The sequence below is a fragment of the Heloderma suspectum genome, chromosome 6 (genome assembly GCF_057233095.1).
Source record: "Heloderma suspectum isolate Gila_16-S chromosome 6, 16-S_ref, whole genome shotgun sequence".
NCBI classification, from domain to species: Eukaryota; Metazoa; Chordata; class Lepidosauria; order Squamata; family Helodermatidae; genus Heloderma; species Heloderma suspectum.
The window spans coordinates 72,133,129-72,194,076 of NC_139463.1; the positions used below are offsets into that span (position 1 = coordinate 72,133,129).

The following is a 60,948-nucleotide window of genomic DNA, read 5'->3' on the forward strand; positions in this document are numbered from 1 at the left end:
TGCTTTATTAACTGCCAAGATTATAAACCTTGCTTGGAATTGTGTTTTAAAACTTAGGTCTAGTTTCAGCTCCTGGAATATTGCCTACATGTGTAAATTGTTTTGCTTCCCTTCAGAGAAGGAACTTTCTCTCTCTCCCCCTGTCTCCCTCGCTCCTTCCCTCCACTTACTTGGAAAAGAAAAGAAAAAGAAAAAGAAAAACCTTAACAAAAAACAAACAACACACAAGCACAACCCCAAACGGTAGCATTCGAAAGCTTGAAGTACAGGAAATGGAGAAAGGTAGATTTCATCCATTTAAAAAAAGGTTACAAAAACGTATTTTATTTAAAATAAAATAGAGCTTTCAACTGCAGAACTCCCCCCCCCCCTCACCATCTTCAGAACTAAAGTTCCTTTCATAACACACTAAGAGACTGGCGGGAAGGGTTCATTTCTAAAGTCTGGTTTTTTCCCCCCTCTGTGTGTTTCTCTTGGGGTTCTGTTTCCTGGTTTTTAGGAAGAAAGTCGTGTGTGTGTGTGTGTGTGTGTGTGTGTTGTTTTTAAATGAACAACAGCAAACGTTAGGAGCTGGCAGGATCCTGAGAGACGGAGTTGAGGTTACTCCTACAAGGAAGACTCCTAACTTTGTAACGTTTGTTACTATGAATCCTTTTTAAACAGCCGGACAAACAACTCGGTTCTACACAATTAGCTGGACTTACACCAACTCCTTAGCTTAAGCACCTCTGCTTCGAAATGAGAGAACTGAGCTGATGGAACATACTCCCAGGTCGGTGTCCTTAGGAGGTCACTGTTAGGCTGAGATCCTGTACACGTTTCCTGGGGAAAGGTCCCATTAATTTCAGCGGGGCTTCAAGGACACCCGTGCCTAGAACGAACCTATCACCCCGGTTCAAAACATTGGCGGTTCACTTGACATCCGTGGGCTTCACAATCCACCACCCAGTCGATCCAAGTAGCCCTTGGCTAGCCCATCGGACTACTCAATGGGGTTTTTAGAGGGTGGCGTTGGAATTGCAGCCTAAACGCACTCACTTGAAAGTCGACTCCACTGTAATCAAAGGGACTTCACTTCCAATCAGATGTATTTGGATCGAAGTGTTTGCTTCCCGTTAAAGTCGTGTGGAAGTAATCCCCTAACCGTATTTCAACCAAGCTTGCCATTACGGTCTGTGGTATTAAAAGACCCGTAAAGCAGCTTAACTCGGTTGTGGATCCCGCCGTAGAAGCCCGGAGGTGCAACATTAGGATCTCCAACCACCTCCCAAAATAACAGCGTTCAAGAACTGGACACCAGTGACTTAACATGGAAGCCAACGGCTCTGTTCTAGACCTTGAAGCCAATGGGAGCACCAGAAAAGAATACTGAGGGCACCACAGTGCATCTGGACGGGTTCCCAGCTTTGTCCTTCATGTTAGCTTTCCGAAAGAAATAAAAACATAGCTGGGAGGGGGATGTTGTCCTACTTATATGTGTATATATGTGTGTGTGAGGGGGGTTATCCTCTTAGCCCTACCTATGGAACCTCCTGTGTTTGAAGCTTGAGATCATGTTTGCACTATATATATATATGGATCCAAGCCTGTCTAGTGAAATAATTTCCCGGTGAAAAATGGGTCACATAGAGTTTCAGACCGAGAGATTATATTTCAGCAAAAAGACACACACACAGACACACACAAATGGGGGAGGGAAGTACTTTTTAAAGGACTTACATCTATACATTAAATAAATGTACTGGATATTTTAAAAGGAGTTGTTTTCAGCATGCAAAACATCAAGCAGAAGGTTAGCCTGTGAAGGCCTGACTTGGCAGTTTGTAGATTTCCATAAGAATTTTTTTTATTCCCCCCCCCCCAGTCAAAAACAATGAAGATATTTTTGAACAGCCCACTGTTTCCTACTTTTAGGTACTCTACTTTAAGCAGAAAAAATAATAATGGAAGAAAACCATTTACTTTGTCAGCTATAGATGTCCCTTTTATTTTGTTGATGCATCACAGGTCTTTAAAACTATTTAGGCAGCAATCCTTTGGTCATGTATCTGGGAATAAGCCCCATTGAACTTAACAGGACTTATTCCTTAGTAGACATGTATAGGATAGCACTGTTAAGAAATTAATAAAACAGTATCTCTTTTTATTTTTGAACTCTACTACCTACCCTAACTGATTTCTCTAACGTACTGCAGTTCACAAACCAGCCTATGTCTACACTACACACTAAACTCAGGCATTTAGATTTCATTGACTTCAGTCAGCTGCCCCATTGATTCTAAGTTCACCAGTTTAACTGGGTTGATGACTGGAAAGTTTGGAGGGCTATTAAGTGATTTATTTGTAATCTCGTGGAAATCCCTGTAGTGGTTACTAAATTGCCCTTTAAAAATATTGAGGTTTGGGAGAAAACGTTCACTTTTGGTAATTAGGGCTTCATTCTCCAAAAAAAGAAAACTGTTCTCCAAGCATTGGTCACTGTCCAGTTTTGTTTTGTTTTTTAACTTTTTAAAAAAAGTTGGGCTGGATCCTTTAAGGAAATAACCCCTAAACCTAGCAAAGTAATTATACCGTCAAAGAGGTACCATCATCGAGAGGGACCTGGTATTGAGCTTCCTGCAAAATGATGTGAGGGGATGACCTACATGGCAATGCATTTTTTTAAAGAGGAGAAGAAATTAAAATTAATATATCCCTGGATAGAACTCCAGTGCATGGGAAGGCAAATGGCTTTAGCAGGTCTTCTTGTGTGGTTTACTTCACTGGGGAATTTCTCAAAGCCCTGGGTTCTACTTCAGGGTAACTCTCCTGAAGTCATTTTGGTATGAATTTATATACTCCAGAAAATTATATACTTGGTTGCTGATGTGCCTCATAATTATTTATGGGAAGTGCCTGAGGATTTTCCAAGAATATATTCATTACAGGTAAAACACAGACAATTTATCTTGCAACACATTGAACAGGTGTTTCCTTTCAATTAATGTTCAGTAAATTTCATAGCTACTTAATTTTTTTAACCCCCTCTCCAACATCCAACACAAATGTCTGTTTATTCATCACTTATCTAAACCCCTGCCAATCAACAAGCTTGTCTTCCTCCTTCCTCAATGTCTTTAAATCATTTCTCTTATATTTTTGACACCTAAGGATCTGTCGGTCCCTTCCAAATCAGATTGATTTTTAAAAACATCAGTGACTTCTGGAATGCCATAAAACTGCATGGTTTATTTCCATGCATGCTTCCTTTTCAGTTTTAATTACACTGGGGGGCTTTTTCATCCTGAAAAAATATCCCAAACTCTTGCTGAAGTTTTATGAGAAAAAATAGAATATGGGGAAATCAGGCACTGTATTCACTGTACACTGATCTCAGTAGGACATAGTTTAGGCGAAATATTTGGTATATTGGCCATATTTTAAAGAAAATATTATTTAAATGGTTTTGGTTTTGGTTTTTTTCAAAGATTACCCTAGAAGCAAATGAAGTCAAGTCAGATTAATAACACTGGACAGTGATGGTGTAAACAGGAAAAGCCTGGAGTTCCAAATGTGTGGCTAAAAGCAAGTAGAATTCGGATATCCTTGAAGCCTATAATAATTCTCCAACAGACCCCAACATTTTAGCCCAAATGCAAGGATGATTCATTTTGCATATTATTGTTGCCAAATGAGGAGCACAGTCTAGCAAAACGTAAACACTTTTGAGGCGCTTATCCCATACACAGCTTCCTGGGAGCAAGCCCCATTGAACTCAGTGGAACTTACTTTTGAGTAGACATAGACAGGATTGCGTTGCAAGTCCCACTGATATCGGTCTGAGAGTTAAGCACTAGCATAACTCTCCAGCTGAAACTAATGGGATAAAACGTCTCTAAGTTTGACGGGACATAAGGCTGCAGTCCTATACAGACTTACTTGGAATTAAATCCCAGTGAACTCATTCTGATTGCAAAACAAACATACATTTAGGAACTGGCAGTAAAATGTATTAGGTTTTCGTTCTTTCTTGTATTCTCTAGTGATACTACTTAGAGGTATCTAGAAGTGGGTGAAATAGAGGAAGGTTTTAGGTACTGGTTTCAGGTGTTACTTGAAATTTGCAAGAGAAAAAAAACTTCTGTCTGTGTAATCAACTTTATGCATATGAATGTATTTGCCATTCACTAATTCAACTGACCTATTTTCTTATTTCCTCCCCACACCTCCCAGACACACAGAGATACCCGACCTACCATTTCTTTCTGCAATATTCCTAACATATTTACTCGGAAGTAGGTTTCACTAATTTCAAAGAAACTTACTTCCAGCGAAGTATTCTCAGGCTTGCAATTATTCTCTATGGATTATTATTATTATTATTTTAAATCTGTGCCCGAAAAAGAAGTCAACTTCCTTATCTATCTATCTATCTATCTATCTATCTATCTATCTAATATCTGTACTCCTGTTCCTTTTTATTTATTGATATATTCCTTCATACTTCTCAGCTCTGCCTTCTTACCTACCTACATAATATATTTGTGTGCAACACACTTATACACGCGCGCACACACACGCACACGCACACACTACCTCTCCCACCCTTAAGAGAAGAATACTACAGGGAAAGGACAATTTTCTTTTGCTTGTGATTGCTGTTGTTGGACTTATTCTCTTCATGATAGCGATAACGTTCTGTAAAGATGAGTAGCTTACCCAGTGAGAAGTCCTGGTTCGAAATGCTTTTGCCCTTTTATAGCAACAGAATATACCTTTTTTCCCTCCACTAATATTGAAGATTTCAGCACAGGGTTTAGAAACAAGAACATGGGGCAACGCTTTCTGGGGGGCCTAAGGGTCCTTCTCTTTTTTAAAAAAAGTGCTGGAAGAGTTGAGGGTCCAGCCCACTTAAAACATCTCTCGAACCCTTCCTGCTCCCTAGAAAGAAGACGGAATCCACCAGGTTGCAAAATACGAATATAGGGTAGGGAATGAGCTACTTGAAAGAGACAGGGCGATCTGCAAAGCAGTTAAGCCGAGGCACATTGGTATAAATCGGTTTAATCCTGTTGACACAGCCTGCAGTCCTAAATATACTTACTCTGAAGTAAATTCCACTGGGGGGGAGTGAACATAAACTTGCAGGTAAATGTGTTTAGGATCTGGATTGTCAGTCTTTACTTCACAGCCGTTGACTTGAATAGGGCTCCTCTGGAGCAAATGCGTTGTAAGATGAACGGTGGGATCATTCATTGAAATCCAAAAAGAGTTTCGGCTGAACTGGATTGGATCTGGAGCATCAAAAACATGAAGGAGGAAGAGGGGATAGAGTAAGACGCGCTCTGAAATGTTCAAGGACCAACCCCCCCCTCCCCCCGCCGCCGCTGCTTCTTTCCTTTAAAAAAAAAAAAAAAAACACCCTCCTTTTCCACAGGCAGTAAATTCAAGGCTATAAAAATCAAAGAAAGCTAATGTAAGTTTTATTCAACTATTTAACCGTCTCAAGTCTAACGCCTTCTGTAAGGAAACAAAGAGGATCAGTACCGGATTGGACATTTTACAAGGGTAGTAAAATTAAAGTGCGTGTATATGGCGGGGAGGGAAGGAGGCGAGAGAGAATGTCGATTTCAGCGATACAACCTAATCCCCCCGCAACGCAACGCCCGCCTCTTCACTGCTTTCAGAACAAACCCGGCTACTGCAGTACTGAACGAACAGAGTCTCTACCTACCTACCTACATACCTACCTACCTATCTATCTGAATCTTGAGATCAAATGACATACACTCATGTAGACTAAAGAAACATATTGCACTTTGAAACCTATAGTCTCACTTGAAGTGCATGTCTGCATATGAATACTACATATACATACATGCATATTATATATACAGAGAGAGAGATTGCGGGCAGAGAGAGATGTAGGCACACGGTGTCATGTAATTATATGCTTATCATATAATTACTATGATATTCAGTCCTTTATGCTTATCATACAGTTACTATGGCTTTTCACTATAGGCGATAGATTTCACTCAGGCATATATGATCTAAATGCAGATACATGCCCGTACATACACACGGACATCTATAATCCACACGCAGCAGTGTTTAATATAAAATACACACAGACTTGACTATATACAAACCCTTGACAGTTAATGTTTAACGAAGGGGAGGAAGACAACAAGATGAGGAAATCCTCCGACACTAAAAGCTGTACCAAGAGTTTGCTTACAGCCTACAACCTACCCATCCCCCGCAGTAATATTGATAATGATAATAATAATAATAATAATTTTTAAAGACCACCTCTCGCGTACATACACCTAAAAGCCTTCCATTCTGACCTTGCAAGGTATCAATCACTCCCTCGCCCTCTTTTAGAAAACTTTCGAGGAAAGCAAGCTCAATTTTTATTGTGTTTTCCCTCTGATAAGTAGCACTGGCGTATCGAAGGAGAGCGAACGAGTCTAGAATGGCAGTTTATAGATCTGATGGTGGATGCGAGGGCGGAGGGGGCTGTGTGCGCTGGGAGGGAGAGAATTCCCCAGAAGAGGATTATTGAAGGCAAAGAGAGGGCAAAACTCAGCATTTCTCTTTCATGTTTCAGAAGCCAAAAAAAGGGCGGAGGGGGAATCTATAGCCCCCCCCACCGCAGGATCCATCCCCCCTACACACACACACCACGTAACCTCCCCTCCCTGCCCCCCCTTGCACTGTACGTTTCGCGCTTTCTGAACTCCCGACGTTTTGCAACATTGCATCAACATAACACAATCCATCCTTGATATGGAATGCAGAGGGCGGTTTGACAGCCAAGCGCAACCCCCTCCGCCACGATTGATTTACGCCTGCCCTGACGCTTTATCAGCCTCACGAAAAAAGTTTGACCAATCATTTTGCTGGAAGCTCCCAACCCGGCAGTCCCGACTGTACTTTTTCTTGGCTAGGAAGTTGATGCTAGAGGAGGAAAGGGGGTTAAGCTAGAGTGTCGCCTGGTGTGTGTGTTTTTTTTTTTTTACGGCTGGCCCCCCCAACACCCAAACCCTAATATCTATAGAGCCAGCGTAACTAGAGATCTACTCCTCTCTCTCTCTCTCTCCTTTTTTTATTGCCTGCTTCCTTGCTTGCTTGCTTGCTTTCCCCTTCATTGAACAGCGGGGCTCGTATGATGTCCAAGAATGTCCATTTCTGGAACTCTTAGCAATTATTATGTCGACTCCATTATAAGTCATGACAGCGAAGACTCTCCCGCCGCCAAATTCTCTTCCGGGCAGTATTCAAACTCCAGGCAAACTAGCCACAGTGAGCACCTCGAATTCCCCTCTTGTAGTTTCCAGCCCAAATCCTCCGTTTTCAGCGCTTCCTGGACGCCTCTGACGCCACACACTGCCGCAACCCTTCCTTCGGTCTACCATCCCTACATCCAGCATCAAAACATCCCTACCTCCGATAGCAGGTATCTACGGAGCTGGCTGGACCCAGTGCCCAGAACAGAAAACATAGCCGGGCAGGGACCAGTTAAAACAGAGCCGCTGCTGGGACACCCCGGGGAAATCCGTAAACAGGGGACACAGGAGTACCATTTAGAAACTTCTGCTGGAAGGGAAGGGATCGCTTCCAATCAAAGGCCCAGCTTCGAGGACAATAAAGTTTGTGAAGGAAGCGAGGACAAAAGCAGGCCAGATCAAAGTAAGTTATAAAAAGTGAGGAAGTAAACAGCATAAAATCCTAAGAGGGGGTGTCATAAAACGGCACAATGGGCGAGGTAAGCTTTAAAAAAAAAAAAAAAACAGGTCTTAAAAGAGAAATCTCCCCCTTTCTCCCCCAAAGCCCACTGGTGCTAATCTAGGATTGGGGTGGGGTGGGGTGGGGTGGGGGTGGGGTGGGTGGTATAGTTTACTCTGTTTATTTCGATATTTAAGAACTTCGGAGAAATGTCGTGTAAAAAAGGGGGGGTGATGAGTTTTGACCTTCCTCGCCCAGTGGCTTGAAAAAGCCCAAGTTACTATGGTGGTCTTTTATGCTTTATATAAAAATAAGCGGTGGGGAGAGGCAACGATAAAAGAGTGGGCTGTGTATGTGTGTCTGTCTGCCGGTCTGTCTGTGTCTGGGGGGGGTGGGGGTGGAAAGGACGGGACGTGGAGAAGATATTTGTTTTTAAAAGGAACGGTAAGAAGTTCACGTGGAGAAGTAAGGAGGGGGCTTTGTGGTTCTGTGCCCTTGTTTACCTTGAAAGAGCCCCGGTTCCCTACGTTGCGTTTTCTTCTGTCACTCTGTCTTCCTGATTGTTGATTGTTGTTTGTTTATGAAATGCACCCGACGTGCGTATGAATATTTCAGAGCCAAAGCCGCCGCCGCCTCCCCCCCACCCCCGCAACAAAACAGTAAAGAAGGGAAACGAGCTTAATTGGGTTTTTTTATTTGCTATGGGGAACAGACTGGCAAACTCTTAAACTTAATCGTGTGCTTCTTTTTGCAACCTGGTGGTGGCTATTATCTCCCCCACCCCACCTTAGAGGAAAAATATAGTGAAAAGGATTGGGGGGGGGGGGGATGGAGGCGCAATAAAATATAATAAGAATCATCTTTGCCTGTTACGTATTATTCTGCAAGGCAAAGACGTGGTAGTTCAATTCCTTTCTCGATTGCATTTGCCCCGTGTGGGATGTTTCAAACAACCGGAGAGCCTAGTTCAGCATTTTGGTGGTGTGAAAAAGATTACTAGATGGTTTTAAAATCGTAGTGTAAGTAATGTCACCAAGGTGATGGTTCCCCAGAAGTTTGAGAAAAAATCTGATCATGTTGATTTTTAATCTCAACACTTCACAATTTATTTTTCTCCCTGCCCCCGCTTTTTAAAATTATGTGTATATTTTGAGTCCCCAGTCCGAAACGAAGTCGGGAAAACACTGTGAAGGACGATTTTGCTGGGCGTTTGTGCAATTCTGTTTGTCTCCGTAGTCTTTCACCAACATCCTCGCACAATGGGAGAGTGCGAAAATAACGCGTTTTGTGTTGGGGTATTGGCAGAAAATCTTGATCAGCGACTGAGGAGAACTATTGAGAAGAACTGGAAGGTTAAAAACAAAACACAACAAAAAGCTTATGTGCCCCTCTACCCTCCTCCCTTCCCCATCTTTCTCCCCAGCCCCGGGATTGAAGATAGATAAAAATCTTGCCCAAGAAAACCGCTCGATTCCAGAGGACCAGGGTGCCAATGGGCGTCCTGTGCATTCTAGCTTAGAAGGTATGTTTGTTCGTGTATGGAGAGAACGGTAAAAAGAAGAAAAAGAGGGTGGGAGGGAGTCCGTCCCAGAAGCAGGAGTTAACGTCTGTGCGTTCCTTCCCGTTCCTAGGCTGGTTTGCCATTAGGAAGGCATTAGCTACACAGGATCCACACCCTGTGAGAATTGCTTATTTGTATCTATCAGTGTGTGTGTGTTTTGTTTTCTTTTAGTAGCAAGCCAGCCGAATATTTCTCATTTTTGTTTCCTGTTTGGGGAGTAGCACAAAATGAAAGATAAACTTGTTTTCCTGTGGCAGACGTCATGTTTCCTTGAAGTGCCAAGAAATCACACGTGGGCACACACACACACACACGAGGGTCACTGGTGGAGATTTCATCCAAATGCCATTAAAAGATAGGTAGAGGTATTAATTATTAACAGCATGCCTCTTCTTTAATATTTAATTCTGCCTATTAGAGCCAGTCACTTCTGTTGAGGAAGCGGCTGCTATGATCTGTAAGAAACCTCTTTAAAACACACACACACACACACACCAGAATGCATTTCATTTTACTCAGAGGGAAATGTCATTGGTGCACCTCCTGCCCTACTTAATAGGAACCTAAGCTTGAGGGGCTGCTGTTAATTTCAGCAGGCGTCCAGGAAGTCAAACAGAAGTTTGGCTTTCTGTTCTAACACTTCCGCGTTTTATTTCTTTTCCTTTGAATAACATTTCACTTTTTTGCGAAATCAATACAGACCGGCCGGACTAGCCCAACTTTTGGCCCGCAGCGCAAATATATTATCGTTTTCCTACGCCAAAGATATGATCACAAAGATCCTCCTTTACTAACGAGTAGACTTATTACAATGAATAGCGTTGCACAGAAGTAGAGTCCAACCACAGAGCATTTTTGCTCTGCCCTCTATAGAGGGAGCCCAGCATTTCACCGTAAAGTTGCTGTTTCTCAAATTGCTGTCTGGGGTAAAATAATATCTATGGTCACAATACAGAGCCCACTCGGTAGCTACTGCGTGGCTTGCGCAGGAGAATGTCCCGGTGAATTGTGCCTCATGATATTTTACCCCCTGGTGTTAGGACGACCGTGATGTGAATGCCTTTTCTGGGCAACAATTAACAGGTGATTTCTTTCCTCCTTGGTAGTGTAGAAAATAGTGTATCACGATTTATTTATTTATTTAAAAAGAAAAAGGTACAAAAGCAGGAGAAGCAGTGCTAAATTATTCATGCTTTTATATGAATTAGTTCGTATAGAGGACACTCGGCTACCTAAGCAATAATACACGCACATCATCCTCTAAATCTGCGTGGGAAAGACCTAATTTTCCCACAGTATTAGTATGAAAATAGATCCTCCCTTCCAATAGCTGTATAATTCGTAACTATCTCCAGGGTAGGAAAGTGCCTACTTATCTTTTGGTCCTCGCATCAGCTTCTACTCCATACATGTTTACATACTTCCACACAAACATTAATGTATGAGTAAGTATGCGTTTTACAACTGTTTCTTTGCGTGGCTTTCCCTTACACTTTGCAAAACTTGGTGGGTGCCCACTTCTTCTTCGACCAGTTCGAAAGCTGGTCAAAAGTCCTTCTGAGGAACCAGGGGGCTTTGGTGGCGGTCTCTGACGGGTGTCCGCTGTTTCTCTTTCAGGTAATCCAGCAGCCAACTGGTTGCACGCTCGCTCCTCCAGGAAGAAACGATGCCCGTATACCAAGTACCAGACCTTGGAACTGGAGAAGGAGTTTCTGTTCAATATGTACCTCACCAGGGACCGTAGGCACGAAGTGGCCAGGCTTCTCAATCTGAGCGAAAGACAAGTCAAAATCTGGTTTCAGAATCGAAGGATGAAGATGAAGAAAATGAACAAGGAACAGGGCAAAGAATGAGGATTCTCTACCCCCCCACACACACACACACACCTTCTTCTCTCCCTCAGTTTTAGCCCCCTCTCGAAACTTATGTTGTGTTTATGGGCAATGATTTCCCCAGCAGTGCTTGAGATGACAACAAAACCTAGCCAAACCAGAAACAGACCGCCTGGTTTGCTCGCAAGGAGAATATATAACGATTGCACCTGTTCGTTTCCATTGGGTCTTTCCCACTTTTTAAAGATATTGGCGAGGTAACGCTAACTTGAGGTATTTCTTGTTTTTGTTTTGTTTTTGATTGGGGTGTGTGTGTTACTTATAACTGGCGACACTATCAACTTTATACATAAGTGGTTCCTTTGGATGGTCTTCACTGAGCCACTTACAGCACATTCCTATCCATGTCCGCTCAGAAGTAAGTCCCACTGAATTCAATGGAGCTTACTCCCAGGCATGGTAAGTGTGCATAGGATTCCAGTTTTGACTGCCCCCCTACCAATAAAAAAACACCCTCTCACGGAAACCGTCCCAAACAAAGGCCACATCCCACCTGAATCTTCATCTGAGCCAGTAGCTTTGAAAGCAACCGGGAGCTGAGCGACAGCAGTAGAGAGTTCCAGGTGGATTGTGCCCCAATACTTCCTCCATATCAAGTCCCTCTTCTTAATGGGAAGTGTAAGTGGAGAACCTGGTGGAAACGTCAGTGAAAACTATTAAACCCACCAACTTTGGGGGGACTTACGTCACTTTCTTGAGGGCCAGAAGACGTTCCCTTCCACATGTAATCCCCCACCCTCCCTTCCTCAACACAGATTCACCTGGCGCAGATGAGCGACTTTTTTTTAAACAAAAGGTTGTTTATATAGCAATGTCACTTTCAAAATGAAGCTTGTGACAGAAACCATCAAAAGACACAGAGGGCACAGTCTCTTGCCCAGCCTCTCATTTTTTTTTCCAAAGGGTTGTAAGCAATGGGTTAGTCAAACTTAAGTTCCATTCATTTAAATGGGTCTTCTCTAAGCAGGACTAACATTGGATACAACCCAATGGGCTTGTGCAGGAGATCTTCCAGGGGTGGGCATGTGTCCTTGACTTTCCTGTCAAGCTCGTTCCAACTTTTAAGGTTGGACAATAGATGGGCCAGGCAGCAGAAATTTTGGAATTGGGGGTACTGGATTGGGGAGAACACCCTAGCTTTCTAAAAGTGATGAGAAAGCTGTGTGTTCCTAATCTCTGGCTATTTATGATTTATTGTATAAACGAATATTCAGAAAACCATTCAAGTGCCAAGTGTGGTATGGGGTCTCTGGATTTTTCTCTCCCCACCCCTCCAATCAGGTTTCTGTGAGAAGTTTTAATACTTGAATATTCTAGGAATGTTTTTTGTTTGCACCCCGTTGCTTCTGAAGAACATATTCATCTTTCATGATCACATGAAAACATACTTTGAGTGGCATAAAAGGAAGACTTTGGGGCTAGTTTTTCTTTTAATGAAACAGATATACATCTTCATTATTTACAAGAAGAATTCCCATTTCATACTAGAAAGAAGGGGGTTCTCATCTCTAAGTCCTCCCCCCCCCCTTTAAAGTCACCCTACATGGAATTCTGTTCCCGTTCTTACTGTTTAAATTAGTTTTCCCCTCTTTGGTGGAGCTTGGGGACGGGGAAGTAGATAAGTAAGTAACTTTAGTACAAGGTGATTATGTGGTGTGTGTGGTTTTTTGTTTTGTTTTCTGTTTTTATAGAGAAAATGTGTTCGTGGTTGTGCTTTTGTGAATGTTCCGCTTGTTTTCTGTGGCTTTTAGGAATATAAAATGGGGTATATATACCTCTTAGTTCCAGAACCGGTAAGGAGTATACTATGTAAACCCATTCCCCACGCTTTTGCATTCTTCCATTTCGAGTTACCACTTTTAGAAATAACACCATTATGTGGTGAAAAGTTTTCATAACATAAGAAAGGGGATGGGAAATTGAGAGAGAGAGAGAGAGAGAGAGAGAGAGAGAGCGCAAGAGGAAATTAATGACTATCTTTCAGGATCTTTCTAGACAAAACAGTCCCAGCAGAGAAATCTAATTTCATAGAGTGTTGTATAGAATTTTTATACCATTTTGCCTGCTGACAAGCAGTTGTTCTTTAGTAATTTGATAGGCATATTTTAATCTTTCAAAATAGCATTGCGTGGTTTGAAGGATTTCCCGAAGATGGGGAGCAAATAAATCTTTTAGGGTTTAGTTCAGTGTAAAAATATTCCACATTTTTAAAAGGAGGGTTTGGTGGGTTTTTAAAAATCACTTTCCTTAAAACCCTTGGAATGCTCGGATACTAAATAGGTTTTCTTCACGGGGTGGGGGTTGCAGAACTAATCCTCTATAAGGCAAACAGTAGGCGAGTTGCTTCTTATAGATTAAAATGTTAACTTTAGCGTGTCCCAGTGGCTTAAATAAGTCAAACTTTACATTGTCTTACAATACCGATTTCATAAACGAAGTATCCCATTTTATTTCTCTACTAGTAAAAATAAAATCGGAGGTGTTTTGTTTTAAATAGTATTATCATCATTAAGGTGTCTATTGTGCCAGCTGAGGTTTGGTAGAATTCTGTGGTGTGTCTGTGTTTCTCTATTCACTGGTTCCTCAAATGAATCTAAAAACTAACTGGAAACACGGAGTATCTTTGAAAAATCACCCTGAAGTCCTTTCAAGGCTAACATTAACATTTTGTAAAGAAACCTGTCTCCATACTTGTATTACCATATTCACTCATTTTAGTCACAGACTCATTCCAAGACCTTATTAGTGAAGATGAGAAATGTTTTTTTAAAACTGCATTTTTTGCTAAAGCATGGATTAATAAAAGAAGCTAGTGGATTTCGTTAGAGATAATTTCGTCTTAGGAGAAAAAACATGATGAAAACCATTTATTGTTTCTTCTGTTCTATAGGGTCAAAATCTATTTTCCACAGTTGTTTAATGCCTCTGAATAAAAATCGATTTTGTGGGGGACCCTTACCTATATCTCATTATGTTATACTGCTTCTCCTAGAACTTCAGAAATATTTGCAATTGTGTTCGTTTGTTTGTTTTCTTTAGTGGCTTTTTAAGGTGTGTTATAAAGATCTGGGTTTTTAAAATTTTGTTTTTGTTTGGTCAGAGGTTCTTTAAAAAAAAGTCACATAGAAAAGCCAATAAGAATTCATTTTCAGTGTATTTTTCTTTCCTTCCATGTGTTAAACCAGTTGTATGTCTAAACCCATTCAGCAAAACAGAAATAAAGCAGTTCTCCGTCTTTCAATTTGTGGTGATATGAGTCATTATTATTACTTTTAATTATTACTACTAAAAAGAAGAAAGGATGGATGAATGGATGAATGGATGAATGAGGGAGTATGTGAGTTACAGAATACTGTGTTTACACATTGCACTATGGAAAGCTTCTACATGCAATCCAGGCATGGTATGGTGAAGGTTCTTTGTCACTATTCAAGAGGGTGTAGATCCAGTAAATCCCCCAACTTGTCTCTTTGAGTAAAGGGGGGGGGGAAGAGAAAACATCATAGAGATCCCGATAGTCATATTTTCCAGAAGAATTCTGTAGAATGCCTGACAAGCTTTCTTGTACTTCTGTGTCTTTAAAGTTATTCCTTCTCCATGCTTCAGATAGAGCCATTAGATACTGGGAAAGGTTATTCTTTTGTTACATTGTCATTACTGATGCTCAAAATGCAACCAACAGGCAAGAAAGGAAGCAACCAAGATTTTCTTCAACATTATCTTTGAAGTGTAAAATTGGGTCAGGTTGAGAGAAAAAAAGAAAAAAACTACAAGGTATTTTCATGATGAGAATTTAAAAACAAATAAATAAAATGTTTATTTATTTATTTGGCAAACCCTGAGAAGAGAGGGAAATGATGGCTGGATCTTACTGGAGTAGAAGTGGGAGAGTAGCTTGTCATAAAAGAGAGAAGAAAACTCTGTGCAGTAAGCTGCAATAAAAGAATATGACCGCCATAAAACTTTATAGGGTATAAATTTCTGAAGGTTAAGGAACTAAGCAACTGTAAAGCAAACAAGAGTAAAAAACTTTCAGAAGCCCCTAAATTACTAGAATGTCCTGAGAAAGGAGGTGGGAGGGAAGAATGGGAGAAGGAGGAGGAAGGGATAGGGCTTACATTTCTGCCTAGTTCTCCCAGAAATAAGGAACACTTAAAAAAAAAAAAGTTTGAAGAAAGAAAGAAAAGAGAGAGAGGAAAGCCTTTGTTAATTTATTCCCCCTTAGCGGATTTGGTGAACATGCACCGTTCTGGATTGCTTCACCCTTTGTCTGGCACTTCTTATCACTTCCAAACCGCCAGCATCCTGGACCATAAACTCACAGCAACCACCACCACCAGCCCAACACACACAAAAACACACTCACAAGCCACCAGATATAGACACCCACCCCAAAGTTCTGGTCAGACGTCTGGGTTTAGAAAGCTTTTCTCCAGCCTTTAAAAATCTATTTACAACCTAAGCTTTCCCCCTTCCAGAGCAGAATACTTCAATTGTTTAGTCTCGAGCTTTGAAACAATGGTGGTTTTTCAAAAGCGAAATCCCAGCCTCTCTCTCTCTCTCTCTCTCTCTCTGTCTCTCATTGCCTCGAAAACGACCGGATGGAAAGTAGTGCCTCTACAGCAAATCGAGAGACTTCTGAGAAGGAGAAGGACACTCCCTTCCCACTCACAATCATATGCGGAATCTGATAATTTCATAAATGATTGATCCTATGCAACAATGCTTTAAAACGCACACAAAGGGAAAGAAAGAGAGGGTGCGCACAGCAAATCTTCCTCCCTAACCCATCTTTGTTTATTGGCCCTATGTGTGTATGTGTGTGCGCGCGCGCGCGCGCGCGCGTTTAAGGGTGTCTTACTTCGAATGATCATTAGATGGTGGTATTACTCCACTTTAGAACTCACGACCGGACCGACGACTAGCCGTTCATTTGGTTTCTTTCCCTCTTGAGTCCACAACACCTTGATTTCATTAGGAACAATAAACTGAATTGTTGCTCAAACCCATTGTGAATAAATCCCCCGACATAAAATATAGGTTCAATTATGGCAATCTCCCCGTTTCTTCTTAGAAGGTATATGCATTCAAGTCCATTTGACGATGAGCATCCAAAAAGGTGTTTTTTAAAAAAGAAAAGAAAAACTTGCTTCACAAATGGAGCGGGAAGTTCTCTTGCGCAAGCCCCATTGCAATGAAGGGAGACTTCGGAAGGGGTTCTGCAAGGGGAAAAAATCCTCCTGTGTTGGTGAATTGGGTATCTAGTGCCAGCATGAAGTCGTGTGTGTGCGTGTGTGTGTGATACACCAAGCAAGCAAACACTCGTTTAATAACACAATAATATGGTCCTGGGGATATAATTTGGTCCTCCGGGTGTTTGGTGGTGTCAAAAGCTTATGATATTTATATTACAGTTTTCAAAATCTAGGATTTGTTTTGCCAGAAAGGATGGGTGGGTCACAGGTTTGGGGAGAGGTCATGTGTTGTCCATTCCACGCGTGTGTCCCATTGTAGTTTGGTGTGGATCATTGCAGAATATTATACAATGTCGACAGTTTAAAGGAATAACCAGTAAGTACTGCCGGTACTGCTTGTAGGATTGTTGAACCACTGCTTTTCTTAATGTCCTCCCCAGCTTTTTGTGAACCTTGCTAATGTCACACATTCCTGGTGTGTGGTGTATGTGTAAATATATAAATACGAATGGAAGCAGGGTAATATTCAAAATGATTTGAAAACAGAGATGAATTTATCCTTTAAAATGATTTATTTGGTCCAAGAAGCATGCAACAGCAAGTTTTGTTGCCAGAAATTCGCTTTATAAAAAAAAATCCTTTTTTCAACACCCCCCCCCCGCAATGATAAGCAATGGGCATTATTTAATATAAAACACATCCCTTGTTGGACAAAAAGAACAACACGATGAGAGAGAACATTAGGAACATTAGGAACGTGATCCCATTTTAATAACGGAGTTCTATCAAAAGCTTACAACCTTTTGGGGAGAAGGACATGTCAGATGCGTGACATTCGATACACAATTTTGTTAAATGACACAAAACCTATTTTACAGCAGCGCAAAACCAAGGGGGGGGGAAACAAGAAACTGAAAGCCCCCCCCCCTTCCAATCTCAGTTGCAAATCACCAATTCCACTCGAAAGGCAAATTTCAGCAACTCTGAATGTTATAGAAGCTGCAATCCTTTAACCAGAAGTAGTTTGTACAAATTAATAGAAACCCCGTTGGAACCCACCCACCCCCCAACAACCAAAAACTCATGGAGCTATAAAGTAATGCAAAGTTACAGTTTACCAAGTGATGTATTTGGGGGAAAGATTTCCTAATAAATCTTTCCTCCACTGGGTATTTGTAAATTATGTTCCCACTTTCTCTCGTGGTTTTCACCCTCTTTATAATAGAAACATTTTCCTTTCATCAGAGGTCCCTGGTACAGTATGCCGATGATTTAGTGCCAGCGACTATTTCTTGATCCATTGGCGGGGCTTTGTAGGACATCATGCACTAACCTGTACTGTACTTGGTAAAAATGTTAACTTCCAAGACAACTTAGCCCTCCTCTCTCCCTTCCTGCTCCTTTTATATATCTTTTATCTCTGTCTCTATCTCTATGTGTGTGTGTGTGTGTGTGTGTATATATATATATATATATATATACACACACATACACACACACACACACACACTAACAATACAATATACACATGTTGGTACACATATGGTCTAGGTTAATAGACATATATGTGTATGAAATATCTACCTTAAAAGTACCTATATTATAATGCACATTTTTTTAAAAAAAAACCTCAAACCTGTTAGCAAATCCCATATAATTGAGAACTGATTGCAAATTTATATAGACCCACATATCTACAGCAGGGGTGGTGATGGTGGAGCGGAAATCATTCTCTGAAATCATCTTAGATCAGTATTCGAAACTTTGGGGTTTCAGCCTGCAATCCTAAACGCAGTTACGAGGGAATAAGCCCCATTGGACACTGTAGGACTGACTTCTGAGTAAAAATGCATTGAGTTGTGCTGTAAATGGTTTAAAATAGTAGAGGAGAGAGAAGACCCCATCTTCTGTTTTGTTCTGTTATTTGGTGGATTTATGGGTAGTAATAATCAAACATTAAAAACAAAAAACCCACAGATATTTATTCTACTTAGGGGGTAGTAAAAGCGAATATAAAAATAAAATCTTATTTTTTTAAGGACAAAACTCTCATTTAAGGCATCTGAAGCAGTTAAAATACGTTTAATTGTGGGAGATTAAGGACTGGGATAAAATTAATTCTTTACAAAATAAAACAGAACAGCTCTTACTTTTAAAAGAAATTAGCCTGGATAATCTTTGAACAGTTTTCTTCCTTCCTTCCTTTCTTTTTCCCTTCCAGTTTAGGTAGGTACCACAGTAGGAATTATTCTTTGAAGTCATATATCTTGAAATTTTGGTTTGCAGGAAAGAGTTGATGTCTTGGAAACGTTTCGTTTCAGAGCTGAGAGCACGTTTGAACTCGCCTTTGAGGTGTAAACAGTATGTGGCTCGTGGGGTGATTGGGGGCGGGGTGGGCGGAGTGGACCCAGGGCAAGAAAAAGTAGGTTCGGAGGTCCCAAAAAGTGTATTTTCAGTTTAATTAGATTTCAGAAAGGTGCTCAATGTGCTTGTGGAGGTGGTGGGGGGGGGGAGTTTACAGGGACCCTCCTATTTGGAGGGGCAGCGATGGTTAGGACTGTGGCTTTCGGAGGTGGGGGGCCAGGAGGGATCAAGAAAAAGCTCCGAAGTCTCATGATTTGAGGAAACATCTTCATAATAGTTGCTGACTGCGTTAAAAGGCTCCTAGAATTTACCCCCTGTGTGCTTATATCGAGGAAAATTGTCGAGTTAGCATGTTAAACGCTGAAAGCCAACTTTAACAAACGTCAGTAAAATAGAAAAGCGGCCCCCCTTCTACCCACAGCCTCCCCCTTTCATCCCCCCCACCTCTTTCCAGCGTTAAAAGCACCTTGTGGCTCGAAGTTTGCTGGGGTGTTGGTGATGGCGCTGAGAATGGGCGCATCTGAATGCTCAGTTAATAATAGCCATAAATGTGGCGTTTTGGAGGTGATAAAGAGACGCCACATCGCATCATCTCCTATGTGGAAGGAGAGGAGGAGGGGGAGGGGGAGGAGGAGGAGATCAGGAGGGGGGGTTAGAGCCGAAAAGTCAATGTTATATATGAAAAACTATAATCATTTTAATTCAGTATTGACACCCCAACATCTTGCGATAATGGAGTTTAGGCGCCAATCGAAGTCTGGGTTTTTATAGCAGTACAGGAAAAAAAAAGTCGTAAAAACCCTTTAACAGCTTTTTATGTAGTGCGATATAACCAGCAAGAACATCTCCGGGTGTGTTTTTATTTATTTATTTATTTAGTTGTTGTGGTGTGTGTGTGTGTTTTTATTTTATTTTATTGCGCTTTATAGTTTGTTAAACAGTTTACTGCCCCCCTCTTTGGGGGGGGCGTTACAAATGGGCCATTTCTTTCTTTTCGCGCTGATAGTTAAACCTTTATCAATAATAAGGAAATTGATCATTAAAATGTTAAATCTGACTACCTCGTTTGTTTTAAAATATGTTGAGGCTACAGGACGCCGTACGATTTGATAACTTGGTATTAAAATACCAATTACATTTATAGGAGGCTTTTAGAAAAAAACGGGTAGCAATTAAATCCGGCCTCTTTTTACAGTTTTCCAAAGCAACCCTGACATTTTCCAAAGGCTAAAACTGCCTCGTTAAAATATTAAAAAAAATAATAAAAAATGGAAATTAACGATGGGAGCAAAGCCTCTCTTTAATTTTTCAACCCTCCCCAAATATCAATCTTTTGGGTGGGCTTTAGGTAGATGATTTGTCGTGAGGCGAGAGATATCTCATTAACGTAGATAGTTTAGCATATTTAATCTCTATATTTACCCCACCCCTCCCTCTCTCCCTCGCTCTCGCTCACTTGCGCGCTCTCTCTCCCCCACTCTCTCTCCCTCTCCCTCTCTCTCTCTCTCTCTCCTCCTCTGTCTCACACTCACTCTCCTTTCTGCTCGCAGGCTGTTCAGAGTCCGTGTGGAGTACGTGGAAACCAATAGGATGAGGGTTCCGTAATAGATGCAAATGATCCAGAAAAGACACTGCGAAATATGAACAAACTCATTTGCTCTGAAGTAAATCACGGAAAACTGTTTATGAACTGGCACCTCTCCTTGGAAATGTAAAGCGAGAACTCTTTTTAAGTGTCGATTTTTTTTAAGGGGGGGGTAAAGAAGAAGGAGGGGGGAAAGAAGAAAAAGGAGAAGAGAGAGAGAGAGAAAGACAGAGAGAGAGAGAGAGAAAGGAATAATAATAATAACAACAACAACAACAATCACAACAACAACAACAACAACAACAACAATAAAAAGCAGGAATCCGGTACCATGTACTGTGGCAAAGAGTTTTGACTCAATCCTTGGGATTTTTTTTTTTTTATCTATGTATATCTGTATATACTCCTGGAAATCACAAAGACTCCTGGGTTAGCATCTCATCGCCTTCATCTGATTTTTGTGACTAATCTCCGCTGGCTTTTGATACACCCTAACCTTGTACTTACACCTAGCTCTATTTAAAGTAGCCTGTTTGTATGACAATGAGCTCCTATTTTGTCAACTCCCTCTTCTCCAAGTACAAAACCGGGGACTCCTTGCGCCCCAACTTCTACGACTGTGGGTTCGCCCAGGAGCTCGGAGGGAGACCGACGGTGGTGTACGGGCCGAGCACGGGGGGCACCTTCCAGCACCCCACCCAGATCCAGGAGTTCTACCACGGGGCATCTTCTCTCTCCAGCTCCCCTTACCAACAGAATCCCTGCGCCGTAGCGTGCCACGGGGACCCCGGCAACTTCTACGGCTATGACCCGTTGCAAAGACAAAGCATCTTCAGCGCCCAGGAATCCGACCTGGTGCAGTATCCAGACTGCAAGCTCGCCTCCACCGGCCTGGGGGAAGACGCGGACAACTCCGAGCAGAGCCCTTCTCCCACGCAGCTCTTCCCCTGGATGAGACCGCAAGGTGAGGAGGTATCTTAGAAAGGGCCGGCCGCCCAGCCACCGCGAAAGGCATTTCCTGAACCCATAAAACAAGTTCGCCCTCCTTTTTCCCACCTCTTCCACTATCTTTCCCCCCTCCCCCCCCACAACTCTCAGTTACTTTTTACTGTTTTATGAGCGTAAACTTTTGCACTTCTCAATTGCTTTATCGCTTAATTACCCTGAAAGGAAGCCTTTTTCTCCTGAATGGGGAGGACTGGACTTCTCCCCCCCCCCACCACCACCTTTCAATGGGAGAAGCTTCCCTTAAAGTTTATGGTACTTTTACAACCTTCAAGACCTTCTTTTTGTGTCTCTCCTTCACCTCCTCCTCCTCCCCCCCTCCCCTCTCTAGTCATTATCTTCTTTTTAACCCTCTGGAAATGTGATGGGCATGAGATGGCGGTGGCATTTTTAGGCACTGGGGAGGGCATTCTTGCTGGGGCAGGGGAAAACACCCAACCAAGAATAATTTTCGTAAGAAAATGACAGGACCGGGTGGGAGGGAGGTTTGGAGGCGATGTTTCTTTTCAAGAAAGCAGGGGTGGTATTGCAAACTGGGCGGGGGGGGGGATTGAGCGCAGACCGGGTCGTCTTCGTACCTCTCTCCCTCCACCCATCCTTGGATAATTACCCTTCCCTTTGTAACATTATAGAAGGGCAGTTCCGTCCCTGCCTTTGTGCGTGTGTGTGTGTGTGTGTTTGTCTGTGTCCCTCCTCTCTCGTTGTCTCAGTTCCCGAAGCTGTTTCAAGCGTCTTCTCAACCTCCTTCTCTCTCCCTCCCACCTCCCTCCTCCAACACCCTAGCAGCCGCTGGACGGAGGAGAGGCAGGCAGACCTACAGCCGTTACCAGACCCTGGAACTGGAGAAGGAATTCCTTTTTAATCCTTACCTGACCCGCAAGCGGAGAATCGAAGTGTCGCACGCGCTGGGACTGACCGAAAGGCAAGTGAAAATCTGGTTTCAGAACAGGAGGATGAAGTGGAAAAAGGAAAACAACAAGGATAAATTCCCGAGCAGCAAATGTGAACAGGAAGAATTGGAGAAACAGAAAATGGAAAGGGCGCAGGAGGTGGAAGAGGGCGGAGAAGCACAGACCGGGGACAAGAAGTAGCCGCTGGGAAACTGGACAGGCAAGCCTCAAAGAACCCCTCGTCCTTCCATTAATGGCAGTTAACGTGAGAGGTGGCGGGGGGGGGGGGTAAACGCTGCTTAGGGGAGGGGGAGCTCCCCTTTTATTGCTGTAAAACAATATAGCTGTGAGCGTCTTCTTCTTCTGATTGTCCTTTGATACATACAACGAACTATATATATATTTAAAAAAAAGAGAGATCTTGGGGTCTTTTTAGCTTTGTTGTTTTTTTTTTCTTTTCTTGCCAGTTAAGAATTAGTAATAGTGTAATGCAATAGCTTCTGTTAACCATGACTGTGAAAATTCTTTCCCTCTCTCTCCCTCCCTCTCCCTCTCTCCCCCCACTCCTTCTTTCACCCCTTCCCTCCTTCGCTGCCCCTCCCCGTTTGGGACACACTCTCAGTGCTGTAGAAAATATGTAAAAATTATATACTGCACTTTGAAGACCTTTCTTTCTTTCTTCCCCTCTCTCTTTCTCTCTAATGTATGTATATATATATAGAAAATATGTGAGATCAATACCTAGTGCACTTTTAAAACCAGCCCCCCACTTTCTCCTCTCTCTCTCTCTCTGCCCTGCTATTTTTCTCTCTCCCCTTGTTGTGGTTAAACTCTTCTGCAGGTAGCTCTGAAAACACACCCGACAACATGAAACTGCCTATTTATGATGTAGTTGTCTTCATTTTTGTTGTTGTTGCTGTTGTTAATTTTCTCCCTTCCTTTTCGGTTCCCATTTTGCTTTGTTTATGCGTTTGTCTTTTTAAGTGTCTCTATCTTGAAAAAGAAAAAAGAAAAAGAAAAAAAGGGATAAAAGAAAAATTAAAGAAAAATTAAAATTTCTCTCTCCCCCTCCCCCCTCTGTTTAGTTAGCATGCACACCGTGGAAGAAGTTGTAAAAAGTGTTTTGTTTTTCCCCTTGGGTTTTGGGGTTTTTTCCCTCCTTAGGTTTACTGTGAAAAAAAAAGAGAATGTATACTGTATACGTGAATTATTTTATGGGGGGCGGGGAAACTAATGCTATATTTTGTTGTTCTTTCTTCACTTTGTTCTATTGTCGAAGCCTGGAAGCAGAGGAAGAAAGGAGTAACAATAAAGTTTACAAGCCACAATTCCTCCGTGACATTGTTCTTTCTTCACCCTGCTTAAGATTTCCTCCGGGACGTCTTGGAGAGAAAGTTTAAAAAACACCTAAACAAACAAACACCCAGCCAAACAGCCCTGTTGTAATCCAAGGAAGTCTTTGGAGAGACACCGAAGAAACTCGTGGCTTTCAAATACACCTGAAGTGTTTGGAAGGGGGTTGGGAAGAGGCATTGGGGAAAAGGCTGGATTTGAAGTGTTGCAGACATATCCTTCATGGCCGCAGATCAGGAGACAGGATGGATGCTCTTAGTTTCAGAAAACTTGTGCCTGTGCCTGTGCGTGCGTGTATGTTGTCACTGCTGAATTCCCAGCCCCTGGTCCTACCAGGGTCCTCCCCTTCCTTTGGTCTCTCGGTCTGTGGCACATTGTCAGTTTTGCTCCCCTCTACTCCCCTCCTGTGATGAGCCTAAGCATGATGTATACACCCTCCCTATCCCCCCTTTTCTGTTTTTTGCAACATAACCTTGAAAAGAAGGACCTCCTGCCAATCTCTTAACTGCAAGGCCATCTTTATTCTTATTTGTCATAGGGGGCTTTGATAAGTTTCATTGAAACGTGTGCCTTTCTATTTCTCTCACTCCCTTTCACTTACTCACTCACTCTCCCTCCAACCTCTCCCATTTTTCCGCTCTTTTCTTTTCTTTTCTTTGGAAACCTTCCCTGCTTCCCCAGCAGAAAGCAGAGTAACCAGCTGGTCACATTTTCCTTCTCACTGTAATTGAGTCCAGCAGAAGAGCTGACACGCTTAAATAGAGATCTGTTGTAATCTTTCCTCCCCCCCTCTCCCCCCCCCCTTCCGCCACCAGAAAAAGCAAAGCCAGCGCCAAGACCCAACGCCTGTGGCACTGGAATAAATTACATATAGAACTGAATGGCGTTTAGAAAGGGAGATACTGACGAGGGTAACGGGGGGGGGGGGGCTTGGAAGTGAAATATTAAGTATCGCTGTGGCCGGCTGGGGGCTCCTGGCGAGTCAGATGAGAAGTCCCTTTGCGGGGATGGGGGGACAATGCCAGGGCCAATGGAATGGCATAGTATAGAAACCCGCCCCGAGGATGCGGGATAGGGCGGTGTATATACCTATCCAGCTTTTTCCCCTTGTGAGTGTGCGAAAGAGAAAGACGGGGCTGGGGGGGACTAAGTCCAACCGTGATCATAAAGGTTTATGTCTCCTACTTTTATCCGTTTCTTTAAAAACAAAAACAAAAAAAACCTGGGCACAATTAGTAGGACGTTCTCCTGTGCAATCCCAAAAATTGTGATGCCTGTTATGTCCGACAACTTGGGTGTCCCCCCCCCCCGTCCCCCAATCTCTTCTTCCCCCTCAGTTTATTTCGCTCATATTTTACCGCTTCCTCGTTCACGGTTTTTTCCTCTCTCTCTCTCTCTCTCTCTCTCTCCTTTTTCTTTTCTCTCTCCTTAGCCTCCACTACCCCCTCTTCATACACCCCTTTCCTTGTTGTTGTTTTTCCTCCTCTTTTCCTGATAGTCTTACTTGATCTCACCGGTGGCTTATTGACTCGTCTGCACATTTCGGCTCCTTCCCGCTTCTATCTTGGGAGGTTTTGTATCCTATCATCAATAATGCATCGTATTGTATAAATCCCAAACAGTGCTCCATACATAGTGTTTTTCCCCCTTTTCCATATTACAAGGGGGACAGCTTGGGAGGGGGGGGAGGGAGAGTTGGAGCGGAGGGAGGAAGCTAGGCTCTGATTGGCGATGCGCGAATCACGTGGACCAGAGTCACATGGTCTAGGGAGGAAAAAGGGGGTCCTTTTTGGTGTAAATCTGGAGTCTAATTCCGTAATATATCACGGTACCTCGTAAAACCGACACTAAAACGTCCCGGCCTACAAATCACCCGGCCAGATTATGAGTTCATTGTATTATGCGAATGCTTTATTTTCTAAATATCAGGCCGCAAATTCGGTTTTCCCCTCCGGAGTGTTTCCTGAGCAAACTTCTTGCGCATTCGCTTCCAATGCCCAGCGCACGGGGTATGGCTCCAGTTCCACGGCCTCTTTCGCTGCTTCCATGCCGGGTTTGTACCCCAACGGGGGAGGCATCCACCCCCAAACCCCGGGCATGTATTCCAGCAGCTACGGTCTGGAAGCCAGCTCTTTCAACATGCACTGTTCCCCTTTCGAGCAAAACCTCTCCATGATGTGTCCGGGAGACGCGTCCAAGCCCAACTGCAACAAAAGCGAACAGAGGGACGCAGACTTGCGACACGAAAACAACTTGCGGATATATCCTTGGATGAGAAGCACAGGTGAGCCTTCGAGGCGGCGGCGGCGATGGTGTCGGGAAAGCCTTGGGGAGAAGAGCGTATGAATGATCCGGATGGGAGGGGAAGTTGTGTTGCGGGGTGGTGGCGGGGGTGGGGGTGGGGGGAAAGAGGACGGCTCTGAACTCCTTTTATGACGTTTGCCTCAAAATGAATCTCTCCCTCTCTCTGCGAGTGTGTGTGACCGGGCAAGAAAGTAACCCTTAAACAAACAGTTTAAATATTTATTAGTTCTTCTGTTCTTGCTGCTGGCTTCCTCTACGCAAAAGCCAGTGTGTCTTGGGAACGCAGAGCTGCACCGGGGGGGGGGGGGTGAAGAGAAGAGGAAGTCCTGCCTCAACCACCCCACATTTCTTTCTTTCTCAGCGATTCCAAGCACACAAACTTGGAAGCAAGTTTCACTGAAATTCGGCTCAGTGTGTGCGTGAGCACTGGTTTGCTTCGAAATCAGCTTGGCATGTGTTGGTTTGCTTAGAAATCAGCTCGCTCGCTGTTTGTTTGTTTGTTTATCATGACACCTGGAAAAAAGACGGAGGGAGGCAGACATGGGGAAGGGGCCGGACAAAATGAACAGTGTACCATTTGCGCCATCTAAGAGCCTTGTTTTAATTTATTCAACCACTGCCATTAAGACATTCCTGCGCAACTGGAGTTTCACGCGCACACACGCTCACGCACACACATGTCCTAGTCTCTTCTCATCACAACCCTCATATTCCACACATGCAATTCAATCCCCAGCAGATTTCTGGAAGAGGCAATCGGAAGGGAGTGGAAGTGATCACAGGAGAAGGGATTAAATATCGGCCCTTGCCCAATATATATAAAAAATGTGCGATGTGGTATCTGGGCACAGAAACGTGTATAAGTGACTGTTCATCTTTATGACTTTGGTGGGGTGCCAAACGATTCTGAAATAGTGGGACAGATACATCGGGCTTCTTAGATCCAGCCCCACTCCCCCAACTGTGTGTGAGTCTGCCCTGTACTGACAAGAACCAACCCTGTAATCTATCTATCTATCTATCTATCTATCTATTATCTATCTATCTATCTGGCTCTGTCTGTCTGGTATTGCTACTATTGTGAAAGACAATGTAAGACATTTGTTTCACCTCTGAGTTTGCCAGGGTACCTTACAAAAGAGAAAGGAGGGCAGGAACCCAACCAAGAATGGTATTTAACACTCAAACCTACTCGTTTTTATTATATGCCCATAAACATATTCAATAGCTATACTCATCTTCTTGTGAGAATGGCAGATGCTCCAGATATTCCCATATTCGTTGCTTGGTGGGACTGGTGATTTCCTTTCCCACTCCATTAAACCAAATACTGATACAGGAGCAGTAGAACAATACATTTTATTAGGACCAACCAGAGTTAACCATACAGTAGGAGAGCTTTTGGGCAACACAGAACACTTCATCAAGAAAAACAAATTCAGGTTGCAATCCTATAGGCACACATACCAAGGCTTAAGTCCCATTGAAGTCAATGAGGCTTACCTCTGAGGGAATGCACTGTAAAAGTGGGGAGATGCAGTGTTAAAAATCTGGCATATCCTTGTGGTAGACTTTTCAGAATTACCTCAAGATTCTCAGGAAATAACAGGTGGGGATAAGCGGGGGCAAAATATCAGAAGATATGGCTACTGAACAGAGATGTCTACATGCCCCCTTTCCCCAACTGATATAAAAAGGATTCTAGCTGTAGTCAGACTGGCTGACTTCTGATGGACTAGGAGCAACTGATATATATATTCTGCACCCTTCCTATTAACAGAGTGTAGGTATCCTGTTCTTGATAGTCCCTCCTGACTTTCTTTTTCTCCCAGGCTGACAAGGTGATACCAAAGGTGTTATGATATGACTAATTCCCTGCATGTAAAAAGGGTAATGCCTTTATGTGTGAAAGAGTGGAAGGCAATGAAGATTATAACAGTAATCCCATTTTGCCAAATGCCAGCCAGTTCTAAACCCTTTTTAAATTTCAGTACATGAGAAGAACATTAACACACGAAAAGGTAGATAGGTAGACAGTCAGATGTATCTATGTGGCAAATGAAATTTAGGGCAGGGAGAAGCCCTGACTCTCGGAATACTGAAGCTGTCTGTTTAGGAGTTCTACCACCCTTCCTATCTCCCATCCTATTCACTATCCCTGCGATTTGCCAGGCAGTAATCTGATAGTGTGATAAAGGAGTTATCTTTAAAGGCACGTCATCTGCGACATAGCTCTTTAGTACACTTGGAATGTGCGGGGGGGGGGGGGAGAGAGCAAAAATTTCAGGCCAGAACTATATGCAAATTGTAGGAAAGCAGATTGGGGAAAGAGCGGGGGGGGGAGTGGGAAGGGGGAAGAAGCACATGAAAGATGAGTTCTTAAAGACCTAACCCAATAGGTTGGCTTTTTCTCTCCTTATTATTAGGTAATCCATAAACTGAGCTTTACAGATGATATATCCGAGCCCAGTTTGGGTGTTCGGAGTGGGGTGGGGAAAAGTCAGCTAAGAATAACCCTGTTCTCCTCCCTCCCCGCCCCCCCCCAATTTCTTTTGAAACAGTAGCTACTCATGATGAGGCAGACTGAGAGGTGCTGGAAGAGATTCCAACGTGCAGAGTGCAGAATAGAGACGATGCCGTCTCACGACTAACTGTGGCTTTTTTTGCCAGTTCTCAGAACTTAAATGGGCCTTAAATCCAGCTTGGGGTGAGGGGTCTTTTCTCTCTCTTTCTCTCCCACCCCCCACCCCCCACCCCTTTCCATCTTTCTTGTCTGCTGTTCGGCTGGATTTGGGAGATTCCGTTGGTTGCCCCATTCAAGAGATGTTTATGGCGCACCCTTCAACAGATTTTACAACCCACATTCCACAGACTTCTTATTTCCCCCATTCTTTATAGCCCGGCGGACTTCCCTACTGTTCCTTCCTTGAACAGAAGACCATCGCTGCCCACCCAACCCCACCCATCCCCCCTTTGGTATAAACAGCAAACACAGGAAAATCCCCAAGGATGTTTCAGATGACTGATCCAAACGGCTGGTGCAGCAGCTAAACGTACAACCCATCTCTACTCAAGAGCAGGGGGCTCGACTCTGTTACGGGATCATACCCACAAACGGATGCGAAAAATGACAGGAAAATTGATTCCTGGTTTGAATCCAGATTCTTTGGACGCCCCAGTAAATAGTTGTGGTCAGCGACATGACTCTTGCTTTGAGGAATTCCCATGTCGACAAACGGAGTTCAGCAGCTTCCGAGTCCCCTAATGAAAAAGACACAAAATAACCATTTTTTCTAGACTCTCGGAAAACACACACACAACCTGAAATAGGAAGGAAGTAACATTACCAACACATTAACAATACTGGCTTGAAGAAACCCACCAGATGTGAAAATTAATACAGGGAAGATGCTTCCTTGTAATTAAAGCCATTCCAATTTTTGCTGCTTGATTAAGGCTTAATTGCACACCTTATGAGAAGATAAATAACAGATCTTTTAACAGAGTATTTTCCCCACACCTACATATCTCAAAGGATTTTTTTTTTCTTTAGGGATGGGGAAGGAGATGTGGACATTTTAAAAGATACCATTGAAACTCCTTGGGCAAAATACGAAGCATTGGGAAATTGTCCTAAATTCGTTAAGCCTGCAATCCAATTCATCCTTACAGGAGAGAAGTCCCATTAAACTCAGTGAGACTTTCTTCGGAGTAAACATAGGCATAGGCCACACACCTGATAAACAGCAACATGTTTTGAGATTATAGAGCTGAACATTAAATTCCTGGATAAAGGAGTTGAAAATGCATTTTAATGACAGAAGAAATTCTGTACATATGCGTTAGTCTTTCTTTTATTATCTCTTTTCTTTCTTCACTCCTTCCAATTTGTTTATTTTAAATGTGTCTGGTTGCTTGTTACAATAAATGCTTTACTTTAATTATTTTTAAAAGCTTCTTATTAAAACAAGATAGATTTGATTTGATTTGATTTGAGGACCAATAGGTGAGGCAGTGAATCCAGGTTGGATAACAGGAATTGAAAACACACACACCCAAACAAATGCAAAACAAGAAACAAACTAAGGGAAACTCATGAGATTTCCTTTTTACTGCTTTACAGGGACTGACAGAAAGAGAGGCCGCCAAACCTACACCAGGTACCAGACGCTGGAACTGGAGAAGGAATTCCATTACAACCGTTACTTGACTAGGAGGCGACGCATTGAGATAGCCCACGCTTTATGTCTTACAGAAAGACAGATCAAAATCTGGTTCCAGAACAGGCGTATGAAATGGAAAAAAGAAAACAAACCCGCAGGCCCCGGTTCAAACAGCCAGGAAAAACCAGACGCGGAAGAAGATGAAGAAGAGTGAAGGAAAAGGAGTGGGGGAAGGGAGGGGTGGGGGAAGGGAGGGAGGGAGAGAGAGAAAGAGAGAGGTGGGTGAGAAGAAGTGTGTGTGTGTGTGTGGGGGGGGGCTGTCTGTACTGTCCAGAAAATTAAAGGAAGAAACTGAAAGTTAAAAGTTAACGAAGACTGTACGCTAAAAAGAAAAGAAACGTCCAAGCAAACTAAAAGGATGGTTTCTTCAGTTTCTTGACACTTGGAAAACTACCTATATTAACATTTATCTCCTTTTGTTTTGTTTTGTTTTGTTTTTTTGTTTTTGTACAACAAAGCAGATAATAAATCTACCTATTAAATGTCTCTTTAGAATCAAATATAGATAATGTTTTGTTTTCCTATGTGGGTCTTTATATAGTCCAAGTATTTGTAAATCTTCTTGTTTAAAAAAATGTTATCTCTTTTTTCTCGTGTAATTTTTTTTTTTAAGTATATGAAGTGAACATGTGGACGTGGTTAGCACTTTTCCTTAGAAAACGTGAACTCCAGATGTATGAAGGGAACACAACGCTTAGCTTAAGATGATTGTTGTACATAATTCTATGAGATTTCTGTCTTTCTCTTCTCCTTCCCCTCTTCGTAGATTTGTACCTCTGGTTACCAGTGCTGTATTTTATTTTTATTTTATTTTTGCTTGTTTATTTTGGTTGGTGTATATTTTTACATGTTCAGCAATGGACCACTTCCTCACTAGAGAATCTGAAATGAATATTGTGCTGAGTAAAACTGATGTATGATAGTTAGCAAATAATTTAATAGTCGGCCAAGCCTTTTTATTCGTATTCTGTGATTACTATGCGTAGAGAGAGGGAAAAGAATAATTAAAAATAACCTTACTGAATAGTCTGAAATTGTACCCAGTAATTACTTTCTCTTCAGTGTGTGTGTGTGTGTGTGTGTGTGTGTGTTTTCAGTTGTTTGGACTGGAGATAATCCATCCGAAATCGTTCTCTTTAAAAGTTCCCTTTGTCTGGCACAGACCTTCTTCCTTTCATTTGCACAGGAAAACTTCCCTCTGGATTGTGCCCTGAGTGTGTCAATTCAAATTTTTTTTAAAGTGTGTGTGTGTGGGGGGGGGGCTTTTCTACTTAAAAAGCATCTTCCCATATCTTACTCCTTTTTCCTTCAACGTCACCATTATATTTTTTTTTAAGGTTAAGTTAAACCCTACAGCAATGATGTACAACTCCTTGTTGGCCTTACAAAGTTAAAACAACCAGCTACCGAAATGGGGGTGGGTGGGAATAGTCTTGGAAAAGAAAACAATTGAATTTGCTTAATATTTGAAGCTTATATCCACAGAAGATCCTTCCCACTTTGATTTTTCCACCTCCCACAGAAGATACAAGAGTGGAAGCAGCAAAATAATAATAATAATAATAATAATAATAATAATAACAACAACAACAATAATACCACCACCACCGATTAGAGACCACTTGGAAGGGAAAAGCAGTAACTTTGGTGTTTCCTTTTTCTCTTATTTTGTTTTGTGTTTTAATCCCACTTCAGTCATTTTATTGTGGGAAGCATCTCTTCCACAAGAGCCAAATAATGCTGAACTCAAAACAAATATGAAATTTATGGAAGCAATTAAACGCGGGGAAATAAGCAAGGCAAAAGCCATATTAACCAATTCTAGATAAGTTCAGTATGTCATTAGATTTTACACTTCACACTTCCACAGATTTGAACAGTACAATTTTCTAGAATTCGGGTGTGGGTGCAATACACTGAATACAGAATTGTTTATTTGTTATTATTTAAATATATATCCCACTTTTGTAGCCATGGCACTCAAGGCAGCTAACGAACAGAATAAAAACACAATGAGGAATGAAAATGCATAACAATATATAAATATAAGACCCTGTAAGAGGTTGGAACACTATACACACTTACCTGGAAGTAAGCCTCATTAAACTCCATGGGGCTTATTTCTGAGTAGACATGCATAGGATTACACCATTAAGCCTATAAGCAAAAAATAAAATGGACAAAAATTGGTTGGAAATTTTGAAAATATATTTCTTTCTCCACGTAATAAAATCTGAAATATTTGTTATCCCCACCAACACACACACATATTTGGTTTAAAAATATCCTTATATTTTACGGAAGCCTTCTGCTTTCAAATGCTTCTGGCCTAACCATATATCTTTCAATATAAGTATTCAAAGATAATTACTTCCCAATTCAGTTCCAAATAAAGTTTTGAGGATCAGAGCACAGCATTATAACTGTCTGTCTGTCTGTCTGTCTGTCCATCTATCCATCCATCTATGGAGATATCACACACACACACAAATGGAGAGTTGTGTGTGTGTGTGTAATATTCACACAGAGATACACACACTAAATGAATGGATAGGCACAACAGTTATAGAATTGTAATTATCATAATAAAATATGTGAATAATAATTGGTTTTCTCCATGGCTGAATAGTTGCACAGATAGAGAAACATGGGTGCCTCTATTTCTAGATTTATTTCTAAATGTATCTATCAGTCCATAGTAAGCTAATCGCAGGGATTAGTGTGTGTTAACACGCCCTCCCTGGCACCAATCCCCTTCAAAACAGGTCATTTTGGTCCAAAAGACCAAATAAGCGGAAATGTATATTTGCTTCCCTATCAAAATAGGATATTTCAATAGACACCCTTTTGATGGCAGAAAATGAGTTCTAGAACAGTCGTATCACCCACCTAACCGGATTTTGCTGCATTGAACCACCACTATTGTTTTCGTGGCATGTACCACTGCGGTAAGGTACGCTTTTGTGCGCCTGTGCGTATAAGTCTCTCCCTTCCTCTGTTCTTTCTCCCTTCCTTCTTTCTTAGATCATACACACACACACACACACACACACACACACAATAAGGTGTGTACAGACATACACATCTGTCGGTCTTGTCTAAAATTTTTCTTATGACATTTTACTATCCTACGCTTTAATGGGACCCGGTGTTGGGGGAATTCAACAGTCTAATTTCGTGGCGAATTTCTAGAAGGGAAATCGCCAAAGTTAGCAAAAACAACAACAATCAAATTAAACGAAAGAACTACACGTTTGGCCTTAACAAAACAAAAACGTTTAAAAGAATAATTCAGAGTTGCACCATCCCTCTCACAATTAAAGATTGCAGGTATAAACACAACTGCAGAAACCTGCAGCATAAGAATGTTCCTAGAGATAGAAATGCTTCTGCAAATCTTTAGTCTTATAATAGTAGGTTCCTTTCACCTTTAGTATATAAGGGGTTGTTCAAGACCCCCCGCCGGGAAGTGGAGGGGGGCGCAGAATCTTTGCATATTCTTCTCTTTTGTTTTTTGTTTTTTTTTTAAAGGAAAAGATGGCGGCTGAGAAAAAGACTGCTGTTAAAGCAGTCATGAAGAAATGCAATAAATTCCTTGTTGTTTTATGAAAATTTACAACTTTGTGATAGAACTTTATGAGTGGCTGGGTTCTGCGATTGGCCAGAGCTGGTCATGTGGACTGCTAACCGTGAACATGAACTTTTTATGATTTCCCATGTGGTTTTTCTACCATTCTTTTGGCCGCTGTACCTTGGGTCGGATCACTGTCCTCTGTAGGACTCTCGCCTCTTTTAACATTTTTTTTTTTTTTACTTTCGTGTATAAGCTCGATAGGGCTAAAAATAGGAGGAGAAGGGGAAGTGCACACACGCACACACACACACACATCAAGGAGTGAGTTTAGATTGCTAATATGATCGATTCCCAAACCCTTCCTTTCCTAATTCTCTGAGTTAAATTTCCGTAGTGATTTTGGGTTCTCTGTCTAGTGACGGAGAGAGATGGAGAATCTGTGCCGGATCGAGGCTTTTGTCATTTTTCAAAGAGGGAAGTTACTCCATTTTCTGTGCAAAAGGACTCGGCAAAGGAAAAAGGCTCTCAGAAGTCGCAATGGACGGCTCTCAGGTTGGGACAATATTTGTCAGCTTACACATAAAAGCAAACGCAATCCTGTCCCCCCCCCCCTTCCTCTTCCTCCTCCCCTAATCCACAGAATGATGGGCATCAAAAGGTAAGTTAATATATTTATCTTTTATTCCAGCTGATCTTATTATTTTTAAAAGGATTGTACATTGAGGTTCTGTTTACCTTTCCTGTCTTAATATATATATATATATATAATATTTATATATTAATATATATATAATATAATATAATATATATTTATATATAAGGGAATACGAGGGAGAAGGAATATACTGCAGGGAGAGAGAGATTGATAAAGGGTATATTTCTAATACGTAAAGGAAAATCGAGTGTTCTGTGGAAGGAAGGAAGGGTGTTCTGTAAAATAAGACTTGAAATATTGATGTCACCTGGCCATGAGCTCTAAGGAGAATTCAAGCACCATCCAACTGATGGTAACTACATTTTCTTTTTTTCCCTTTTTTTAAAAAAACGCGGCTTATGTGAGTTTTTTTAAAAAAATCTTTCCCTACTCTTTCAAACTGTTCCCCAACCCAGGAAGAACGATCTAGCCAGACTTGCTTGTCATCGAGCAAATGCACTCATTTTAGGAAGTTTGGTACAGTAGCCAGTTCGATTTAGATGGTTTTCTCCAGGGTGTTCAGCGACGACGTAGGCGATTTTTCTTCCCAAGAGCTATTCTGTATTTGGGGTGGAGCGGGGGGGGGGGGCGGAGAGAGAGAGAGAGAGAGAGAAGAAGAAATAGAGTAACAATAATTACTAAAGACAAATAATGAAAAAAAATACGCATACCCCGATTTTATAATAAAGAGGAAGTGGATGTGAATATTATAAAGTAAATGATTAGAAAGATACTGATTATGCCAGATAGCCTGCGATCCAGTGCCTGTATGCAGTTTCTTAAAAAGGGTATGTGTATGTATAGTTTAAAAATATTTTTTGTGTGTATATACACATTTCCTTGGCTATTTGAAATTCTTGCCTTTCCTGTGTTTAGGGAAAATGTGTAACGTCAAAAAAATAAAGATATCTTCATATATACTCTGAGTAAATGAATATGTTTGGGGGGTTTTAAGGGGGGAGGGAATCCAGACAGGATGTTTAAAAATATTTCATGGCTGACCTGTTCAATTTACTATGGATACAGTAGTATGTTCATATCTTTGATTTTTTAAAAAATACTGGGCTATTATTTGAAAAACAAATACAGTATATGCAACAGACAATCTACTGGCAAATATACCATACAGGAGTTCTGTAATGCTTCTTAAAATAAAAATTGTGCACACTTCCTAGCCTTTTAATTTTCTTTGTTTGTGAAAATTATTTCGTTGAAAGCACATCACAATTAGGTTGAAATAAGAAAGGTGAAAATCTGTAAATAAATTTTATTTGCATTTTCATATATAATTATGGTTACTCGACATTCATTTGATATGGTCTTTCTTTCTAGTTCCCTGTGCCCCTCCTTTCTATCCATTGAAGAGATCTGAGGCTCGAATCAGGTCTCTCTCTTTTAGTACAATAGGTTTTATTAGTCTCCAGTTTATCTGCCATTTCGACCGGCTCTTCTGAACTCAGACAATCCTGAGTATCTCCAGTTCAAGTCAAATGGGGCTTCCCAGTGGATTGTGCCTATTTAGATAAGTTCACTAATTAAAGAATTCCTATCGGTTAAACACCACCAAGTTGTTTATCTGCTCCCTCCCGTAAATGGAGCACCTATTTCTCTTTATTTTGTTAGGAGTTCGGCTTTACAATCTCTCCTGGTCATTCTATGCTGTTTGCTGCCATCTACCGTCCAACGGAGGAATTCTTCGGTTTTGTTTCCATGCTTTACAATGATTAATTTCCCATGAAAACTAGTTTAACTAGACCAAGATTTTCATTTTCTACAGTTAATATATTTTTGTTATGTAATGGATTAGGCATGCCTTACACATTCTGGAAATGGAGCTGAAGAGAATTTCCATCCATCGATTCTGGGCTTTAAAAAAAACAAAAAACTACCCTTATCATAATAAAGCATTTTTTTCATTTTTAAGTCCTGTGAAATATTGTCACAACTTTCAGATTTTACATTAACATTGTGAGATGGGATGTGTTAAAATGTATTAAAATTACCTTTTGTTAAAGGAGGATATAGATGTTTATTTGGTAAATTGATCAAATCGGGTACTTTCCTTGCTGTTTTAAATTAAGTGCTGATATCAAAGTTGTTTGTGGTCATTTCTCGGCTAGAATGATTAGATTTCTACACTTGTGTAATCAAAACTCTAGTGGTGTCAGGATAAACTGGAGTTGTGCAGGTTCGGGTATAGGTATAAATTTATACCTATACCAGATTAAGTTTCGAATGGTTATGCGCTTGGAAAGAGGGAGTGGAGGGGAATGAATCAGAACAACTTGCAGTGGTTTAGAAAGACTAATGATACACTTTCTCCCTCTCTCTCCCTCCCTCCTCCAAACCCATATCATCATGAAGGATATATAACAAATCTCCTAATAACTGCTTACCTCCTAATAACATAGGACTCATAGATTCTCCTGTGGAAGCATCATAAAAATGAATGGGGCATCTGAGTCGGAGAACTTTCTGGAAGATTGTGCCCATATTCCTTTAATTCATAATACTTTCTCTTCCTGCCCCCAATACAGCCAACTGACCTCCACATTCGTATTTTGCTTTGTTGACTTTTCAGTGTTTAAAATCCGTTCATGTTCAAATACTGGTTTTTTTGTTTGATTTTTTTTTTAATCCTTACTTCCCTTCTTTTTTTGTTCAAACAAATCAAACAATGTGGTGACAGTTTTGCTTTTTTGTATGTGTTTTTTTTTTAACTTTACCCTAAAGGCTCATTTCCCTTTTTTGTTAAATATTAACTAAACTCCTTTGATAAAATAATGAAGGGTGGGTTTCCCCTGGTGGGGTGGGTGGGTTTTTGTTTTTTTGTTTTGGTCTTCTGTAATCCCATTAACAAGATTATTATGCACTGCAGGGGAAGTCAGGTAAATTAAACGTAAATTACTGAAATTAAGTTTCGAATGGTTATGTGCTTGGAAAGAGGGAGTGGAGGGGGATAGGAGTGTGTGTGTGTGTGTGTGTATATACACATGCCTTTGGGGGGTCATTGCCTTATACATGCCAACAATGTAGGAAACATCACTTTGGTAGAATTGTGGTATGGCTATATATATGACAAAAGAAGCTCATCCCCAGAGAATAGCTTTATGATCCTAAATAAAGTCATGAGGCTATTCAACTCTGTGTGTGTGTGTGTGTGTGTGTGTGCGCGCATGCCCCCCCCCCCCAGTGTGCTTAAAGGCCAGTCTTTAGTTTATGGTACCAATTTAAGTCTCCTTCTGCCAAAAGTCCCTGCTGGTTTCACACTTCTCTATGTTGCTGAATTCCAACCCCCACATAAAAAGGAAGAGTTTGATTTTCTTTCTTTCTTTCTTTCTTTCTTTCTTTCTTTCTAGAGGGAATCCCATTTTACCTGAGTTGCAAATTTCTGGACTGCTTTAACTTTGCTTTAACTTTTTCTTTTCCTCCTGCCACCAAACAATTCCCTGGCCTGGTGTCTGCCCAGAGAAATATTTGGGTGTTGCTTTTAATCCCATCATTTATCTCCCTCCCCCAATTCCTTGTGTTTTGTGAAGTTGGCTTGTGCTAAGCAGAAAACGCAGGAACGAGCAGAGGAGAGGAGGGGGTGGGGAAGCAGAAACCAGGAATACTTTTTCAGCTACAAAGCACCAGCTACACACATTGCAAATAAGCCCCTTTAATCTGTATTTATTCTCTGCCATTTGAGTTATGACACACGCTGGTCAAGATAGATTCTCGGAGGTAAGGGAATGCATACGAGTGGTCTCCAGCAACAACAGGCAGGAGAGAAGAGTTTCTTTGCTTTATAACCAGCTCATGGATTGTTTTCAGATAATAACATTTAAAATTAGAGGCCCAATATAGAAATCTGCCAAGTGACACGGGAATAGAACGCTAATATTTCCACAGCCAGAGAGCTTCTGCTATTGGGCACAGTATAGAAATGAAATAAACAACAACAAAACAACAACAACTCAGCAGTGGAAGGGCTGGGGTTTAACTACATACAATAGAAGGAATAGTTAATACAGAGACACAAAGATTTATGACTGAACTATCTTTATGACTCAACTATGCCCAAGGTAGCTTTAAATAAAACATAAAAATTATCTGAATACCCATTCTGGACCCAAATTCTTTCAAGAAGTTCCATTACAGGGGTGGGTGGGGAGGCAAAGGTGTTGGCTTATAAACAAGCTTCTAAACAATACAATTCTCCCACTTTCCCCTCCCCACAAGCTTGAGACTACTTCTGCTCCACTTTCCCTTTTCCAAGTCATTTTAACGGAATGATTCATTAATCGCTTTTAAATTATTATGTATCAGGTAAATTAAAGGCCAGTTCTTTATTGCAATGGGGGGGAGGGTCTGCTTTTCTAATTTTGGGGTGGTGACTAATTAATTATTTAAAAGCAAATTTCAATGAATGACATTTTAATTTAAGAAGTTTTTGTGGGGGAAATTAGAGATAATCCGAATTGCCCGAGTTGAAAAGGAGGAAGCTTTCTTGAGTCACAAAGAGGCATAAAAATGACTGCATTTCATCAAATCTACTTCCCATTATATATACTCCCTCTGCAAACACACACACACACACACACACACACACACACACTTTCTGCATTTCCAATAACACTTTAAAAACTAAAATCAAAGCTAAGAACAGTAGCACATTTACTCACTTATTTAACCATCAAGCAGCCAAACTTCAAATGTTAATCCAGACATCTTTGTTCACATGTGATATGTCACAGTTTCTAAACAAGTCTGAAGGGCTGTGCTGTTTTCAAATTACTCGTTGGGGGTGGGGTGTTCCTCAGTCCCAATTTCCTTCCTCCCCTCCTTTCCCTTATTCCTTCTGTTTTTACACACCAATAAAGCGTATCTATTTAAAGTTTGGTTCTACTCCCACACAAACGGGGTGGGGGTGGGGGTGGGGGTGGGAGAGAACCTCCAGGAAGCGGTGTCACACAAACCAGAAAAAGGAGGCGTGTGTGCAGGAGAGAGCTTTAAAAAAAATCACTTCCTTTGCCTGTTATTTCCTTCCATTCGAAGTTCAGGGTAGTACTGAAGCAGTGTGGATTTCCTTGTCGTTAAAACTGAGCCTAGTATCAAATTAAATCGTAATCCACTACGATTTCATGACTCCTTAATCCTCGACAGAGAAAGTTCGCATTGGTCATTCTGTAGAGATCACGTTGCCATGTAAATCCGACCTGGGAGCAATTGAGTCTATGTGTGGTGGATAATTCCTATGAGCAGATTACCGCTTCTGTAATAGAAGGATGATAGATAGGTAGATTGGATTACAACTTCATTTGTCCAAATTTGAGTGATGTTCCTCTACACTCGGATAACCAGAAGTTGGAATGAATTGGAGAGGTATTTATTTATGCTTGCAATGATGTGCATGCTGGTGGAGGATGTATGATGCTTTGGGATACTTAGAACTTCTCAGATTGGTATAATGGGCATTTCCTTGTGAATAGATAAGAGATGAGGCACAGACAGAATGAAGATAGACAGATGATAGACAGACGATAGATAGATTATAGATAAACTAAGGGGAGCAGAGGCAACCAACTTGCAGTTTAAAACACTGTTAAAAACGAAGTTGGAGTATTTAAAAATGATTTCTTGAACTACAGGTTTGTCCACAAAATACAATTCAGGGCTGGGAGGGGACATAGTGGAATAAAATTATGCGCCACTACCGCACCGATCTGTAGGAAGTTCTGGTTAGAGCAACCCAGAGACTCGCCCTGTAGGAAGACTGGCGCGGCCAGCACGAAGACCGACGCCCAGCCTCAAGCCATTTGGGTAACTCTTCCAGTGCATTCATTCACTGGTTTTTTTAAAAGGCGTTTTAGAACGACACCGAATTCTGAGCGGCTTTCATCCATTCCTAAATCAAATCAGTTCCGAATTTCAAAAACAACAACTCAAAACACACGAAGTAGGGAGAGAAATTCTCACTGCAGGCTCACCTCGTATTGACAACACGGGCACCATCTCCCAGATGACCGTTCCCTGCTGCCTTAAATATTTTTCGATGCTTGGTGATCAATAAGGAGTGTCCTTGGCCGTCAGAGCAGCCGCTGCCCTTAACTCTAAACTGCCCAAAGACCCGGCCTTAACCGTAAAAACGCAAGAGGGCACAGTCCTTTAAAGATATACGGAATATCGTTCGAGCTGAGCTCCAGACCGACCCATGTGTCTTCCAGACATTATACCCGGTACCGCAGAGATATGGATGTGAGTGTCTAAACACACTCACGTTCATACTGTTTCAATCCATCGAGATAATTAAATGGAGAAAACAGGGTGGGATTCGGGGGGGGGGGTGCCAAAACGGATTCCTTCATCCCTCCTCAGGAGATGGTTTAAAGTTCTTTTTAGGGCACTCCATATAGGGTAGCCCCCCCTCCCACTCAAAAAACAAGACATGAGTGGTAGAACTTTTTTCTCCAGATCTAGAGACTGACACTTCCTGCCTCATATATATATATATATATATATATATATAACATCAAATGCATAGACTCCCCACCTCTCTTTACCCCTTGTATAGACTCCCCCACCCCAAATAAATCACGCTGAAAATGACCAAACTTTTCCAGATGAAAAGAATTCCTATTTTTTCCTTTTCCCTGTCTCCACGGTAGCAGCAATGATAATATCAGAACTCATTTGTTTTATTCTTCTTGACTTTCACCCTCTCCTCTTCTTCCTTGTTCCTCTTCCTCTTCTTCTTCTATTTATTTATCTTTAAAAAATAAACCAAAGGAAACTCCATGGATTTATCTTGTCCTAGATCATAGTATGTGGTTAAGGGGGGAGGGTGTCTATTTGTGTATCTGGGGTGGAAAGGGGGGGGTGCGTTTCTGTTGTTTAAAAGTGATGGTGTTGGTGGCAGAGATGCTTTCGCTGGTTTGTTCTAGGGGGGTCCCCTGTGCAAAGCTCACCCCTCTAGGGTGCTATTTCGCAGTCTTCGACTTCTGCTATTGGTCAGCGCGTGATCAGATGGTTCTCTTTCCTTATGTCCCTGGTTGGCACGCGGCCATCCCCCTTCAGCTAAAACCCAATCTCCCATATACTGCTAATAGCTAAACCGCTTGGACTATAAAACGCAACAAATCATAAAGACCAAGGGAAAGAACAGACGCTGTTCTTCTGCTTTATTATTATCATCATCATCATCATTATTATTATTATTATTTCCAATGAGTTCTTATTTTGTCAACTCTACTTTTCCGGTGAGCTTAGCCGGGGGTCAGGAACCGTTTCTGGGACAGCTCCCCTTATATTCCACGGGGTATGCGGATCCTTTAAGGCACTATCCCGCCACTTACGGAACTGGGGGTGGGGGAGTCCAGGAGAAGGCTTATCCGGGCGCGCCTTACTATCAGCAAGCCAACGGAGCTTACAACCGGAGCTCAGCCTGCGATTACGGGACATCTGGTTTTTACAGGGAGAAAGAGACAGCCTGTTCTCTTTCGAGCTTAGAGGACCCTGTCCAGTTCGGCCAGGAGCAAGTCCGGAAGTCGGATTGCTCTCAAAGCAAACACGTTTTCGGGGACAGCGAGGATCAGAAGTGTTCCACTCCAGTCTACCCCTGGATGCAAAGGATGAACTCCTGTAACAGTAAGTTGCTCTTTTCTCTTAATTCTCTGTAACGAGAGAGAGAGAGAGAGAGAGAGAGAGAGAGAGAGAGAGAGAGAGAGAGAGCCTTCCACCCCATTTCTTTCTGCACAGGAAATGTCCATCTAAATCTCAGCTTCCAGACAGTGGAACCAGAAACTTTCTTCAAACTTTTATACTACTTAGATCAGACTTCTAACGCCAATGGTTGTGTGCCTTGATTATTTATTTATTTATTTAATGTTATTTGCGCGAGTTTCCCTTCAGTTAGTTCGTTTCTTTCGCCAACTTTCTGTATCTACGATGGCACGGGGATTATTGATTGACCGGCTCTGTCTTGTAGAAGGCAATGTTAGCTGTCACTCACTAGGAGTGATTTAGAGACGTGTCTGGTGTTCTTATACACACACACACACACACACACACACGATGTAATCGGTATCGCGTTGAAATCCATCCACAACCACCCCAATTGATTTTAATGGACCTGGATTTCACCCTCTTCCCACCCCCCACTCTCTCTCTCTCTCTCTCTCACGCACACACACGCACACACACCTATGCCAATTCGTATCCCGGGGAGTGTGTTCTATAACCCCAGCCAGTTGAATAATGTCAGGAGGGCTTAAATATTTGAAGGGAGAGACCTACATTTTTAATGAAAGTCAGGCATAATGAAATGCTTGTCTGAAGAGGAGTTGCATATAATTTCTCTTTCACTCACTCACTTACTCACTGACTTCCCACCCCCACCATCCGATCCCCACCTTCTTCTATGATCGACGGTTGCCTCCAGGTGCCATATTTTCCATGAAAATACATTTTAAAAAATCCATAAAGACATACCAACAGCTCCTCCTCTTTCTATCTCTATGTATACAGATATTGTATGTCAGATTTTACCATTCCAAAGTGGGGGGGGGATAGGTAAAGGGGGAATCGATAAATACTTCCTTATTGCTTAAACTTTCGAATCTATTAGCGTTACCGATAAAACGGGGGGAAAGGGGAACACAGAAATAAGAAAGAGAAGAGGTGGGATTCAGAGAGTACCTTGCGAGTTTTATATAACGGAAAGGACCAGGGTCAGTGATGGTTACTCAAAAGAAAAGTAAAGTGAGGTCAGAGGGAAATCATAACTTTTGGATGTTGATTCTTTCGGGATACAAGTGCACAAAGAGGTATTTGAGCGAGGCAAACGCCCCCGCAACTCTCTCAGGACAAAATCCTCCAAGCTTGCCACTGCGACCCTAAAAAGACATTAACTGGGAAGTAAAGTCTCATTGATTTCTATACGCCTGTATATTACCTCGATCCTAAACTCACACCGAAGCTAGCTTTGCTGGTCATCTTCAATGGGATTAGCTTGCAAGTTAAGTCACTTTAAGATCACAAGCTTTACCAGTTATCCAGTCCAATCCGAAGCCATGTATATTCAAGAACTGAATTACACTGAGCCAACTGGGATTTACTCCCAAGTAAGTATGTATAGGACTGCAGCCTTAGTGCCCCATGAACTCCACTCAGTAGGGGCACTAGAGATCCCAGGGCAGGGAAAGGTAAGAGAAAGACGAGTGGACCCCTTCTGCTGGCAGGGCTAGCCTTTAAAACAGGAACAGCAGGCTTCCGAGTTACACAGAACTGTTCTTCAGGGATCCCCCCCCCCCTTTAAAGGATAAATGCACAAACAAATGCATAAACAAAATAGATGTTGCATGGTGAAACTGCAAGTGTTTAAGCTGAGACTGGTGAAGCACGGCGGGGGGGGGGGGATACTCCAGAAAGTAAGCTGAGGTGTGGGGACTGTATCCCCACGGCTTCTGTCCAGCTGTAGTGCACGATCATTTTGGAAGACATGGACTATGATTTTCGGGAGAACCAAGTAGAAGATAGTCAGACTGAATGCTTTGTTTTGGTTTTCCCTTCTTGTTGCCTGAAATGTCCTATTCGTGGGTTTACTTGCCTACATATCCACCGGCCTTTTTGATTAGAGAGATTTGGGGAACTGGGCTGAGAGAGAGGGCCACAAGTTGAGGGGAAGTGACTGGAGGGAAGTTAATACTTCCACTGTCTGTGTCTCTCTCTCCATCCATACACACACACACACAAAGAGAGAGAGAGAGAGAGTAACGGAATAACCATTGTCATGCATATTCGAAACTCCAGTAAATGTTCAGCGTCCCATCCACCCATTACTTTTCTCTTCCCTCCCAGGTTCCTCGTTTGGGCCGAGTGGAAGGCGAGGGCGACAGACCTACACCCGCTACCAGACCCTGGAGCTGGAGAAAGAATTCCACTTTAACCGTTACCTGACCAGGCGCCGACGGATCGAGATAGCCCACGCGCTCTGTCTGACGGAACGCCAGATCAAAATCTGGTTCCAGAACAGAAGGATGAAGTGGAAAAAGGAAAACAAGCTACTCAACTCCACTCAGCTCAGCGCCGAGGAAGAAGAGGAAAAAACAACGGAATGAGGAAGCAGAGGAAGGCGAGAGAATGAAGGAGGAAGAAAGCAAAAATGCCAACAGTTGCGGGAGCTCCGAAAAGGGCAAAAAGAAAAGGCACAACCGAGACACACATTTTTGTAAAATACCCGAGACTATATGGAGGGGTTGGCCCAACTTCCTTTTGCACCCCCACTCGCATCCAGTAATCTGTCGTGTCATAATCAAGCTTCTAGTCCAGTTTATTTTCCCATCTTTTCTATTGCCCCTCTCCCCTCACCACAATGGGATTTGTTGTTGTTGTTTAAAAAAAAAAAAACGTTGGGTGCCCTTCTTAGGATTCTTGCTAACCCTTGTATTTAAGTGGAGGTGCTGCAATATATGTGTCAGATTTTGGGGGTGTTGATTGTCTTGATTTTGTAAAACAGAAGTCTCATGCACGATTTTACTTATATGTTGGTCTTTAAAAACAAAACAAAAAAAGGTTAAGTTAATCCAACCTTAGGTTCTTTGCCATTTAAGGGGTTTTGGTTTTTGGTTTTGTTTTAAAGAAAAGATCTATTGAAAAGGAACAATTACTACCTAAAAAGTATGGCAAAATAAAAAGAGGGGGGGGTTGTTTTATTTTATTACTATTTTGTACAGTGTTGTGTTTGTAGTTTGTGTTAGGTATGAAGATTTTAAAAAATCCTCTAATAAACAACAAACAAATACGCTGAGAAAAAACACTTGCCACATTCGTATTTTTGGGCGTGTGTGTCTCTCCGCCCCCCAGCCCCCCGCCCCGTCCCCTGCCACACACACACCCTTACCTCTTTTCTGATGAATTGGTCTACCTACACGAGTTGTGTGTTTGTTAAAAAAGAAAGAAAAAGACCCACTGTTTGATAGCAGTTCTTTCCCTAACTTGAACACCCAAGCAATTCTTTAAGCTTTACAGAAGTTAGAGTGGAAAGATAAATTTTCTGTGTCCTCCCCCCCCCTTACTTTCAACTCTTCAGCCTAATCTTAAATGAAAGACCTTTTCACCAGGAATATCTTGGAGTTGACATTTAACTTTCATGTGGATCTTTTTTTATTGTTACAGCACAAAGGAGTTATGAAGAGGGGAGGGGGAAGCTCACCTCATATATAATAAATCAAAGAAACAGGCATAACTCTGCCCCCTCCATCATACATCTGCTAAGAGATATCTAACATTTGTATAGCCTCTTTCAAACACTGGACAAACTTCCCCTTAGTTCATCCCCCCTTCTCCCCCCCAAAAAAAAAACTCTAACTAGTATTTACATATAAACTAACATAAATTAAAATGTGGAACTACAAGGTATTTAGTCTTTCTGTGCACAAAACTGAAAGGTTTTTCTAGCAAGGAAATAAATGAACAATTTAAGCACAACTAGCCTTTTTTTTTTTCAAATAGCATTTTAAAAAATAGAACCTCACATCTTTGCCTCCCTCCCCCCCCCCATGCATGCCTTTTTCAGTATTTCTTTATTTTTATTTTGTCTGCATGGAAATGTGCTTTTCCATGCTTAGACAAAGCACGATTTCTAGTGAGTTCCACTGCAAATAAGGCATAGATTACTTAAGGAAGCTGGAAAAAAAGTGTTCACTAATTGTCATTGTCTCTTGTTTTGTGAAAGCAAGCAGTCTGCAACTATTTTTGACTTGCTGCTATTTTGTACTTCCTAATTTATTTTTTTTAAGAAAGGATAATTGAGGAGGTCCTGAAATAAGTATTTACTCTTGCAGCTTCGACCACTTCAAATGCACAGGTACAAATGCATTCTCAGAACACCACCACCAAAACCTGTTGTAATGACAACCATTTTTAAAATCAATTCATGCAGAAGACTCCCAGCTGCAGGACACTTATCCTTATTGCTACTCTTTTCATTGGCCATAATTATTGTAATTATATGTCACTTTCAATATGGCCCATAATTTCCAATGAGTTGCAGGCTGGCTTTTGGAAATTCCTGAATGGTCTTGGAAGAAAGAGGATGCAAAAAATATTTCGACGGTGCTGAACAAAGCAAATATTTTTGTCAATCTAGCCCATTTTTACAGGATTTATTACTACCAAGTATTTATTTGCCATTTTAATAGAGGGTGGAGACACTCTTCCTTTGTGACTGTTCCTTCAACAGATTTCCAGTTCTCCCATTCACGATATCACCAATTATATGAATAAATACAGAAGGTTTCCAATTTTAAAGAGAACTTATTCTTCCCCTTCTGATATCTACACATTAAAGGTACTGGAATGTAATAATAATAATAATAATAATATGGTAATGATAATCATATCCAAAGGTGTACAAGCAGGAATATTAACATAGCTTGATGATGATTTTGAGGATCCTGTTGAGAGAGACTCACAACTCAGTCCTGTCCATGTCTACTCAGAAGTAAGTTCCATTGAGTTCAATGGAGCTCATTTCGAGGTACGTGAGAATAGGATTTCAGCCTAAGTGGGAGAAGGTAGGAAGACGAAAAGGAAAGGAAGAACTGACGTTTTAGTATTCCTCAGAATGAATTCTTTCCTGCGGCAGCATTTCTATTATCAAACTATAAAGGTATTGGAATTATAATTTATTATTCCAACAACAATTACTACTACTCCTAGTAATAATAATAGGAACAACAGTATACTGCACAAAATAGCAACAATATGAAAGAACAACCCAGTTCTATATTAGAGAAATATGCTTTCTTCAGAAAGAAAGAAAGAGAGAGAGAGAGAGAAAAGAGAGGAACAAAGAATCCGAAACGACACTTTTAGGTGGGGGAAATATTTTATTTCAATAAAAGGTGGACACAGAAACAGAGCGGTTTACTGCTAAAAAAACCGTGGGTGACCTAACCTCCATGCTAGGTAACCCTTCCTTCGCCCAGTAGGTGGCGCACTCCGCCAACAAGGAGCAATCTCTGCTCGCAGATTCCTCCCCCCTTCTTTCCTCCCCCTTTTGGAAGCCGCGCATTGACATGGGCCTAACGATTCTCGGATCGTCATTATTTGTAACCATAGAGCATGAATTGCCTCTTGAGGTCATCAGTGAGAATTTACGACTGGTCAACAAAAGCACGTGATTCCCAAACGCACCCCCCACCCCACCCCCATATTTGGCCGCATACATAGCAAAAACGAAGTACAGTGCATCGCTATAATTCATTAATACATCATAAATCCTCAAGCACAGGGGTTATAACGACCACGAGCCCCACAAATCAAGCCCTCCAAAATACAACCCAAATGAGTTCTTACTTTGTAAACTCGTTCTCAGGACGCTATCCTAATGCCCCAGACTATCAGCTGTTAAATTATGGGACCGGCAGTTCCATGAACGGATCTTATAGAGATCCAGGCAACATGCACGCCGGCTCTTACGGTGGATACAACTACAATGGGATGGATCTGAGCATCAGCCGTTCGACCTCCTCCGCCAGCCACTTTGGAACAGTTGGGGAGAGCTCCCGCGCCTTCCCTGCACAAGTAGCGCCAGAAAGCAGGTTCAGGCAGGCGTCTAGCTGCTCGTTGTCCTCTCCCGAGTCCCTCCCTTGCTCCGGCAGCAGCACCAGCACCAGCACCAGCAGCGGCGGCGGCGGCGGCGGCGGCGGCGGCGGCGAGAGCCATGGAGGCAAAGCAGCCTCGACTTCCCCCGCCGACCCGGCAGCCTCCGTCGGCGCGGCCAGCGCCGCCACTTTCACAGAGATAGACGAAACCAGCGCGTCCTCGGGAACCGAAGAGAGCAGCTCCCAAGTCAACAGCAACGGCGCCAGAGCTCAGACAGAGCCCATCGCCACGTCCACGCCAGCCACAGAAGGACCGAGCCCACAGATATTCCCCTGGATGCGAAAACTTCACATTAGCCATGGTACATGCTCCTTTTTAATTTAGCGGTTGCTGATGTCTATATAGCGAGATGGAGAGATAGGAGAAAGATGTTCGCCAGGCAGATGGGGGATGGGAGGTGGAGACGGAACACAGTCGCCTGGTGAGACTTTCTTCGTGGCTCCTTTAGGGCTTCCTTTTCTGTCTCCTTTCAGAAAGTGCCATTATTATTATTATTATTATTATTAAAGCCTTATTTGGGATGGTTTTCGTGTCTGTTTCCCCCCTCCCACCCCACCCCACTTTAAATAATACAGAAACAATGTGTTGTCTGGCTGACAGAGGTCATGCTAGAAACAACAACAACAGTAATAATAATAATAATAATAATAATAATAATAATATAGGGGTGGTGGTAGTAGTACTGTTGGTAATGGATTCTATTTTAAAATAGGAGATTAAGGGATAAGGAGCAAAGAAATGGGTGAACTGTTTGTAGAAAAAAGAAAAGAAAGAACGATGTTTGGGGCACAGATGGGTCGCTCAACGTCCTCTTCTCCCCCGCCCCACATTTTAGTGGCTGTTGTGACAATATGGGATAATAGCAAACTCTTCTACTGTCCCCTCCCCCCACGGTAAAAACGAAAGAGCTTTCAAAGAAGGGTTTGAGTTGCAGAATTCGAAGGGTGACTGGATATCGACTGGCTTACCACGCCGATGCTAAACACATCTGGGTGGAAAAGCAAGCCCCAAGGATTTCAGTGGAACTTGCTTCCAATGAAATGTAACTAAGATCAAGGGAGCAAGTCAGTTACAGGGCGAGGGAAAGACGCAGTTACGTACAATCCCCTTTGCAGGGAGTCGCCCGTCTTTCTCTCTGCTGGTCTGTTCACATCTCCCATATAATTGTATTTATATATAAGCACAGACAGAGATACAATTAAGGATGAGAGTTTCAGGCTCAAATCTTAAATACTAAAGCTGCCATCCTATGCACCCTTACTTGGGAGTAGCCACCACTGAAGCCAATGGCGTTAACTTCCGAATAAAGATGAATACGATCTTGCTGTGAATTGTCTAAACTTGTTACAGGGTATGGGAAAATAACGTAATGTAGTGGGGAGAGAGAGAAAGAGAGAGGTGGGGCAAGGTTATACACGCATACATAACATTAGCTGGAATAAGGGTTTGGGACTAGAGAATTAAAACGGAGAATATTGACTTGGAGGAAGTGAGGAGGTTGAAAAGGAAGGATCAGTATGGAGGAGATGGGGCGTGATTTTGCAGTAAGCCTCTGGTGACCTTTTCAAACCGAGTTGGAAACCGCTGAATAATCTCTCTCTCCCTCTGTGACATAAACAATAAAGACAAGACAAACAGAACCCAAAATTTTGTCCATCTATTATTATTATTCAGATATGACTGGACCGGATGGTAAACGAGCCCGAACGGCGTACACGCGCTACCAGACCCTGGAACTGGAGAAGGAGTTTCACTTTAATCGCTACCTCACCCGCAGAAGGCGAATAGAAATAGCCCACGCGTTGTGTCTCTCCGAAAGACAGATAAAAATCTGGTTCCAAAACAGGCGCATGAAATGGAAGAAAGATAACAAACTCAAAAGTATGAGTTTAGCGTCTGGTGGCAGTGCTTTTCAGCCATGAATTATATCAAGGAGGAATATTAAGAAATAGAAGTGGGGAGGGGGAAAGAAAGAAGGAAAGAAAGTAAGAAAGTTTAAAACAAAAAAAAGCAACAGCCAGTTTTGTTTTGTTTTAAGTTTGGAGTACTGTAAAGTGAAGCACTTTCCATTCAGCATGCTGTTGATTTTTTAATTATTATTATTAAACAACTTCCGTGGTACTATTATTCCAGGACTGTGTCCTTTGCTGAAATTTTCCCCCTTTAAATTAAAAGAATAATAATATTAAAGTTATTTCCAGAAGCTTCTTTAATGCTTTAGGTGTTCTAAATGTTTGTGTCCGTGCTATAATGATGCTTTCTGGAAAGAAGTTCGCATGTTTTTTGTTTTTGTTTTTTAATGTGCGCTCTTTAAATGTTATAACTTATTTATAAACCGCTATGAAGAAGGAACGATGGGTTCTTTAAAAGTTCAAGGCTTTGGGGCGAATCCTACTTCTCTTCCTTCTACTCAAGTTGGGGTCATCCTGTAACTTCAAGGGCAGGGGGGGGATTTAAAAACATCAACCACAACAAATGTTTTTGGTTTGGGTTTTTTTAAAAAAAATAAAAATAAAAAATACAATATATCTATATATAAGCTCATGTATCTTTCTGTCTTTGAAATTGTCAAGTCTGTGATTTGGTTCATATTTCCTGGCCTTGTTTCGATCCCAGGCCAGTTCTGAAACTTTTTTTTTAATAAATGTGAGTGAAGTTCACTTTAAAAGGGTATACGATTTGACCAACCATAGTATGTTTAAAATGTTTGTAAATACTAGAAATATTTCTGCAGTGACTAATAGGACGTTTTAGTGGGCAGGGTGAATTCAGTGTTCTGTGTGTCTGAAATGGCATTTGTCATGTCTAGCTGCCTGTACCCATCTTTGCCACGAAGCTTTTTCGTATCCGTTTGTAGCCTTAACTTGAAGTCAAATAAACGTTTCTCCTGGCCAGAAAAAGACACTCCTTTGTGTTTCATTATACCGCGACGTTGAAAAACCCCAACTCTAAAGTTACTCATAAGCGAAATATACACTTCAAAAGGACAGAAAGTGTCTCTACACACCACTGCTTGGCCCATCTGCCAAGTTGTCCTTGGGGGCATTTTCCCCAACCTTACGAGCAAAGGAGACCAAATCGTCTCATTTCAGACGGAGTTGTTTCTGAACAGGAAAACACAAGCCAGAGAAAAAGAAAACAACCAGGGGTTATGTTCTCAAACTTTGCTTCCTTCCTTACATCATGACCCTGACCACATTTACTTGAGAAGAAGTCCCTCTTTATTTTAGTGGTCTTTACTTCCAAGTAAGTGTGCTTAGGGTTGCAACCTTAAAGTCCACAAATCAAACATTTTGGAGAGTAACTGAAGTGATCATAACATGAAAAAAAAATGCCTCTGAACTGCAGAGCTAAGTATAATATACTGTTAGCTGTTTATAATATATTCCTTTACATACAATACAGATATATGTTCAACATGGAAAATCACAGTTGCCTTAACTTTAGTGTTCTTGCAATAGAGATAATGTAAACAGCATCGATATGCCAAGCGTTTTTCTCTTCTTCTTCTTCTTCTTCTTCTTCTTCTTCTTCTTCTTCTTCTTCTTTTTTACTAATCAGGCAACCTACCTTTCTTTTTCTCTCTCTTTTTTCCTAACCAAAGCGCTATCATTCAAGTCTGTTAGTTGCAACAAGGAAATAAGTAGTTGCTGATATCCTTCAGTTATAGTTTACAGCTGCCTGACTCTCTTGTATGAAGTAAAATTGGTCTTATAAACTTACCCCAAACTCTTTGGTTACTTCTTACATGGTTTTGAGAGGGCTGGGGTGTGAGCTGTCATTTCCAAAACAACCCATTTTCTTGCTTTCCTTTGAATATATACACACAGAGACAAGAGACACATACATCCCCACGCACGCACACATATATTTTACCCATAGCAAAGTAAGTAAGTATACCAAAAGTGGCTGTGACATTAAGATGTCAAATGGATAGGGTTTTATCTAGAAGTTAGATCGTAAAAATCGCCCAGACCTCAGCCAGATACCCCTCACTGGCTCTCAAAAGTCACGTGAGGTCCATAAAGTTAGTTTTATGGTTTTGGGGAGTTGACAATGTACAATATATTTCACATTCTCCAGAATGTTAAGTGACATTTTAACTGCCTGCTTTGACTTGGAAGGGGGCAGGAATGGGAGAGCAGATAAAGGCTTCTCCATAGCTGGAATAGGAAGCATTGATGGTTCAGTGTTTACTCCAAAGAGGACTTAGAAGCTGCTAACCTTAAAGTAAGTTTCTCTTGAAATACTATATGCTTAAATGACTTTTAAAGAGGTAGATTGCTGTACATTGGGCGGGGAAGGGGGGCTAGAGGGTGGGCGTTGCATTTCTTGTTCAAACTTTCTTCTGTAGAGAACCTTAGTTAAGTCAAAGTAGCTCAGGCCCCAGTGGTACCCTGGAGTGGCCCACGGGGATTTTAAAAAAGGTATAAGGTTAGCGGAAGAAAGGAAAAGCATAAAGTATTCCATAAAGATAAATGGTGATACCACTGCAGAATGCACCAATTATTTTGCTTGTGGGGGTGGGGTATGTATGCCAGATTCGTTTAGGTCTTTAGTAGCCTTGTAAAACACTTCTGAGGGTTATTCAGTTCTTGGGAGTATATTGATGTCAAAGTCTTAGGCACACTTACTTAGAAGTGAGTCCCATCAGAATCAGTGGGATTGAGTTCTATGACCTACCTTCTGCGGGGGGGGGGGGGCATGCAGCCTCTCTTGCTGCCACACTTTTTTTGTCTTTCAAAGCAATTTCCTGAATAAATTGCAGAATTTAAGATTCTTTGAATTTAATCCCCCTCCCACACACACACACATACATTTTCAGAATTTTTGAGGTTGAGGAAATTCTCCTTGGCCCACCAAATCCCCCCTTTGAAAATTCCATACAGTGTCTGTCTTCTTTTATTCAGCATCCTCGTAAGTTATCCACTTGTTGCTGCTTCCATGGGCACAATCCACTGGGAAATTCTCCTGCACAAGCCTTGTGGAAATGAAAAGCACAAAGCATGGTAGTTTCTCGTGGATAGTGTCTTACACTGTGTGTGTGTGCCCCCTTATATCTTGTGCAACCCTCCGCTATTCTTATTTTCTGGGAGTAAGTCCCGCCCTGAGTTCCGTGGGGCTTACTCCCAAGTAAATGAGCGTAAGTTAGTTGCTTGAGGGATTTAAGCTGCAATCATATACATAAGTGAACTGAATGGGATTTACTTCTGGGCAGACTTCCCTAGAATTGTGGTGGCAAAGATCAAAGGGACTGGCGTTTGTTTCAAGGGGCAAATTTTTATCTTCTCCACTTAGGGAACCCTAACTGTGTAAAGCAGATGGGTAGGGGAGAGAGACATAACCTCACACCCCACACATGTTTAAAAGCCTCCCATATATTCAGCCCCAAATAGATAAGCATTCCTCATAAAGCTAACAGGCAGATACTTTCAGGACAGGGCCTAATCCAGATGCTGAGTAGCGAACTGTTTCTGGCATTTCAATTCCCTTGTTTTAAGGCTAGGTTAAGTATGAACACCCAACACTGCATCTATTTGTCTCTAGACTTCAGAGATTTCACGTTAGAAGCTGTGGCATGTTTGGGTGTAGGTATTGTTCTTGGACAGCCAAATCAAATATTAGGCACAGAGAGAATGGGGTCCATCTGATGAAGTGTTTAAGCTCTCTCTCTCTCTTCTCTTTTTTACACATGAGTAAGGGATTTTCTCTGGGTCTAATCCACAACCCAGAGAAATTGGAGCCTTGGGGCTTAAGCTGACAGCTACATTCCTTAGATATCAATGGGTCGTGCAGTCCAGTCCTGTGCAGTCCTGTCCTATGCACTCTTACTTGGGGGTAAGTCCCATTAAGCTCTGAGGGCTAACTCCCAAGTAAACTGACCATAAGACTGGGCTGTCAATCAGGTTTTTGTTGTTTTTTAAACCAAACTTCTTGGGCTGAAAAGACTTCCATCGCTGATATGTTGTCACTGCTGTGACTTCAACACTCCCAGCTTAGCATTGCAGTCACCCACCTTGTTCATTTTCCTAGGTTGTTGTTATCCTCCCATTCACAAATTACTAGTAAATCAAAGGCTCCAAGAGGCCTGGCTTTTTCTTTTCTAAGCCCAGCAGTTTTCCCTCAGATTTGCAATTACTGGTGTTTTAAATCTTCGTTTTCCCCATCAAAAATGAGTGGGTGGCTTGGACTCATTTCCAAACTTGAACTGTGGAATTGTCTAATGAATATGCTTACCAAGTTTCATTCTATTCATGTTCAAGGGAGCTACACCACATAACAAATAACCAGAAAATGCAGGATCTTTAAAAACCAGTGCCTCACAGTCAATGCAAATACCCGAAAGAGAATTATCTGTGGGCACAATGCATCAGTATATTATCCTGCATGAGTTCCATTGTAATGGATGGGGCCTAGGCAAGACCACCATTCACTGAAATACACTTTGTGCAAAAGAGCTTCCCACTGGATTGGCCCTGGTGGTTTGTGTTTGGCTCCAGGAAGCGTCTTACACTAACATTTTGCAATTGTTACTTTTTTCTTCCTCTTTCCTTTCCTCCCCTCCCCCCTTCATTCTTTCATACTTCATATTATTTGTTAAGACTGTCCTCCTTATTAATCAGTGTCTCTCTTAAATAAAGCCCAAATTCAGTATGCTGTAATATGTGTTCTCTGCCTGTCTTGGGTGGGGAGAGAGCGTCTCCTCTGAAACTTTGCTCCTCAGTGCATAATATACATCCTTGGTTTGAATAGAGCTTTTTCCTGGGGTGGGGGCGGATATGAACTAGCCACAGTTTAGCACTTTCCTATTAATTTCAGCTGGAGAATTAAGCATCTACCTAACAGTGCAGTCCTCTACACCTTTATTCAGAAATAAGCCCTGCTGAGTTTTGTGGGACTTATTCCCAGGTACATGAGTAAAACATTGCTGCCTGAATCTCTCCATTTAATCCACTGTGGCTTTGACAGTGCAGTGTTACACCCGTCTACTCAGTTCCATTGAATTCAATGGGGTTTAATTCCAGGTAACTGGGTATAGGATTGCAGCCTGAATCTTTCACCTCAGCTAGATCCTGCCCTTGAGTAAGAAATAAGTGACTGATTGGTCCACTCAGATTGTAGGGGCTGCACCATACAATCATCTACATACCCACATGCACACATACAGAGAGAGAGAGAGAGAGAGAGAGACCACAGCAGGATGAGAAATAAATGCTACCCTTTGGGGTTAAGGTTTTAGGCTGGCCACCAGTCATGAGATGGTATAGGTTTATGAAGTACAGTGGTCTCCTCTGACTAATACTTCATCTCAGGAAAGATGATCATGTGTATATATGACACTGCTTACTCATCATACCAACACTAGTGCCTTATTCTGAAGGCACGATAACTGGAAGTGCTTGGACAGTGTGTGTGTGGGGGGGGGGCGGAATTCAGACTACATGCACAGAGCAAAGAAGTAATAGATAGAGATTGGGGAAATGGAGATCTTTAATTTCGAAGCTCACAGAGAATGGAGAGCCTTGTTGCTGAGGACATTTTCAGCATCTACCTGCCAGTCTGTCCATCCCACAATATTCCCTCTCTTTTCTTTCCTCCACCCCACATCTTTCTATTGACCTGTCATTCCTCTATCTCTCAACCTTCCTGTCCATCCATCAACACCTCAGCTTACATACCTATACTTGTGCATTGCTGTATGTGATGAGGGCTGCACTGCAATGCACACTTAGGGTGCAATCCTATACATGAGAAGTACGCCTGGTAATTTTCATTGGGTCTTACTCCCAGGTACTTGTGTGTAGGACTGCAGCCTTAGTTTGGAGTCAGCCCTTTTCAGCTCAACGAGATGTACTCCTGAGATTGCACTGCACGACCAGTGCAGAGCGATACCCTACACACACCCTACACACCCATAACGGTTTCCTGTCAGGATGATGTCTGTAATGCAGCCTTCCCCAACTTGTGTTGGACTACAACTCCTAGCACCCCCAACCAGCACGGGCTGCTGTAGTGTCTCAAGTGAACCAGCTCCAGTGTCCCAAACCCGGCATTACCTTTACACCTGGCATTTTATTTATTGGGCTGATTCCATCCCATTCCATTATAATGGGGCGGCAGGCAATGAAAACCTTGAGTTGAAAGACAGCAAAGGGGAGGCTATCACTAAATAAAGGTAGTGGGTGCCGTCCTTGCTCCTGCAGTGCCCAACCTATCTGAAGAAAAGAAAGTGGAAGCATCTAAGAACCTTTTAAGTCAGACTTTGACCCACGGTCCTTAAACTTGACCACATCCCACCCAAGCCAAGCCACATTTGCTAATGCTGTGTTTCAGCAGCATGAGCAAACAGAGGTGGCGAGACTCCTTCAACTTCTGTTCATTCCTTCCTACTGAAGTTAACGTTCCCTTCTATAGGGCACAGTTCTTCTCCTCCTAGTGTCACTTAGAAGGCTGTTTTTATTTCTCCACAAAACCCTCGAGAGGCTTACTACGTGTGCATCAGGTAGAGTAAGGAAAAATAAGATTTTCTTTTCCATCTTCTGCTAGTCCTTTTTTTTTCTGTAGGGGCTGAGAAAGGCTTCATGGGAGAGTAAACAGGAAGGCAATTCTGCTAGGGTTCCTAGAGAAAATTCCTTTACCCTATTGTATTATATGCAATAGTGAATTCTCGTAATATACAATGTAAACAGGAAATAGAAACACTCCTCATATATATGACGTTGTGTCTTGGACATACTACAATATTGTTTTTCTATACAGTTGATTTTGTATTATTATTATTATTATTATTATTATTTTATCTTCCACGAAATCCTTATCTCATTCATTTAACCCTTCTTCCTTCTGAGGAGAAATTTCTCCCAGCAATAGTAACTATTTTTCAAGAGTTACTATTACTGAACAAAGGTGGAGTTGGAGTAGAACACCTATTTATAAAAGAGGATTACTCATACCAAACACATTCACATGGAAGTAACACCCAAGTCCACGGCCCATAGTGCTGTGTTTTTATGATCGTGATATTTGTTTTTATGTATGTCCCTATTAGTAAGCTGATAGCAACTTTGATGTTGAATTTGCTACCAGAAGTGGTCGTCAAGCTACTGTAACTAGTAGTTGTAAATAATAAAACATGCACACAAACATATACATACATGCATCCCCCCCACACACACATACACATACCCTTGAATTATCCCAGACCTTCCAAAACAAAAGTGGGGCAGTTTATAATCTTTTCTAATTAATCTTTCTAGTCTATCCACACAAATTGGGGAGTGGGGGGGGAGTGTTGGGGAGGAGGAGACAATCTGCTCCAGACCAGCCAATATACACCTCTCTAAGTAGTACGTTTGTCAGGAGACAATAGTTGACTTCTTGACCACAAAAGGTCAGATCCAATGTTCTTTGAAGTCAATGGATAAACTCCCCTTGAACTCTGTTGGCCTCATGATAACCAGTCCACCCTATTCATTGCAGGCGCATGTGTGTGTATAAACCATTGTATGAGTGTCGCCTTTCACACACACGCACACTCACACACAGACCTTATCTAGCCAATAGCCATCTACTCACAATGTTTGCACATAACCCACATAAATATAGATATTTATATAGATATAGCTATTTAAATAGATTTACTATGCCAGCCACAAACTATTTACTTGTGAAGAGTCCTGTTCAGAGGGAGGGGCTGGGAAGTATCCCTAAAATATTTGGCTTGAGACTTGCAGACACCCCATATCCTGCTTTGAAGCAATTGCCATTAATTTAAAACTGGACCAGTTTTGTCAGACAAATGTGCAGTATGATAGCAGCATCAGGCTTGACTGCACATACTGGTTGGTGGAGTTCCAACCTTTTACACAAATGTTTGGATGGAATGTGTGTGTGTATGTGTACACACACACATGAACACACACACACACACATGCAAGCTTTTCCACATACCTCTGGTGATACCCAACTGTAGGCTTTCGGGGGGAGGGTGAAGACGGTGTCATTTTCAAAATAAAGTGAAGGTTTTTCCTCAGCTGTTGGAATTGAGCCTCCCACCCAAACCTGGGCCCTAAACCCACGTTTTGCAGATTGCTGGCATCCATTGCAAAGTATGCAGAAGTGTTTTGACAGACAGACAGACAGACAGACAGACAGACACAGACAGAGGCAGAGTTACTGAACACAATCCTTCAGTAAACTGTATGGCATTGGAAGAGAAGTTCCATTAGCTGCTTCTCCGCTGGTCTCGTAGAAAAGCAAGAGGCATAGAAAAGCATGGAAACAGACAATCACACAAGGATTTTTGTTTGTTTTATTTCCCAAGAGTTCTGACTTCCACCTGTGTCCAAGCGATATAATCAAATACTCTACAGTGACACTAAGGGAGAGCCTGAGAATTTAGCCCATATTATGTTTACAGATTGATTTAATTTGGATAGGTGAGGAGCCTTTTTTAAAGAAAAATTGTACTCCACTAACACCACAGGACCGTCTACAAGCAGGATAGGTTAATCTTGAGCACTTTTAAATGGCATTTATTTCAATAGGAGAGATTTGTGCACATCCTTAATTCTCCCACTGGAATCAACAGTGGGACCTAAACGGGACCTATGCACACTTACCAGGGAGTAAGCCCCATTGAACGCAGTGAGATTTACTTCCCAGTGAACACCTAATATGAAAAGAAAAGTCACTGGAAAAGACCCTGATGCTGGGAAAGATTGAAGGCAAATGGAGAAGGAAGGCCTGGCATGCTATGGTCCACGGGGTCACGAAGAGTTGGACACGACTTAACGACTGAACAACAACAACAACATGCATAGGACTGTGCTCCATGTTGTGCTTAGTTGTAGAACCCCCATGGTTTCTCCCTCTATCTCTCTCCCTCTCTCTCTCTTTCTCACACACACGCACACACATGCACACGCACACACACGACTGTTCATTATTATAAAGCCCTTGGCTAACCAGGTATAATGTCGTGCCAAAGGACAGATTACGGATCCAGATTGTTTTGAGTTTGAACTCCCTTTTAAAAACTGCAAACTAGATTTAAAAACAAAGTAGATGTGGTCCTATTAGACTTGCTTTAAAAGAACAGTAAGCCCAATATTTAGGCTACTTTAAAACAACTATTTTTTAAGGCAACTTGGGTATGGGTGTTTTAAGGTGTAATCTCTCTCTCTCTCTTTCTTTCCTTATAAGAACAAAAAAAGGAGAGGAATTCAAATCTGTGAAAGGATTTTAATTAAGAAAATTAAATGAAAAGGGGCACACAAATGAGTTGTGTTGAGGAGGGGGCGAGAAGAAAGCAAAGCAAAGCAAAGCTATTCTAAACAATTAAATCGCCATTTTAACAGTGTAATGGGGTTTGCATACTGAAATGGGGGGGGACGGTTCTTATAGCTCATCAATAATTCATAGGAACTCGGGATCATTCCCAGGTCAGCAGACAGAGAGGTAAAGAGCAGGCATCTTTATAGGAGAAGGAGCTCCCCTCCCCAATCAAAATGCAATGGGTGAGTCTTACTCAAGTACTAGGGGAGTGTCCCATTTTAAAGCCCACATTTACTTTCACTGGTCTTTGACCCCCTTCCCCCACCCGCTTTTTCTTTGTAAGCTTCCCTCCAAATGTCCACAATTCTTAACCATGTTAATTTGCTGTTAATGTTTTCTTTAAAACTGCAATTAAAACACACAGGCACGCACACGCAGGCACATTCTTGTTTAGCCAGTTGAATGAGGGACAAGGACTCGGGCCCAAGGACAGAAATTTGGACAGAATCATCCAGTCTCAGATATATATTTTTTCTGGGCAGCTTTTGGCAAGTCAATGTTATTCAGCATCAATCTCCTTCGGTCTGTAAAAAGGAGGATAATAGTGATTGCTGGGAATGTTGTTAAGAAGATGAAAAGTGAAAACAATATTTTGCACAAGGAAAGTGAAAGGAAGTGGCAATATTTCAGACTAGATCCCGTAAAGAGTCAGAGTTTAGTGGGTGTTGTTTATGCATGACTTTTTGTTTGAAGATGAAACGAAAATCAGCTATTTTATGTATGTTTATTGTTGCAGTCTTAAATACACTTTAAAAAAAAAACACCCAATGGGACTTACATCCATGCAAATGTATTTAAGTTGAGGTGATAGGTAATTCCAAGAAATGCCTGAATTATTTTTCCTCTTCCCTCTGCGTCCTTTTCCTTTTTATCATGTCAGTTTATAAACCATGGAAAGCCTTGAGTGCATTAGCGGAAATGTGATGAAAGAGAGATAAACAAATAAACAAACAAATTTGGGGGGAGTAGTTTATATAGGATTATTCCATCAACTGTGCCAACTTCTCCCTAATAAAGCACTTGTGATACAGACAGATGTTGCCCAATTGGTCTTAGGGAGATGAAAATCTGTTCAGGTGTTCGAAAGGACCAAATTTCTGTTATTAGAGTGATAGAGTAGGGAATGCATATTGTCATTCCCAAAACCGTAGCCCCTTGCTCATTTTACCTATCAAGTAAAAGTTAAAATTTGAAGAAGACAGGACTGTGTCCCATCAGAAATCAAGAGCTCCTACATCAACCAATTTTAGATAAATTCTTATCCAATTATGAGATGTCACCTAATAATATATTCCTTCCTTCCTTGGGTTGCTTTATTAAAAATAATGCACTGGAAAATGAAACGTGCAGGCTGTTTCCCTTTTTAAATTTTTATTACAGAGAGATAGATTGGGAGCCCGTAGCTCAGTGGGAGAGCACCTGCTTTGCACGCAGAAAGTCCCTGGTTCAATCCCAGGCATCTCCAGGTAGGGTTAGGAAATATTTCTGCTTGAAGTCCTGGAGAGCTGGTACCAGTCAGTGTCGGCAATAGTGAGCTAAATGGACCAATGGTCTGGCTCAGTATAAGGCAGCTTCCTGTGTTGCAAGAGAGACAAACTGAATTCAGTT

General features: G+C 41.8%; 5 protein-coding genes and 1 long non-coding RNA gene across 11 annotated transcripts; 5 read left to right on the plus strand and 1 right to left on the minus strand.

Moving 5' to 3' along the window:
• The first annotated feature begins 7,166 nt into the window (after positions 1-7,166).
• HOXB9 (homeobox B9) lies at positions 7,167-11,127 on the plus strand. 2 transcript variants are annotated; one of them, XM_084808274.1, is made up of 3 exons: positions 7,167-7,677; positions 9,137-9,235; positions 10,892-11,127. In XM_084808274.1, the coding sequence occupies exons 1-3, from the start codon at positions 7,167-7,169 to the stop codon at positions 11,125-11,127; spliced, it is 846 nt and encodes a 281-aa protein (XP_084664400.1). The 2 variants fall into 2 exon arrangements, with proteins under 2 accessions (XP_084664400.1, XP_084664401.1); XM_084808275.1 differs by lacking the exon at positions 9,137-9,235.
• Positions 11,128-20,692: 9,565 nt separating this feature from the next.
• Positions 20,693-23,202, plus strand: HOXB8 (homeobox B8). Of its 2 annotated transcripts, none has more exons than XM_084808277.1 (2): positions 20,693-21,274; positions 22,102-23,201. In XM_084808277.1, the coding sequence occupies exons 1-2, from the start codon at positions 20,848-20,850 to the stop codon at positions 22,404-22,406; spliced, it is 732 nt and encodes a 243-aa protein (XP_084664403.1). In that variant the 5' UTR covers positions 20,693-20,847; the 3' UTR covers positions 22,407-23,201. The 2 variants fall into 2 exon arrangements, with proteins under 2 accessions (XP_084664403.1, XP_084664402.1); XM_084808276.1 differs by having other exon boundaries at positions 20,771-21,274; positions 22,099-23,202.
• Positions 23,203-25,360: 2,158 nt separating this feature from the next.
• On the plus strand, positions 25,361-31,110 carry HOXB7 (homeobox B7). The gene is made up of 2 exons (XM_084804846.1): positions 25,361-25,842; positions 29,986-31,110. Exons 1-2 carry the CDS (start codon positions 25,443-25,445, stop codon positions 30,237-30,239), a joined length of 654 nt encoding a protein of 217 aa, XP_084660972.1. The 5' UTR covers positions 25,361-25,442; the 3' UTR covers positions 30,240-31,110.
• LOC146341148 (uncharacterized) lies at positions 27,205-39,203 on the minus strand. 2 transcript variants are annotated; one of them, XR_014783843.1, is made up of 4 exons: positions 39,021-39,203; positions 34,794-34,912; positions 32,171-32,242; positions 27,205-29,123 (listed from the first exon to the last, which is right to left on the minus strand). It is a non-coding gene; the product is annotated as an uncharacterized LOC146341148 (long non-coding RNA). The 2 variants fall into 2 exon arrangements; XR_014783844.1 differs by having other exon boundaries at positions 34,745-34,912; positions 39,021-39,198.
• On the plus strand, positions 34,026-45,144 carry HOXB6 (homeobox B6). 3 transcript variants are annotated; one of them, XM_084804844.1, is made up of 3 exons: positions 34,026-34,317; positions 41,810-41,982; positions 44,194-45,144. In XM_084804844.1, the coding sequence occupies exons 1-3, from the start codon at positions 34,088-34,090 to the stop codon at positions 44,451-44,453; spliced, it is 663 nt and encodes a 220-aa protein (XP_084660970.1). In that variant the 5' UTR covers positions 34,026-34,087; the 3' UTR covers positions 44,454-45,144. The 3 variants fall into 3 exon arrangements, with proteins under 3 accessions (XP_084660970.1, XP_084660971.1, XP_084660968.1); XM_084804845.1 differs by lacking the exon at positions 34,026-34,317 and adding an exon at positions 39,376-39,720; XM_084804842.1 differs by lacking the exon at positions 34,026-34,317 and having other exon boundaries at positions 41,411-41,982.
• A 2,449-nt stretch (positions 45,145-47,593) lies between these two features.
• HOXB5 (homeobox B5) lies at positions 47,594-50,898 on the plus strand. The gene is made up of 2 exons (XM_084804840.1): positions 47,594-48,304; positions 49,678-50,898. The coding sequence occupies exons 1-2, from the start codon at positions 47,683-47,685 to the stop codon at positions 49,923-49,925; spliced, it is 870 nt and encodes a 289-aa protein (XP_084660966.1). The 5' UTR covers positions 47,594-47,682; the 3' UTR covers positions 49,926-50,898.
• Positions 50,899-60,948: the final 10,050 nt, after the last annotated feature.

What these genes read in the sequence shown, in the direction of transcription:
- HOXB6 (XM_084804842.1), top strand. Translation starts at nt 41,562, where the DNA reads ATGAGTTCTTATTTTGTCAACTCTACTTTTCCGGTGAGCTTAGCCGGG. An exon ending in AAGGATGAACTCCTGTAACA is followed by an intron (nt 41,983 to 44,193) that starts GTAAGTTGCTCT and finishes CTTCCCTCCCAG; the next exon opens with GTTCCTCGTTTGGGCCGAGT.
- HOXB7 (XM_084804846.1), top strand. Translation starts at nt 25,443, where the DNA reads ATGAGTTCATTGTATTATGCGAATGCTTTATTTTCTAAATATCAGGCC. An exon ending in TCCTTGGATGAGAAGCACAG is followed by an intron (nt 25,843 to 29,985) that starts GTGAGCCTTCGA and finishes ACTGCTTTACAG; the next exon opens with GGACTGACAGAAAGAGAGGC.
- HOXB5 (XM_084804840.1), top strand. Translation starts at nt 47,683, where the DNA reads ATGAGTTCTTACTTTGTAAACTCGTTCTCAGGACGCTATCCTAATGCC. An exon ending in AAAACTTCACATTAGCCATG is followed by an intron (nt 48,305 to 49,677) that starts GTACATGCTCCT and finishes ATTATTATTCAG; the next exon opens with ATATGACTGGACCGGATGGT.
- HOXB9 (XM_084808274.1), top strand. Translation starts at nt 7,167, where the DNA reads ATGTCCATTTCTGGAACTCTTAGCAATTATTATGTCGACTCCATTATA. An exon ending in CAAAAGCAGGCCAGATCAAA is followed by an intron (nt 7,678 to 9,136) that starts GTAAGTTATAAA and finishes CTTTCTCCCCAG; the next exon opens with CCCCGGGATTGAAGATAGAT. An exon ending in TGTGCATTCTAGCTTAGAAG is followed by an intron (nt 9,236 to 10,891) that starts GTATGTTTGTTC and finishes TTTCTCTTTCAG; the next exon opens with GTAATCCAGCAGCCAACTGG.
- HOXB8 (XM_084808276.1), top strand. Translation starts at nt 20,848, where the DNA reads ATGACAATGAGCTCCTATTTTGTCAACTCCCTCTTCTCCAAGTACAAA. An exon ending in CCCCTGGATGAGACCGCAAG is followed by an intron (nt 21,275 to 22,098) that starts GTGAGGAGGTAT and finishes CCAACACCCTAG; the next exon opens with CAGCCGCTGGACGGAGGAGA.